Source organism: Eumetopias jubatus, unplaced genomic scaffold, assembly GCF_037043125.1.
Source record: "Eumetopias jubatus isolate StellerSeaLion01/CBP00866 unplaced genomic scaffold, mEumJub1_p1.0 scaffold_2, whole genome shotgun sequence".
NCBI classification, from domain to species: domain Eukaryota; kingdom Metazoa; phylum Chordata; class Mammalia; order Carnivora; family Otariidae; genus Eumetopias; species Eumetopias jubatus.
In genome coordinates, this window is record NW_028274808.1 from 49723168 (window position 1) to 49783350 (window position 60183).

General features: G+C 42.5%; 1 protein-coding gene across 4 annotated transcripts; it reads right to left on the minus strand.

The window, feature by feature from the left end:
• Positions 1-5746: 5746 nt before the first annotated feature.
• NUGGC (nuclear GTPase, germinal center associated) lies at positions 5747-57633 on the minus strand. 4 transcript variants are annotated; one of them, XM_028114332.2, is made up of 20 exons: positions 57491-57633; positions 51926-52047; positions 49582-49670; positions 46635-46739; positions 45925-46033; positions 44891-45107; positions 44145-44375; positions 40262-40471; positions 34860-35035; positions 33499-33517; positions 33127-33216; positions 25794-25899; positions 24465-24598; positions 20270-20434; positions 16600-16757; positions 14728-14866; positions 13556-13664; positions 12743-12879; positions 10634-10724; positions 5747-6885 (listed from the first exon to the last, which is right to left on the minus strand). In XM_028114332.2, the coding sequence occupies exons 3-20, from the start codon at positions 49622-49624 to the stop codon at positions 6746-6748; spliced, it is 2379 nt and encodes a 792-aa protein (XP_027970133.1). In that variant the 5' UTR covers positions 49625-49670; positions 51926-52047; positions 57491-57633; the 3' UTR covers positions 5747-6745. The 4 variants fall into 4 exon arrangements, with proteins under 4 accessions (XP_027970133.1, XP_027970131.1, XP_027970132.1 ...); XM_028114330.2 differs by having other exon boundaries at positions 44891-45113; positions 57491-57632; XM_028114331.2 differs by lacking the exon at positions 51926-52047 and having other exon boundaries at positions 44891-45113; positions 57491-57632.
• Positions 57634-60183: the final 2550 nt, after the last annotated feature.

A 60183-nucleotide genomic window follows, 5' to 3' on the forward strand; every position in this document is an offset into this window, starting at 1 on the left:
ACAGGGGCCCTAGCGCAGTCACGCCAAGAAACAATCCAAAAGTAAGCTCTCCTCCTATGAGACAAGGCAGTGGTGGGTTCAAATAATTAATAATAATAATAATAATATTTGCTTTGGAGAAATGTGCTTGCCCACAGATAATGTGCAAGGCCACACAATTCTGGATTTGAGCATAAGAGCATTTTAGTCTCAAATTGTTTTCCAGAAACACCATCTACTTACTAGCAAGAATGAGAACTCCTGTGATGCTGTTTTTTGTCTTTTAACCAAAAAATGGATATTATTCTTTTCTGTAGTGGGTGAATGGGATCAGATTATTAACATTACCATCTTGTACTGCTTGCTTTCTTTTTGCCATTTTTCCTTTTACTTTGAAAAAATTTCAAACTTGCAGAAAAGTTGTAGTAATAGTAGCTGGGTGATTCGATCGGTTAAGTGTCTGACTCAGGATTTCAGCTCAGGTCATGAGCTTAGGGTCGTGAGATTGAGCCCCACGTCAGGCTCCACACTCAGCAGGGAATCTGCTGGAGATTCTCTCTCTCTCTCTTTCTCTCTCCCCCTCTGCCCTGCCCCTTACCCATGCCCTCTCTCTCAAATAAATAAATAAATCTTTAAAAAAATTATTCTAAAGAAAAAAATCAGAGATAGGGACAAAGATATCTATATACAAATATTCTCTACATTGTTATTTATAATGGAAACAAATAGCACCATCTAAATGTCTAATAATAGAATAATGGTAAAATCAGTGATAGTGCATTTATATTTAGAATACTATGTAGGCATCTAAGGTTGTGTTTTCAAGAACTATTGTCTTCTCTGCCCACTTCACAGTCTTCTGAGCAACACACCATCTTCACTGCTCTCCTCTAGAACTAAAGGCCTGCCCTGAACCACAGTCTTGCTATCTCTGCTGGTAGCATCCTGCATAACCCTTTCCTGGGAAGATGGATCTGCTGTGACTTCAAGCCTGTGATGGAGCCCATGGGCTAGACTAAGGAACACGATCAAAGACTGTTTCTCCTAATATCAACCTCCCAAAACAGCAGCTTTTGTTTCTGAGTCTCCTCTATTCCTCTTGAGTCTACCCTCGGTGTTTAAAGTTTTTCCTTTCTTTTTGGCATCGAGTCTGATCTTCTTTCCTGGATTCGTAGCAGTATCAGCCTGATGCCTCTTGCCAGGACTCAAAACTCTGCCCCAGCTTCTCCCCCATTTCTTCCGCTCCCCCAGTGTTGGTGCCTTCCTGATGGACAGATCCTGGTTACATTCTTCAGGCAGTTACCATATTGCCCCATGTCAGTGCCAGCTCTGACTAACTTTCTAAGCTTTGGCTGGAGTTAACGCCACTGTTCCTGATAATAACAAGGTAATTTCATCTGGGCAAAACTACGATTTAGAGGAGAGAGATATAAATCCAGCAAGATGTTAATGAACAGCCCTTACTTGGTGTCAAGTTTATGTAGAATTTTGTTGTTTACTTTCCAAATATTTGGTAATTTTTCAGATTTCTTTCTGTTATTGATTTCTAATTTAATTCCACTGGGATCAGAGAATAAACTCTGTATGATTTCAGTACTTTTAAATTTATTTATTTATTTATTTATTTATTTTTAAAGATTTTATTTATTTATTTGAGAGAAAGAGAATGAGAGAGAGAGAGAGCACGAGAGGGAAGAGGGTCAGAGGGAGAAGCAGACTCCCTGCTGAGCAGGGAGCCCGATGCGGGACTTGATCCCGGGACTCCAGGATCATGACCTGAGCCAAAGGCAGTCGTTTTTAACCAACTGATCCACCCAGGCGCCCCAGTACTTTTAAATTTATTAAGATTTGTCTTGTGGCTCAGGATCTGGTCTATCTTAGTAAATGTTCCAAGTACACTAGAAATGAAAGTGCACTCTGATCCTGTTGAGTAGAGTGTTCTGTAAATATCAACTTATAAAGTTGGTTGATATGTTGTTCAAGTCTTCTATATTTTTTCTCTACTTGTTTTATCAGTTATCAATAGAAGGTGTTGAAATTTCCAACCATAATTGTGGATTTGGCTATTTTTCCTTTAAGTTCTATCAGCTCTTGCTTTATGTATTTTGAAACTTTGTTATTAGGTAAATAACAAAGTTGTTATATCCTCTTGATTACTTAACCACTTTATCACTACACGATGACTCTCTTTATCCCTGAAATACTCCATGCTCTGAAATTTACTTTGCCTGATATTAATATAGCTACTCTTTAGGTTAAGATTTGCATTTATGTATTTTTCATCCTTTTACTTTTAACATATATGTGTCTTTACATTTAAAGTGAGTTTCTTGTAGACAATGTATCATTGGATCTTGTTTTTTAAAATTGAGTCTGGGGACGCCTGTGTGTCTCAGTCGGTTAAGCATCTGCCTTCGGCTCAGGTCATGATCCCAGGGTCCTGGGATGGAGCCCCACGTCTCCCTCTCCTTCTGCTGCCCCTCCTGCTTGTGCTCTCTCTCTCTCTCTCTCTCTGATAAATAAATAAAATCTTTAAAAAATAATAATAATAAATAAAATTGAATTTGATAATCTCTGCCTTTTAATTAGTGTTTTAGACCATCTACACTTAATGTGCTTATTTATATGGTTTTAAATCTACTATCTGGTTATTTTTTTTTTCTATTTTACCTTCTGTTATTTGTTTTTTTTTCCTCTTTTCCTGAATATTGAGGATTTTGAGTATTTTTTTTAAAGATTTTATTTATTTATTTGAGAGAGAGAATGAGACAGAGAGAGAGCATGAGAGGGGAGAGGGTCAGAGGGAGAAGCAGACTCCCTGCTGTGCAGGGAGCCCGATGTGGGACTCGATCCCAGGACTCCAGGATCATGACCTGAGCCGAAGGCAGTCGCTTAACCAACTGAGCCACCCAGGCGCCCCTAGGATTTTGAGTATTTTTAATATTCCATTTATCTTTTTACATGGTTTATTAGATATATCTCTATTTGTTTCTAGTGGTTGCTCTATGGTTTATAATATACATCTTTAACTTATCACATTCTACCTCCAGGTAATATTATATCACTTTAAGTATTGTATAAAAACCTTACAACAATATACTTCCATTTCCTCTGGCCTTTGTGTTATTGTCATATATTTTAATTCTATGTGATATAAACCTCATGTTATAAACCTCATTGTTATTTTTGTCTTAAAAATATTTTAATTCTCACTCACCTCCCTCCATCAACCCTCAGTTTGTTCTCTATCATTAAGAGTCTCTTATGGTTTGCCTCCCCCTTTCTGTCTCTCTCTCTTTTTTCCCCTTCCCCTATGTTCATGTTACAACATTTTACAATATGATGTTTTGATATGATTTCATATATGTATACATTGTGAAAGAATTTTCTCCCATCAAGTTAATTAACTAATATATTGATTACCTCAAAGGTATCAATTTACCTTTTTTAAACTAATATTTTATTTTGTAGTATCTATTCTATTGTTAATCCCATCTGAACATTAAATCTTGAATCTCTAGAAGTTCTCTTTGGGTCTTTTTAAATTTTTTCCATTTCTCTCCTTATGTTAATGCTTTATCCTATCCTCTTTAGTGTTTAGAGTAAATTTATAATAGCCATTTTAATATCCTTGTCTATTAATTCTATCATCTGTGTCATTTCTGCGTCCCTTCTATTGATTTTTCTCTTCGTTATGGGTCATATTTCCCTGTTTCTTTGCATGCCTGGTAATTTTTGTTTTGATATTATATATTGTGAATTTTCCATTGTTGGGTGCTGGATTTTTTTTATTCCTTTAAATGTTTTTGTGTTTTGTTTTTGGATTCAGTTAATTGTAAAGACTTTGATCCTTCTGAGGCTTGTTTTTAATCTCTGTTAGGTGGGTGGTCTAGGACTATCTTGGACCCACTACTAAGGCAATATTCTTCTGAGGACTCTACTTGATGCCCCATGTGTAAGAAGGTTTTTCCACTCTAGCTACTCCTAGCTTAATGTGGGATTTGGGGATTTTTCTGCCTGCTCCTTTTCAGTGGTTCTTTCTTGGTAGTTTCATGTACTAATCAGTACTCAGATAAAAATTCAAGAGAATTCTGCTTCATATCTCTGGAGATTTCTGTCTGTATAGCTCTCTTCTCCACAGTAATCCACCCTATGAATTCTAAGCATCTTGGATTCCCCAAACTCTGAACTCTGTCTCTTCAACTCAAGGAGACTGTCAGGCTCTGTTTGGATTCCCTCTCCTTGTACAGTGGCCTGGAAACTCTATCTAGGCAGCAGGATGGGGCAATTGTAGGGCTTACCTTGTTTGTCTCCCTTCTTTCAGGGATCATTGTCCTATACTATTTTCCTATACCTGAAAACTGTTGTTTCACAAATTTTGGTTGGTTTTTTAGTAGCTTAACATCAGAGGGTAAATCTGGTCCCTGTTACTCCATCATGGCTGGAAATAGAAGTCCTCCACATCCCTCACTTGAAAAATAAAAAGTGAAACTACACAAACTGCAATGTGTGTGTTTAGAAGTTTAAAATGAAAAGGACCCGAGACCCACTGAGACCCATCTACATGGATGAATACTTTTTTATCTTACTTACTTAGACAAAAAACATTAAAATAAAAATGGAAAGATTTTAAATCCTAGAATTTCAACGCAGCAAAAGACTTTTTTAATCATCCAGTTCACTTCCTTCTTTTGGTACATGAGGAAATGAAACCTTAGAAATGTTAAGGAACTGTCAAAGGTCATATTAGTACTGGGCAGAGGTGGGATCAAAACTCAAGTCTCCCGACAAACAACCGTTAAAACATGCCACCCCTATTCTGCCCCAAAATAACCATTTATCAAGTGCCATTAAGTACCATGTGTCAATACTTTTTAAGCATGATTTCAAAGTTCCTGACAACTCTAACAGTGTCAAGGTAGGTATTACTATTATTGCCATTTTACAGGTAAATAACCCGAAGCTCAAACAGTTTAAATAATTTGCCCAGTAGTTCTCAAAGTGTGGCCCTTGGAACACTTCTGGGGGTCTCCTAGGTCAGACTATTTTTATGATAATATTAAGATGTTGTTTGCTTTTTTTTTTTTTTTTTACCATGTTGACACTTGCACTAAAGATTTAAAAACAAAGGTGGGCAAAACCACTTGCACCTTCGCATGAACCAAGGCTGTGGCACCAAACTATACTAGTAACTACTGTTTTTTTTCACTGTGTACTTTCAGTCTTAAAAAAAGCAAGTTTCACTTAAGAATGTCCCTAATGAAACAGAAGTTATTAGTTCCATTAATTATCGATCCTTAAGAAGATGCTATTTTGTCATTTCGTGTGACAAAAAGGGCAGTACACTTAAGGCACTTCTACTACTTCAAGGGAAAACACTTGTATGATTGAGTTGTCAGCTGAATTTGACTTTCTCCCCATAGAACATTATTTATACTTGAATTAATAACTGACAGACAAACTATGGTTAATCAAAATGAACCTACCACTTCAAAGAAAGTAACTGACAATATTTGTTGCCAATCATAAGATAAACTTTTAGGAAAAAATGTAGGATTTTATAAAACTTGTATCTGCCTCCATGAACTTGACAGCTTCTTGAAGAATACTTCAAGACTTTCCTGGTTAAGTTGGTAGAGATATTAACAAGTGTGACTTTTTAGGATACTATATAATGAAATACCAGAAGATCTGCTTAATTCAGCGAACAAATATTTTCAAAATGACTGATGCCACACAATCATGCATTGGTAAAGATACATTCAAATTGTGAGATAGAAATGTATTTTAATGTAACAGAATACGAAGAAGTTCACCAACGTGATTTCAGATTCTATACTGCAACTAGCCTTTAAGAAACTATCTTTTGTCAAGATCATATTATCAAAGAAGAATATCCAGAAATTATTTGAAAAGGCTATTAATACTCTTCCACATTCCAACTCTATATCTGTGTGAATCTGTATTTTCTTCATATACATCAACCAAAAACATATCGTGACAGAATGCAGAAACAGGTAAGAGAATCCAGCTGTCTTTTATTAAGCCAGAAAATAGCTTTGCAAAAGGGTAAATAATGTCACTTTTCTTGCTAAATTTTTTGAAAATAGTTTTTTTCATAAAAATGTTTTTATATTAATATACAATAAGTTTATTTTAAATGAATTAGTAAATAATTGCTTCCAGTTTTTGTCAGTTTTAATTTTGAATACGTAAATATCAACCCACAGCAACAAAAGCTCTTTAGAGTTCTCGATAAATTTTCAGAGTGTAGGGTCCTGAGATCAAAATGTTTGAGAAGTACTGATCTTAAATAACACTCCCGGGAAGTGGGAAAGCCGGGTCTCTCGTCCATCTGGCTTTAAACCCATGTTGCTTCCATGGCACAATGTTACCTCCTTACCCAAAAGTCTCATCAGTATTAAAATGGGAAATAGAATTGGGTCCCTAAAGCTTTATTTTGCAATGGTTTTTTTTCCATAATATTTATTTTTCAATGTTTATTTTTCTTTGCTGAAGCATGAGTTTCTTATACCTAAAACTTTAGAACTCCATTAGGGACTCAAGATGACTCTTTTTGGCTATCAGATAAAAATGAAATGATAGCTGATGCCAGAAGTAAGAATATTTTGAATTTTATATTGTATATCAAATCCAAACAGTTAGAAGATGTTCTTTATCAGATTTTTAAAAACAGAAGTGATTCTGGTTCTTTGGCATCAGGCTTGTTTTTCATCTACTTGGTGCTAAGCCCTAAGAATTAAATTTATGCTTTGGGGGGAGCAGTTTTGCTTGGGGACATTCTCAGAAGGAAATCTTGCATGCCCCTCCGCAGTACCGCATTCTCAGCAACCTCCCTCAGGCTTCTGTGTAGCTTTTCCATCTCCTTGTATTCACTTTTGACATCTACAGAAGAGCAAAAGTATGCATCAGGAGTTAGTGTCATTTTCAGAAATGTCCCCAGAAAACAATTCTCCTGAGGACCTCATCACTTCTCCCAGAATGTGATATCTGGAATGGAACTTAGAGATCAGATAGTCCGATCAATTTATTTTACAAAAAAACCTGATCAAACTGGGCAGTCTTGCTCTTACCTTAAGGCTTATCTCAGCATAGGGGTCACCCTCAAAAGAAACACAAACCTACACATAAAAAGATCCAGGAGATCACTGGGTCATTGCTAAGTCTTCACAAGAGCTCAATGAAAGGAGATCCAAAGCCCACCACACAATAAACCTCCCTAAGTCCTCTCCAGGCTTCTCTCTCCTTCCCCTGACCCTCTGCTCCTAGCAGTTCTCATTCTAGGTAAATTTGCTCTGTTTTGGCCTCTTGGGTTTTCACCTCATGAACGGCAATCAAATTATATCCTTATGATGGTGAATTTTAGGTGTCAACTTGTCTGGGCTATGGTGCCCAGATATTTTGCCAAACATTATTCTGGAAGTTTCTGTGAGCATATTTTTGGATGAGATTTACATTTAAATCAGCAGACCTTGAGTAAAGCAGACTGTCCTCCACAATGTGGGCTGGCCCCATCTAATTAGGTAAAGGCCTGGCCAGATCAAAAGTAGGTCTCCCCCAAGCAAGAGGGAATTCTCCAGCAGACCACCTTTGGACGTCATCAGCAACATTAGCTCTTCCTCCTTCTACAGCAAACTGCTTTGGACTTGAACTCAAGTCTTTCCTGTGTCTCCAGCCTGTTGGCATCCCCCATCAGATTTTGGACTCAGCAAACCTTCACATTCATATGAGCCAATTTCTTAAAATAAATCTACCATCTATCTATCTATCTATCTATCTATCTATCTATCTACCTATCTATCTATCTATCCATCTATCTATCTATCTATCTAGCATCTATCTATCCATCCACACATATTCATACCCTATTGGTTCTGTTTCTCTAGAGAACTCTGATTAATACAGTCCTCTTTGAAGGGACACTTCAGACTGACCCTGAGGTTGGTTCTGGCATTTCTCCTGAATGCCTTTCCAATCCACCTTGGCTCTACATGTTCCATATCATTACCTAGACTCACCCACCCTGAGCCTGGTCAGCGATGGGACTCATGACCAAGAAGGGAATCAGAACCTTGAGTCTATTTGTCTTGCTTCTGAGTCTGGAAAGTCTCCCTTCTCCTCACTGCTTCATAAATCCAACCTATCATTTCAGGCTCTACTCCTGGACCCAGATTACATGAAACTTCCCCAACATCCTGGCCATGAATAACCACTGTCTTCTGAATAATCTGGTGGTCAAGTGTGTTCCTTCTGTCAGGTTTTTTTTTAAATGTTCCAATCCCAGTGAGACCTTCCCCAATCACCATGTCTCCCACTCCCAGCCCTCCCTCTCCCCTTTCTCTGCTTTATTCTTCTCCATTTGCATTTATCACATATTTTATTTATTGTTCTGCTTAGTGCCTGCCTTCTGCCCACTGGGCTGTAAGCTCCATGAAGGCAGAGATTTTTGTCTTTATTGGTCCACTGCTGTATCCTCAACACCTAGAATACTGCTCAGTACCTAGGAGGTAATTATAATCACTTATGCAGTGAATGCATACTATCTACTAATTTAATTTACATGCTAACACATCTTGTTTTACCAAGCAGGTAAGACTCAGAGCAGGGACTATTATAGACCTCTTTGGCCTCTGGCACAGTACTCCCTACATAGTATATATCTGCTATCAATGGAAAGAAAGGGAAATGATCTCAAATTGTGGCAGGAGCAATTTACATCAAATTCAGGGGAACGTTTTCTGTGTGGGAGACTTGGACAGTTGGAGAACCTTTGGTGAGTAGGAGTTCTTTATTTTTTTTAAGATTGTATTTATTTATTTATGTATTTGAGAGAGAGTAAGAGAGCGGGGAAGGGGCAGAGGAAGGGGGAGAAGCAGACTCCCTGCTGAGCAGGGAGCCCAATGCGGGTCTCAATCCCAGGACCCTGGGATCATGACCTGAGCCGAAGGCAGATACTTAACCAACTAAGCCACCCAGGCGCCCCAGGAGTTCTTTAAAGAAGACATAACTGGATGACTCTAATCTTGTAACAGTCTCCTATGAAGACCTATTCGGAAGGTCAAGAGATAGTTCAATAAAGTATAGGGTGAGGGAGTTATAGCACCTTCCTGAGAGATCATTAGGAACAGGTTAGAGGTCCGTCTCACCAACCAGAGATGGGAAATAATAAGTTCCAGAGCAAGAGACAAGTGTAGGACAGATGCTTAGAAGGAGCAATGTGGCTTTTACTCTGGAAATAGCTCTGACCACTTTCACTGTGACATACTCGGTGACATACAGTAATGACATCAGATCTATTTTTTTCCAGCAGGCAACTGTGCCCGCAGTTTAAAATTTAAAAGGCACAAAACAGGGGTGCCTGGGTGACTCAGTCAGTTAAGTGACTGACTCTTGATTTTGGCTCAGGGTCGTGATTTCAGGGTTGTGGAATTGAGCCCCGCATCGAGTTCCACACTAAGTGAGGAATCTGCTTGAGATTCTCTCCCTCTCCCTCTGCTCCTTCCCCTCCCCCCACACTCATGCTCACGCACGCTCTCTCTCTTTCTAAAATAAATAAATAAATCATTAAAAAAATAAAAACAAAAGGCACAAAACATACAGAGTACAAAATAAGCTTCCCACCCTCCCTGTGCTTCAGGCTCCAGGTTCCTCTCCTTACAGACAACCAGTGTGGCCAGTTTCTTGTGTATCTCAGGAGATTTTTATGCATATACATATGTGTTTCCTTTTCTTCCCTCACAGATGGCAACATATTACACACAGGTTTTCACTCTGCCTTTTTTCACTTTATGGTATATTTTGGAGATGGTTTCATACCGCTACTCTGTACGAAAAAAGCCTCTTTATTCTTTCTAACCATTGAACGGTCCTCCACTAGTTGTGTACCTAAGTTAACTTAACCAGGACTCTACTGATGGAGATTGGAGTTGTTCCAATGTTTGACATAAGCAATGCTGCCCTGAATAACTTCATCCATGTGCCATTCTGCACATGTATGAGGGTACCATGGGCTAAATTCCCAGAAGGAGGATTGCTGGGCCAAAGGATACATGCGTTTTTAGTTTAGCTAGATATTTCCCAATTGCTTTTTGCATTCGTTTACACTCTCCGATTGACACCAGGAGGTCTGGGGGAGCACACGGCATGGAAGAGAGATGATTACATGCAACAAGGCATGGGCAGCTGGTAATGCATCCCCAGCCTCCTGGTAGTCAAAGAGAAACCCTTCTCCACCACCACCAGAAAACGAGGCTTTTCATGAGAAGGTATCTACTTCAAAGAATGGGTTTATAGAGACTGCAGAACGGAGTCATCGATTTGAATTTGCCACTTTCCAGCTATGGATCCTTGGGCACATTCTTGAATCTGAGTCTCTGTTTCTGCACCTGCAAAATGGAACATTACCATCTCCCCCTGAGGGCTAACATGAGAATGCTATGAGATGCTGCACACAAAGCCCGAGTATAATGCGTGGTCTCCGGTGAGTGCTCCACAAGGGTGGGGCAGTCATGATCCTCTCCATTCCATGCCCCGGAAATTCTTCCTAACTTGATTTCTTTCAATCCAGGAAAGGGCAACCACAGCTAGGGGTGTCTGCAAGGTCACAGCTTATGCAAAAGTTTCATGTATTTACCTGCAAGTTCCTTGTAGAGACCATCCCCCTGGGATGAAGCAAGGGTCAGCATGGTGGCAATACTGCCCTTCACCTTCTCCGTGATTCCATTCTGTACAATAAAGCATGGTCATTCTGTTAGGATGGCACAGCCCAGGGGAAAAGGTTAGCTTATGAAAGGAACCCCACCTAATCCCCCAACCAGACAGTGTACAGACTGGCGTTGCCAAAATCAAAGTCAATTCCAAGAGTGGGCCACCTTAGAGTACAGCGAATGGCTCGGGCGTCAGCAGGGCAACATTTCTGGGGCATCCCACTCATCTCAGCATCCCCCCTTCCTGCCTGTCAAGACTCATGTGGGCTTGGAGCTCTGGTGCTGACCAACTGAATCGGGAGCTAAGGAGGCTTCATGGAGGTGGGGGTGGGAGGAGAGAACAACAATTGCAGAGATGGAAAAAGAGGAAAAGTGCTGGTCACTAACCACCATCGTATTGTTCATTTAGTCACTAGATAGATGTTTATTGAGTACCTGCTTTATGCAGCACACCATACTTGACATTCCTGATTCTCCGTCGCAGCTGCCTGAGATATGCCTTCTTTCTGATTTCAGTCCCGCAACCAATGAAAACCCTTTTCCCTCTTCTAACCATATCTTGACTACCTTTGAAAAATACCTGACTCTTCCCTCTAGCCTGACATGGCCTCGTTTTAAGCCTGGATCTACTGACTCTAGCTTTTTTTCTTCAACATACCAAGGCAAGAACCCTAAGCTATGGATCCTTGGGCTTTAGCTGTGAGCCTTGAGCTAGTTAACGCATGCCATCAGCCCCCTTGTCCATAAGATCAGGGAATGGGGACGCTATGTGGCCTCGCCCAGTTTCAACTTCCTACATTTCTGTCATTTACCATTTGTACATGGTCAATGTACAAAATCACTTTTTTTTAGTGGAGTTGTTTTTGGGGGGCTCCTTAAGGGCCAATTTCTATGTACCCAATGGGGACTGGGTGCTGTAGGGTTTGGCCAATTATCTGCAAGTATTTGTAGACTATGACAATATGTTAAATGACAGAGAGTAAACTGCTACTGGCAAACGAGATGCCTCTTAGCCTATTCCAAGAGAAATTATATGCTTCATATTGTGGAGAAAGGTATTTTCCAAAATTGCAGTGGGGCAGGGATGGAGGCACAGGGCCGAGCAGAAGCAGGTTGGAAACATTTCAGGAAGTAGGTTGGTTCAGAGGTGAATGGAAAAAACTAGCCAGGTTCCTTAGCTGCTTAGGAGAGGGTCAACTAGGTCCCAACCAAGGCAGAAGAATTTGGGAACACACGTGGCCAGGAGGGGCCAACAGTGGCTTGGACTAAAACAAAGAATTTTTATTACTTGGGAGGGTGGTGGTGTGCAAAGAGACTTATAACTGAGACAAGATGGCCCAAGGGTCCTTGATAGATGCTTTAGGTTCAAGGAAATTGTTAGGAACTGTTTTCTGAGATAAAGAGAGTCAAACCTAAATCTCTCCTAGGTGTCATAACTGACTGACCTATAATAGTTTACTGGCATTTATTTATTGATTGTTATTTTATGTAGACTAGACATTTCCCTCATTAAAAAAAGAAAATTCTGTCTAGAGACTATGCTATTGTCGGAGACCCTGGATCCAGGTTATCTAGTCCCAAATCCTAGCGCTGCAACTTTGTAGCTCTGGGGCCTGTTGCTACATCTCTCTCTTTGCCTCAGTTTTCTTATCTGTAAAATGAGAACAATAGTCCCTACCTCACAGGCTTGCTGGGGGAGTTAAACGAGCTAATGTACGTCAAGAGCTTAGGACCCCCATCTGACTATTACAGTGGTTCTACTGATGACCCAGTAAAGAGGAAAGACGTGAAAGAGAGGCGGAGGGGCTGCATTCCTGATGTCACAGCCCCACAGAGACCCCAACACTAGCATGCGGGGGCCATGAAGGGACAATGGCCAGTGACAGTTGGCCTTCTCTCCTGGCCATGGGCATGGGCTGGGCCCCCTCTGCAGAAGGCATCGGCTCTACATGGGCCCCAAGGACTACTACTTCTCCCATCTTCTGTACCCGCTTCTTTGGCTCCCCCAAGGGGCCCAGACTATGGATGTAGTATACCTTCAGTTGCTGAAATTGGTGCTGCATCCTTTCTTGAGCCCTTTCAAACATGCGCTCGGCCACCTGCCGGTCCACCCCTCTTCTGATGACATCTTTCATTCTCTCACACGCTTTTTTGCCAGCGATCTGAGCTGCCTCTGGCAAAAATGATAGCCGCGGTCACACCACAGCAAAGACTTGCTTAGAAATCTTTAGCATCAGAAAGAAAAGCAAGCAAACAAAAAATATATATACACAAACATAGGTATACATCCACACACACACACACGTATTCATATATGTAGCACCATTTTCCACACAGTGGAAATTGTTTAATAATCACATGATAGAAAAAAATCAACACTCTCAATATTTAGATAACTATTATTCAGAAAATCTAATGAGTGAATTAAGCAGAAGTTTACAAAATTCCAACGCCCCCCACCAGAAAAAAACAATGGGACCGCCAAAACGAGAAGGAGCTGGAAAGGGGGTTTACAAATAATTAAAGGGAATAAGAATGAGAATTGGATAAGGGATTTTATAGTTTAATTAGCTGAGATGCAGCAAGAAGAGGAGAAGCAAGACGAATAGATAAGGAAAGGGTGGACAGAAAGCACTGAAACACACAGATAAAAAAATGACTCACGGATCACTTCTCCCCACACCCTTGCAATTACTTGGTTTTCAATTTGTGGAGTAAGAGTCTGAGAGGGACTTAGGATACAGGGGGACAAATACTCTGAGGGGAAAGCAGAAGAAAAGGATGCCGAAGGAAAAGCTGACCAGAAAGACCCCAGAAGGAGTGGACGGGTTGCCCTCCGGAGCCCCCACCTTCATAACAGGGCTTCAGGTCATTCTGGACGGAGGTGGTGAGAGACTCATAGATCCTCCTCTTCTTTCTGAGGATGTAATCCTCTAGGCCTCCGAGGATGGCGCTTATCTGCAAATCCACGTTAACAAAAGGCCATTTGTGCCAATTCCTTTGATAGAAGCAGGGAACACCTGCTGTTCCCGTGTGTGGTCACCATTTCCCTCTGCCTTGTATTATGCTTGGCTGTCCACAGGCCATTTCCTCAACTAGGCTGTGAGTTCCTCATAGGCAGGAACTTTGTCCGAAGGGGAGAGGCAGAGGGACTGTTCTCTAGTGTTGCTATGTAATTCGGGCTGGGCCTGTGCCATGGGATGAATGCCCGTGTCCCCCAAAATTCAGATATTAGAATCCTAATCCCCAAGGTGATGGCATTAGGAGGTGGGGATGTTATTAGGTCATGAGAAGAGAGCCCCCAGGCTCTCTTTACAGAAGAGATTCTAGCAAATTCCTTTGCCCCTTCCACCATATGATTTGACAGTGAAAAGACAGTCATCTATGAACTGGGAAGGGGACCCTCACCAGACACCAAATCTGCCTGTACCTTGACCTTGCACCTCCAGCCACCTACAAGTAATGTATTTCTGTTGTCTATAACCTGCCTCGTTTACAGTATTTTGTTACAGCAGCCTGAACAGACTAAGACAGCCTACAGGAAAATGGCTCACAGACAAGAATCTTGACTACTCAAAAATTGAAAATGATCTGCAAAAAATGACACGTCTTTAAGCTTCACTGCTTTGGATAATACTTCATAGTATTGGCAAAAATGATAGGGTAGTGAAAGTGTTACAAGCACATTCAGATGTTTGTACATCTCAGGATTCTTTGAAGATTCTTCCTAGGCACCGAGTCTCCTTCCAACCTCAGCACTTCCTGCCTCCCGTGGCACAGAGCCAGCCTGGGGTCCCGCCCCCCATACCCCCACGGCAGTCTCAGGGCCGCTCCAACCCCCCCCCCCCACCGCCATCGCACTGTGCTTTGTGTCCCGGAGCACCTGCTGTGAGACATGCCCAGACCTGGACACTGCAGGGGCACAAGGGGGGGGTGAGACCCATAACACCTCCAAACTCCTGCTGGGAAGAAAGCCACAGCCCAACCTCCCTGCCCTCTCTCCCCTTTACAACTATCTCACCTCCTGGATCAGGAAACTTTTTTTGTAGCTATCATATTTCCAGCCATTTCTTACTCCAATTTCCATCATTTTCTCCTGCAGAGAGTTCTTAAAAGCTTCTATGTGAGGCAGCAAAGTGGAGTCAGTGGGCTTTCCAGTCCTACGGAAGAAACAAAGTAAAATGTTGAGACAACAGTGGCTGCTGTGGGGCTAAAATGAAGAAGGAACTAGCTGGTCCCCCTTTTATTCGCTTTTAAGCCAGGGGGAGGAGAACCAACAGTTAATCTAATTCCTATCATGGGCCAGGCACTGTGCTGTGCCAGGTCCTGGACATCAAAGCCTTTGAAACCAGTGTAGTGATGCCCATTCTACAGACAAGAAAACGGAGGTTCAGAGAGGGTTGCTGATGGGTGCACAGCCACACAGCTAGTAAGTGGCAGAGCCAGGCTTTGGACACTGATCTGTTCAACCTCAAAAGTCAGTCTCCCCACCGCCAGGGGGTTGCCACTTGAAAGGGTGAGACTTGAACTACATCTTAAAAGATGGGGACGTTTTGGGGAAGCAAAAAGGAGGAGGAGTTATTCCCCATGGGGACAATATAGTTAGCGAAATTTCAGAACCTCCCAACAGTAAGAAGCAGCAGGTTATAGAGGAGAGGGCATAGGTTTAGATCTTGGCTCTCTACCTGTGAGCTGAGTGACACTGGAAAAGCTGCATCCAGTCCTCTGAATCTCATCTTGTCCCCTTATAGACAGAAGCCACTTCGGAGGGTTATTGAGAGGATCTGATGAGATCATGCATGCACAGTGCTTAGCACCGCTCCTGGCACATCTCAGTTGCTCCCTGCTACCCTCCAGGCTGGCTGGAGCCAGAGGCTGGCACTGAGAAACAGGTTGGGGAGAGAGTGGGAAGGCCACTTGGAGGCAGGTGGAATGTCTTGAATTGCATTCTTTTTTCTTAAGATTTTATTTGTTGATTTGAGAGAGAGAGAGAGAGAGCTGGTGGAGGGGCAGAAAGAGAGAGAATCCCAAGCAGACTCCCTGCCAAGCATGGAGCCCAATGTGGGGCTCGATCCCACGACCCTGAGATCACAACCTGAGCTAAAATCAAGAGTCCGTACGCTTAACCAACTGAGCCACCCAGATGCCCCTTGAATGCCATTCTAAGGAATTTGGAGTTTATGCTATAGACTTGTAAACGGGGGTAGAGTACATGGAATGGCATGATCCCAAAGGAGTTTAAAGAAAGATGGGGGCAGGGCAGGGGAACACCGAGTAAGAATCTAGCAAAGGTAGAAGGTTCAAGTAGCAGCAGGTGGCGAAATGCCAGAGGCGAAAGAGGGGGGCTGGGGGTAGGCTCCTGCACTGGGGGATGAGGAGAGTCTGCTTCTGTTGATGGAGAAAAGGACTGAAGGTCAAGGAAGGAAGGAGGCACCGTGAAGCTCACACAGCTAGTGAGTGAGTGAGCACGCCATATATCAAAAACAAACACAAAGTCATGGGTCAGCCTCTTTGCCTTTTTCATTCAGGAAAATTTATAAAGGCCATGTGTTTGCTTAACTCCACACTCTCCAATCAAAATAACCTGCCCAGGGCTCTGATCCACAAGAAAATGTATCCCTTGCTGCATGTATGAGATATTTGAAAAATACTAGAAATCACAATATTAGTCTAAAAGCAACATCTCCATCTGCACTCCAGGTCACCGTGAGAAATTAAGCAAACCAAACCAAGAAGGCTTTTGTGTTTTGCCAGAGACTAAGCTTTCCTCCTCAAGTTGCAAGCTACTCTTTACACTTCCAGATCCAAAGTACAAATTCTTCTAGAGATGAGACTCGGGCCCAATGCTCTTCAGTTGTTTGTTCACGAAGGAGCAAGAGAAAGAATCCTTTACCTAAAAATGCCTCCAAAAACGGGATCGATCTGGTCATAGATGGGCTGAGTGATGGCTTCGTTCAGATCTATTCTTGCGAGGGTCCTGGAGGCATAGATGCCATTTTTCAGGCAAACAGCTTTCAGAGTCTGGTGAAAACCCTGGTTTCCTCTACTCCTCTAGGTAATTAAACAATAAGATAGTAGAGTTAGTACATTACTCTAGTTAGTACACGTTAACTAGAATGTCATGGGATCAGAATCAGATTGCCTTTGGCCAAAGCCTATGACCAAGGATCACAGGAAAGAGGAGGGACGACATGATCTTTTAACACATGCTTAAGCTAGACAGAGGGCACAGTGGTCATGCCTCAAGCTCCAGAGAACCCTGTGCTTTTGATCATGATCTCCTCATACAGCTTATAATTGTCTGTTTACTCATTGCGCTTCTCTGCCCGAACAGCAGCTTGTTGGAAGCAGGCACGGTGTCATATCCATCCTGATGTTCTCACCATCTGGCGTATTTGTTAAAGGAGCAATTTTTAAATGTAAATGTGCTACGACCCTACTGGGGTGTAGGTTTCAGATTTTCCAAGCAAGACCCAAGTTGTTTTTTAATATTTTTTGTTACATGTCTAATGAAATGTAATTTGATTTGTACATCTTCATAATACTTTTTTTCCCAGAGAAATGAATTGACAAATCAGAGGCAAAAAAATTCAATGAAGCGAGAGCCACAGAGACACTGATAAATCTTACCTGGATGGCAATCCTTAGTAAAGAGAATAAAAATATATAGGCACTGACCAAAATTTCAGTAGAGGTTCTTGTGATCAATGATATATGCTTTAAGGAACTCTATTTCAAGTGCAAGGCTGTGTTGCAAGATATGATTGGCATCATACCACATATGTTTTAATATTCTGTCCCTTTCACTTCATATTATAACATGGGCATTTCCTCAATTCATTGCAAATACTTTCAAAAATTATTTCAATATCCACAAAATATAATATCATCTGGATATAACCTAATTCATGTCACCACTCTCTTATTATTACACACTTTAGATTATTTTACTATGTTATGTAATGATATGATGTCAGCATATAAGTGTTTGCCCAAATTTCTGATCATAGAGGAAAGTGGCCTATAAAAGACACCTCAGATATGTTTGTAGTCACCGAGAAAAACGCCATTACAGAACTGATGAGACTGGAGAGTTCACGGGAAAATTTGTGAAGGCCTGGAGATGGCCGAACTGCTCCTTCCTTTCATGGAGACCAAAGGAATGGTCTCCATTTTGTGTCTTCACCTTCGCAGAATGCACTTACTCACTTTTGGTGATCTGGGGTCTTTTAGCATCATACAGAAGCCGTTCTCCCCCGGAGCGACTTACTTATCTATTGCTATGAAATGAATTACCCCAAACCTAATGGCTTAAAACAACAAAAAACATTTATTGAGTACCGCTCACTAGCGTTGTGGGTCAGGAATTCAGATATGGCGTGGCTGCTGTTTCGCGGTTCACAAGATAGCCAGGCTATGCGTCTAAGGTTAAAAGGCAGAGAAGAGACAAGTGCATGATTCAAGGTCACCGAGAACAGACAATCTGCACACTAGGCTCAGGTGGTACAGTGTATACTGGCAGCAAGAGGAGAAAAAATGTGCACAAGATCCAGCTTTTGCAATGCATGGGTCCCCTACGGCCAGCAGACCCACACCACAGCTACTGCGGGTGACGCTCCTGCATACATCCCACATTGTGTGCAGTACAAGGACCCGGAATCCGAAATAAAGAAAACTGGGAGCTTGCCTAAGGGCCTTGGACGCCTATACTAAGCAGAACAAAGAAGTCCTCACTGAGCATATAGCAGAGAACAATATTCCCAAGCAAGGCGATAAGCCCAACACAGGCTGAGGGCTCCTTTATCTCTTGTTCCAGGCCCAAAGCCCATTTTTATGTGGCCAAGTTATGTTTGTGTGTGTGGGGAGGGTGTCGAAAGACTTCATGTCTGGGTTGACCTTTCCCCACAGCTGGCCAGTGCTGGCTCAGGGCTCCGCCGTGAGTCTCCATCAGGCATTGGCTGGGGTCAGTCACCTGAATGGGGCTGGAGGATCTGCTCCCAAGGAGGCTCACTACGGACCTGGCAAGGTAATGCTGGCTGTTTGTGGACCAAGCTTCACTACTTTATGGGGATTGACAAATTTTAAACTACATGACTGGTTGGCAATTACAAGTAGCTGCAATAGTTTGCAGACTACAGTTGGGGAGGTGCAATAGGCAAGCATAGGGGTTGGGCATCCAGGCTCTGAAGACAGGCCTGTGGTAGATGTGGATCCCATATGTGGCCACGGAAAGTTGTTCAGCCACTGTAAGGCTGTAAAATTAAAATAATAGTAAGAGTGGTTACCACCCAGAATTGCTATAAGGACTGAATCAGGTAATTTACAGTATCTGGCACCAGAGTAAGCATTTTATCCACGTTTGCTGAATGCATGAGTGAATGCATGTGCACATACTATATTCATGGACACTCAGCCACCCCCTAGCCATGTGAAAGGCACTCCACCTCTCATTCTCCTGTGTCAAAATTCTAACAGTCCTCTCCAGTGACCCCAGAATCATTCCCACTTCTATACTCTTTTAGCCCATGGAAATGTAGAGTTCCATTACACACCACCTTCTCACTGCTAACATTCTAACTTTCCAACTCTTATTACAACAATGCCAACAACATGCAGTCTATGCACTACTCCCAGCTCTAGAGACTTCTGTATCATCCTTGTCCCATGAGCAGTGTTGTTCATCACTCCTTACTCCTAACAGGTGTCATGGAGTGACCTGTATCCCTCTGACTTGACATGTTGAAGCTCTGAGCCCCGGTGTGACTATATTTGGAGATAGGGCCTTTAGGGAGGTAATTAGGGTTAAACGAGGGCATAAGGGTAGGTCCTAAGCCCATTGGACTGGTGTCCTTATAAGAAGAGAGAGAGACGCCAGGGATGCACACACAGAAAAAAGACTGTGGGAGGATACAGCTAGAAGGTGGCCATGTGCAAGCCAGAAAGAGAAGCCCCAGGAGAAACCAACCTTGCACTGCCTTGATCTTGGGCTTCTAACCTTCACAACTGTGAGAATAAATATCTGCACTTTAAACCACCCGGTCATTGGTATTTTATGTTATAGCAGCCCTAGCAAACTGATATGAGAAGCCTCCTTTTTCACCATTTAGCCTTAGATAAATACAGCCTGGCACTTACATCTTTATCCTTCAGCTACCTCATATAAGTAATTAAGAGATAAAACAACAATTTGCAGGCCCCTTGAGAGGTTTATGTAATCTAATTGGCATTTCTATCAACCCTAAGATAAGTAGGGTGAGTATTAACATCCCATTTTACAGAGGAAAAAAACCCACAAGCTTAAATGGGTTGAAGGTCTCACCCGGGGCTACGCAGTGCATGATGGGTAGAGCTGGCACTCAAAACAAGACCCTCAGTTCTCTCCTAGGTCCTCGTGATGCACAATCAGTTCCCTGTATGGGCTTTCCTGTATACAATTTTCACTCTCTCCTACTCTCGTTTAGCTCTTTATTTCCTTCAAAAGCCATGGAATAGTGCAAAAAGAGCATGGAGGTAAGGCAGATGTCACCGAATATCACAGGTCCTCCCTGGAGAGGGTCACTCACCACCAGGCATGCCCCAAGGATCCGTCGGTAGGAAGTCCTGGCATTTTGGACTCCTTCTTGCAGAGGTTGCTCTATGTGGGCAAAGCACTGGTCAATGGCCTTCTCTAGCAGCTGTATCTTCTCTTCCACAAATCTCCGCAGTCCACTCATGTGCAAGTATTCGTTCTAGGGACAAGGGCCATAAGAAGCATGAGGCCACCCCTCCCTAAGGGCACTCTCTCTTCAAATTTTGCTTCCTTTATGCTTGTCCACCAACACAAGATTTGGCTTGAGCTAATCACCCTCAGTTGACTTCTTTTGTCCCAGTGAAGCATCCCTCAGTGGACAGACCTCCTTAAGCTTTGTGGGTTGGAGAGCACAATATATATATGCCTCCTGCAACTTACTTTAGGTGTCTAATCCATTGGGCTATTTGAGGGAATAACTAGTCAAATAAAAATCCAAATGCTGTTAAAACATATTTTTTCAATGACATCTGATGCCACAAACATTTAATAGGCTTTGTGCACAACGCAGTTTTTGAGAATTGTGTTTCTCAAACTTTAACATGTGTACAAATCACCGGGAGAGTTTGTTCAAATCCGAGAACCTGAGATTCTACAATTCTAGCAAGCCCCCAGGTGATGATGATCTTCTGGGCCCTGGACCACACTTTGAGGAACAAAGCTACAGGACACAATAATAAAGACAAGGTCCTTTCTTCAAAGGAGAATACAGTCTAGTCGAAGAGGAAAAGATCTACTCAATTAATACAAGGGAGAGACAGCCTTGACCTCTAGATTTCAAACTGGGAACTCTGTAGTGTTATTCCCTGTGTGAGAATCTTGAGAATCACAATGTCTACAGCAGATGGAAGCCACACTACTTAGCTCAGCGCTTAAAGGCTCCGCATAGCAAGGACTCAGCCAACTTCTCCAGCACCACCAGCTCTTTGCCAAAAATGTCATCCCATCCCAGGGTAGCTGCTCCTGAACTTGCTACCATTCTCCAAATGTGTCATCCCTTTTGTACCCCATGTCTTTGCACATGCTTCCCATCCTTCCAGACAAAGCTCAAAAGCCACTCCCCATGTGATGCTTCCCCTGACCCCACTGGGTGGAATTGGGGCTCTCTTTCCTGTGCTTCCACTGAATCTTGTACATCCCTGCATTACAGCCCTCCTCCTGCTGTGCTACGTCTGTCTCATTCCATATCTCCTTCCCTGGACTAGGAACTTGCTGAAGGATCTGCAGACTGTGTTATTCATGTTTGTGTATTCCAAGGCATGGCACAGAGTGTGCAGTTGATAAACATTTTGGAGTGAATGAAGGCCACAGAGAAACTACTAGATAATGTGGGGTTTTAAATTCTATTCCAAATTTGATGATGGAAATCACTCTCAAATTGATGTGTGACCTTACACAAACAACTTAGATCTTCTCTAGATCTTTACTGCATTGAAGTGAATGAAGCTGAATCTTCCTGAAAACAGACTCAAACCCCCATACTTCTTGAGACTTAGAATACATAAGTTTTAGAGTTTATGGAGAATATTCCACGGATTCTCACAGTTTTTCACTGGTAAGAAAAAAAGTCATACTTTTCTTTCAGAGTGCCCTCTGGATTCTTCTGAGTTTGTGGTGTTACCGGTGATCAAAAGGAAATAAGAAAGATGTCACCAACAGAAACTTTACGGGCAAGATTCTCACAAAGTCTCATACTCAATAAATCGTTGTTAAATAAACGGAAGAATGATAAGAAAGGGCAGGTCTGGGAATAAAAGAACAGTAAGAAAGGGAAAGGCTTACATCTACTGCGAATAAACGCAGGGCTCATTTGACATTGAGATGTCATAATCAGCTTCCTACTGATTCATAAAAAGAATGACTAGATCCCTGTTCATTTAGAATCAATAACTACCCAGACTCTCTTTTTTTTTTTTTTTGGTTTGAGTCATAATCTTAAAAAATGATCAATCACCACATTTCTTCAGAATGCGAATGAACTGACAAAACTCTTGCCTTCCAACTTCCCATCAATGAATTAAGACTGAGACCAATATCTGAGGCCAAAGGATTTTGAGGAAAAGTGCTGGATACCCCAGAAGTGCTGACCAGCCCCCTCCTCTGTGTTTTCTGTCACCTACAGGCTGGCCCTGAGGATGGCAAAGAGTCCCTCCATGGGCTGCCCCTCCCCCTTAGCCGAGAAGATCACCGGGCAGGCACTTCTCAGTTTGATTGCAAAATGCCTTGTCCTTGTGTTTGTAAAACAAACCAACCACACACAGCACCACATCTGATTTGTTTTCCATTAGCACTTCCAAAAGCAATCTTTTGCTGGGCAGAGAGGCAATTTTCACCCTGAAGAACATTTTCGGGAAGTTAGAAGGTCAAATGCTTCCCCGGTATTTCAGAGGACAAAGTTAAGTTAGAAAATCTCAAGATTCCAGCTTGTTGCTGTTGTTTTTGTTTTTCCCCTCACAGAACTAGGCCAAAACAAGGCATAAAAAATATGATAAAAAAAGACAGGGAACCTTGGTCTGTATGTCACTTTTATATAGAATTTTTTAAATGCAGACATTTGACCAAAACTGCAAAGACCGTCAACAGTTGGCATTACTTACTTTTCACATTGAAGTCAGGTCTCCATTATCTGCCTCCCCTGGCCATGCCATAGGGCCAGCCCAGGGGTACCTTCCCACAATCTCAGAACCAGCCCCTTGAAGCCTCAGGGAGCCCTACTGGTTCACTTTCTTTGCCCCTTCCTTGTTCGGCATAACAAAAAGTTGGACAATCTGGTGGGGCAAATCTGATGGTTGATAGCAAGTGTGGAAATAAACACCAGCCAAATGAGAACATGCGAAGGCTCTTTTGCCAGAGCTTGCTGGAGCAAGAGAGTCAGCCACCATCACTTGTGTTTGGCAGAGATTCAAAGGCAGGCAGAGGAGTGGGAAGGCTCCAGGCACACCCCGACTAGAGGCCACCGGCACAGGGGAGCTGTGGGTGGGCTAATTAGAAGGGAGGATCCTATGTGATTCATTAGGGTGCATTACTAGCCCATTTGGGTCTGATTGTTACAGACATCATTGCTTAGCTTCTTGGATTGTTACTAGAGATGTCAGTCGGACTCCCTATGAATCTAACTTACAGCAGGCTGTCCTCCTGAGCTGTTTGTTGTAGATAAGAGGTTGGTTTCCTAGGCAGGTTGCTGCAGGCTGTTTTAATATATGATTGCCCAATGGTATATTCAAATGCAATTCAAATGCAAATGCCTCACAGAGAAGCAGTATAGTTGGTGATTGATTGAAATGACAGATTTTTTTCCCCCAAAACTCTCCCCTGCATCTAATTTAGCAGCCAATCCATCTTATTTTAGAGTAAAAACATAAATCATCCTGGGGTGCCTGGGTGGCTCACATGGTCTGCCTTCAGCTCAGGTCATGATCCCAGGGTCCTGGGATCAAGCCCCACATCAGGCTCCTGGCTCAGCAGCAGGGAGCCTGTTTCTCCCTCTCCCTCTGCTTCTCCTCTTGCTCATACTTTCTCTCTTTCTCTCTGTATCTCTGTGTCTCAAATGAACAAATAAAATCTTTAAAAATAAATAAATAAATAAATCATCCATCAAAGAGATAAATTTGTCCATTCCTATGACAAGAGTAATTTGGAACTGGTCATTCAGAAGGCCAGCATTCGAGATCATGAAGATATATATCTAAACTCTTTGCTGAATGTCCCTGCTAGCTCCCTTCCTCTCTCACATTATTGTACTAGGCTGCTCTGAGTTTGAGATTCTGACAGCACCAGGGCATGAAGGAAATCCATAGACAGATGAAATTTTTTGGACTGTATGCCTAACCATGCCTCTGTAGGATAACCAAGAATTGTCGGTATTCTACGAGGGTGAAACAAATCACTTCTGTTATCGCTTAAACACATTCCATCTTATTCAAGGTCCCAGGAGAAGTGAAAGTAGCTGCTGATCGTTTCTACATTTTCCTCTCAACCCATCTGTCAGGCAAAATATTATTTCTTTCTTTTTTACTCAAATGTCACCATCGTAACCCTCAAATTATCTCTGTCTTCTTTAGATTTTTTGAGCTTACTATCTTCCTTTGATATGAAAAGAAAAAATATTGTAAGTTATTTTCCAAACTTGGTAAAAGGGAATGTTCTGCCCAGGCTGGGAGGCAGAGCACACATGTAAGTATCTCCCGTACCGGCAGGTTTTCTGTGCAGTTGAAACTGTCTGTGAGGAGCAATAAACCAAAGGCTTCAGTCACATACTTGGTCACCATCATCCTCTTCTTGTCCAGGAGCCTTTTCCTGATAGAGCCTCTTAACCTGGGGATTTCTGGAATTCACAGGCAGCACAAACAATTTTAAAAGGCCAGAGTTCACAGCAAAGAGAATTCACAAAAATGAACAGATCGGAATGGCAGTTTGAATTAGCTACAGCTGAGGTCCTATGTGAGCTGACTGCCGACTACACCAACTTTTCTGGGGGATGTTTTTTTCCACATCTAGGATCAACAGTAATGGCTGGGTAAGTTAGAATGATGAATATTAATTTTATTTAGTGGTACAAGTCCAACTAAGTAGAAAAGTGCAGGCTGGTTAGAAACATTGGTGCTTCCCTTGGGACTGCTACTTACAGAGTTGAACAAAAGGTGCTCACAATCCCAGAGTCTCAGCTCTTCCATCCCCCTAGACTTTTCCGTGAGAAGCTCTGCTGAATGGGATTTTGGATTAGAAATTCCTCTTAGTCCTAACCTTTTGTGGTCAGAAGATAACAGGTGTCACCCTACTCTTCTCCCCGTCATTCCCGTAAGCGGAAATTCTTCTATATCATTCCTTGCGTATGCCATGCTGATTATTTCTTTTATATCGTTGTTCAAGAAGTTCTCCCATTTCCAGGAACACTTTACACCTTCTGGCCCTTCGCCTCCTCTCCCATGCAGACACGTCGGGTAAAATGCATGCCCGTCTTAAGCCATTTTAAGCTCAGATCAAAGTCAAACTCAGAGCCTGCCTGCTCACCCACTTCACACTGAGTGCTCCAGTCATGCACACCTCTGGGTTCTCGGGGCTTCTATCGTACTCACAGCACCATTTGACTAAGTCTTATTTGTACCTTGATTTTTACACATGCCTTTAGTACTAGCTCCTCATCTAGATTTTAAGGTCTGTGAAGAAAGGGGTCATGGCCTCTGCTTTTTCCTCCTCAGAGACAAAGCATACAATAGATGCCGGGTAAATACGTCTAATACTTGTAGCTGGGTGAGTGAAGAATTACAAGCCAAATACTTAGGAAATGACACCCCAATCTCTGACCTCTACCAACTCTTGGTAAAATTTGGATGAAAGAGGAACTGTGGTCTCAGGCACCACAACAATGCAGAGAGAAAAACAGATACATCTGCTAATAGGTATAGAAACTGCGACAAGCTGGAAATGACACACAGAAAATTCTAGAGAGTTAATTCAATGTGCCGAGCTTCATCTTGAGAATTCTAGTGATTGAGATAAAAAGAATATATATAAATTACCAGTTTCCTCCTCAGTGAGGAGAGCCTGCTGCCAGTACTCCTGGGCGCTGACTGTGTACACTAGATCGGAAGCCTCCAGAACCTTGGAGTCAGCAGGCAGTTTTCTCTGAAGTGAGAGAGATACACAGGGAACAGAATAACTCAAACATGGTGAAGGAAACAATGTGCAGGCCTTATGAGAACCTTCAGCCAGCTTCCGCTCACTCACTTTCAACCCGGCAAGAGCCCCTTAAAGAACACAGCACACCTGTACATCAGGTGTTCCCATCTGTCCACACCTCACAAGGATGGACGTTGTAAGAAAACCACTGCATAGAAACTATTCTATTGGGAGCTAAGAATAGCAATTCTAGAAGGAAATGTGTAGAGAAAATAGTTCAGAGTGTACTGAAATGTTCAGAGAGAGGAAAAGTACCAGGATGCTTTATGGAAAAAAACACAAAAAAGCCCAACTCCAGCAAAGGCAGCGACATGCTAGAGCCGGCTGCACCTGTTCCTAAGAGCCGATTCACAATTCTCCCCAACTCCGCCTTTAGTGACATCACCCTGGTAGCTTGAACTTGGCAATGGTGGGAGTATTACACCTTGGAAATCAGCAAATGCTAGAAATCGGGGCTTTTTTGGTTTGTTTCTTTTCTTTTTAAACAGAGGGCTGGTTGTTAAATATTTACCTACACCACACAACACGGGGCAAAGGTGCTGTGAAAATGCAAGTTTCTTAGCTGGGTGCTTAGTGAGTAATCAGACACATTTAAAAGCAGAGCAACGTTTAAGTACATCATGGTTTTAAACGTCAAGGACTTAAGAATGTGAGGAAATCTTTTTTATGATTAGAAAAATCATGATCACAGAGAAGTCACATTGGGATTAGACACAAATATTGTTCCATAATCTTTCATTATTCTCACTTAAAAGAAAAGAAGGGGTGCCTGGGTGGCTCAGCCAGTCAAGTGTCCAACTCTTGGTTTCAGCTCAGGTCATGATCACAGGTCGTGAGATCGAGCCCCGCATCAGGCTCTATGCTGAGCACAGAGTCTGCTAAAGTTTCTCTCTCCCTCTCCCTCTGCCCCTCCCCGCCTCTCCCTCTCTCTCTCAAATGAATAAATAAATCTAAGAAAGAAAGAGAGAAAAACCATAAAGGGTTGTGTGTGTGTGCATGGGTGTTTGGGGGCAGTATGAAACTGTAGAGAGTTGTCAATCTCTTTCTGATGCAAAGATGCAAAAAAGCTGAGTGAGTAGTCCACAGGGAGAGGCAAGAGACCACATGTCTGGCAAGCTGTAAGCCCATGCAGTCAAGGCTGGAATAGAGATGCCTGGGTAAGCTTCCAGCAGCCCCACAATTTCAGTCAGGGCTGAAATTATACAAAGGATCTGCCAAGATTAACTTTTCCCCCCTTCTGATAGAGTTTTGACTCTAGCAAAAAAGTTTAGGGAAAGTTGAAACTATTTTCTACTGGGAGATAAAACTGATGTGGAATTAAATTTAAGTAGGGTTTTAGAACAATTGAAAGAGAGGAGTATGCCTCGCTGTGTCTAGGTGTTTACATTATTTAAAATCTTGCTCTAAATTCTGTATACCTCTTCTAAAAATTATTGACGATTAGTTAACACTTATGTTTGTTATTATAGTAGAGAAATATTTTTATAGTGCCAATGAAGTGACTACAGTATGCAGGTTCCGTATTATTATAAAAGAGATGTAGAAATAGTTACAGCTGGAAAGTAGGATCCAAGAGGTGAGTAGATATTCATCCAATTATCCCATGGAAAGATGAGTCACTGTTACAATTTACGCACATGGTTGGTTAGGACAGTGTATAACACCATAGATATTAAAGTTTGTAAGAAGATATTATATATGAGAGATGAGAAAGCCTACAGCTCAAAATAGAAGGGATACTAGATAAAAGCAGAATCAAAGGGGGATAATAAAGCTGGAGTTAGCTTGAGATCAGTAATATAAATCATGACCCCATCTTCAAAAAAAAAATCTATCTTTTCTAGCTTTGTCCTTAAAATAATTTTGCAGTGATAGCACCCTGCCCACTTCTTTTGCTTATATGAAATCATTTTATATGGACCCCCTAGCACCCCAACTTTCATTTTTAGTATTATTTTTTACTGAAAGAAACCCAAGTTTCTTTCAGAGTAGGAGGTCCATATCTTGGGGCAGGAAAAAAATAAAAGGAGCCTGGGTATCTTGTTGTTGCCAAAGAGCAAAAATATTTTTTAAAATGTCTGGGTAAGGCTAAACGGAACCAGCTTAAATTAAAGGCTCCCATTGGCCAAGAGGTGAACTGGAACATCAAAAAGAACACAGTAATTCTGTGAAAAGCCACGAGTCCATTATAATCCTCAAACTAAGTAAAATAAGTAATAGTAATAAGAAAAAAAATTATATGTATTGGTCTCTCCCCCGGTTTCTGATGCAGGGGGCTCCTAAATTCCTTATAAATAGGGATGCTAGGATAATATTTGGTTCTAACATTAGTCTTTGTCCCCAGTTCTCAGCACAGAGCTCCTAAAACCACTGTGATTTCCTAAGTGATAAGAGCACTAGAAGCATCTCTTGTTCTAATATTTGGTCTTAGTACCTGACACAGATCCTAAATCCCTTGGAATTTCCTAAGTGATAGGAGTGTCTTCTTTTTCTAATGAGGCAACTCTGGGTGAGCTCCTGAATGGGGGCTGGTCACAGATCAGGTCATTAGAAGTTTGGAATTTTCAGCCCCGCTCCATCCCACCCCCATTCTCCAGAGAGGGTAAAGGGGCTAGAAATAGAGTAATTGATGATGCCTATGTGAGGAAACCTCCATAAAACCCCAACAGTATGGGGTTTAGAAAGTTTCCAGGTGGGCAAACACATCCACATAACGGGAGGGTGACATACTCCAACTCCATGGGGACAGAAGTTCTTGCATTTGGGTTCCTCCCAGGCCTTTCCCTATATATCTCTTCATCTGGCTGTTCATCTGTATCTTTTATACTTTATTATATTTAGAAAAAAACTGGTAAATGTAAGTGATTATTTCACTGCATTCTGTGAGTCGTTCTAGCAAATAATTGAATCCAAGGGGGAGGAGGTCATGGGGATCTTCAATTTGTAGCCAAGTCAGACAGAAGTTGTGGGTAAACTAGGGACCTACTATTTGCAACTGGCATCTGAAGTAGGGGGCAGTCTTGTGGGACTGAGCCCTTCACCTGTGGGATCTGATACTATGTCCAGGAAGATATTTTCTGCTTGAGTAGGATGCCCTACCCCATGACCCAGCAATTGTACTACTAGGTATTTATCCAAAGGATACAAAAATAGTGATTCAAAGGGGCACCTGCACCCCAATGTTTATAGCAGCAATGTCCACAATAGCCAAACTGTGGAAAGAGCCCAGATGTCCATCAACAGATGACTAAAGAAGATGTGGCATACATACACACACACACACACACACACACACACACACACACACACAAATGGAATATTTCTCAGCTGTCAAAAAGGATGAAATCTTGCGTTTTGCAACAACGTGGATGGAACTAGAGGCTATTATGTTAAATGAAATAAGTCAGCCAGAGAAAGACAAATATCATATGATTTCACTCATATGTGGAATCTAAGAAACAAAACACATGAACATCGAGGTAGGGAAGGAAAAATAAAATAAGATAAAAACAGAGAGGGAGGCAAACTCTATAAGAGACTCTTAACTATAGGAACCAAACTGAGGGTTGCTGGAGGGGAGGTGGGTGAGGGGATGGGGTAACTGGTGATGGGTATTAAGGAGGGCATGGGATGTTAATGAGCACTGGGTGTCATATGCAACTGATGAATCTCTAAATTCTACCCCTGAAACTAACAGTACACTATATGTTAACTAAAAAAAAAAAAAAAATCATAGTATCCCAGAGAATTGCTTAGGGTGGGAAAAAAAAATCCCAACACAGATGTCAGAAGTGTTGTTAAGTGTGTTAGCATGGATTGGAAGGATTAATATCATTAAAATGTCCATACAGCCCAAAGCAATCTACAGATTCAAGGCAATTCCTATCAAAATACAAACAGTATTTTTCACAGAACTAAAACAAATAACACTAAAATTTATATGGAACCACAAAAGACCCCAAATAGCCAAAGCAATGTTGAGAAAGAGAAACAAAGCTGGAGGTATCATGCATCTAGATTTCAAACCATATGACAAAACTATAGTTATCAAAACTGTATGGTACTGGCACAAAAACTGACACATAGATAATGGAAGGGAATAGACAGCCCAGAAATAAACCCATGTTTGTATGGTCAATTAATCTACAACAAAAGAGGCAGGAATATACAATGGGGAAAACACAGTCTCTTCAATAAATGGTGTTGGGAAAGCTGGTCAGCTACATGCAAAAAGAATGAAACTAGACTACTTTCTTAAACCATATACAAAAATAAGCTCAAAATGGATTAAAGACCTAAATGTAAGGCTGAATGGCCTTCTGAATGGCATGTTCTCACTGATGGCTGAATGGATATTCCACATAAGTGGAATAATACTCAGCCATAAAAAAGAATGGAATCTTGTCACACTTGCAACAACACGGATGGACCTACAGGAAATTACACTAAGTGAAATAAGTCGGACAGAGGAAGACAAATACCATATGATTTCACTTATAAGGAATGTAAAAAACAAAACAAATGAACAATCAAAACAAAATGGAAACAGACTCACAAATACAGAGAACAGACTGGTGGTTGCCAGAGGGGCGGGGGATGGAATATGGGCCAAATAGGTGAAGGGGATTAAGAGGTACAAAATTCCAGTTACAAACTAAATAAGTCATGGGAATGTAAAGTACGGCATAGGGACTATAGTCGCTAATACTGTAATAACATGATGACAGATGACAGACTTATTTTGTGGCGATCGTTTTGTGATGTATAGAATTGTCGAATCACTATGTTGTACCCCAGAAACTAATATAAAATTGTGTGTAGACTGTACTTCAATTAAAAAAAAGAAGTGTTGTGAGTGTGTTAATAGCATGAAAGGAAAGGAGAGACACACAGGAGGATAGGATGGTTTTCGTTAAAGGTACCCTAAAGCAAAGGTAAAATGCTATGTAATAACCAGCTCCAAGCACGTGTCTGAGAATGAGAATGTAAACACCCAGCTCTCTTTCACTTGCCACATACAAGTAGTCATCCAGTCTTGTGGATGTGAACTCACTAATATCTCTCGAACGCATCTCCTCTCCTCTAGTCCTATGGTGACTGCCCTGTTCAAGCTCTCGGCACTTCAAGCCGGATTACAGGAGAAGCCTCCCAAACGGTCTCTCTGCATCCAGTCTTTACTCGCCCCTCCCCCCATCCATTCTCCTTAATGCTGAGAAAACAATCTTTCTAAAATACATAGTATTTCCAGACTGAGGTCTACAAATGGAGTCTCAGGAGTCTGTCATTTTTCTTACAATATGTTTTCCTAATTTTTATTTTTATAATAAAAAATAAGCATAGACATCTATATGAATGATTGCTTTATGGTCAACTTCTGCCTCACATTTTCTTTTTTTTTTTAAGACTTTATTTATTTGTCAGAGAGAAAGAGAGAGAGAGAGCACACACAAGCAGATGGCGCAGCAGGGAGAGAGAGAAGCAGACTCCCTGCGGAGCAGGGAGCCCGGTGTGGGACTTGATCCCAGGACCTTGGGATCATGACCTGAGCCAAAGGCAGTTAATTAACCAACTAAGCCACCCAGGCATCCCTGCCTCATATTTTCTATGATTAAGATTAAATTTGCTCCATGCAGTACAAGTGAAGGGTTGATTAAGACTGAAGTAAAGTTGTTGGAGAATTAAGGTATCACCTGGCCCTCAGAGGTATAGGTGTGCAGACCTAAAAAAGACTTATATGATAATAGAACAACAGTCCCCCTGCAAGCTGACTCACTGTTGTCCAGACACACCAAAGCACCATATTTATTAGCGATATAGTTGTGAATTGTATATTGAATATTTTGTTTTTGTTTCCAGAAACAATATGATGAGGTACTCATTAAATGCATATTTCTTGAATGCCAACAAGAACAACTGAAAAGAATAAGAACAGCTTTGCTCAGTTATTGCCTCATTAAAACCAGCATTTAAGAATTGGTTGGTCAAAGCCTTTGGCTTAAGTATGAGGTCTGATTATTCTGAATTAGAGACAAAAGCTTTGAAATTTTCAATTCCACTTTGTACATCAGACGTTTTCTGCATCAGTGTAATTGAATTCAAACGACAGAATGCAATTAAATATAGAACTGGACATCAGGCCATATGTTTTTACTATTACCCAGCACCAAAGATTTAGTTTCAGCAAAACCAAAACATCTATCACATTATACTAACCCTGACATAACACTTCTATGTTTTGTTTACAGCTTATCTTAAAACTGGTTTCAGTTTTATCCTTGTATAAGACAATCATAGTAAGGAGTTTGATGTCTATAACTATTTTAGTGGCAGAATAACAAAAATAATTTAAGAAAATGCCAAGATTCCCACAGAACAATTTCTCAAGCTTGAAAAACAGCTCGGGGTTGGGGGGCGGGTGTCTGGGTGGCTCAGTCAGTTAAGGGTCTGACTCCCGATTTCGGCTCAGGTCACGATCTCAGAGTCGTGAGATCGAGCCCTGTGTCTGGCTCTGCACTGGGCGTGGAAACTGCTTAAGATTTTCTCTCTCTCTCCCTCTGCCCTTCCCGCCCTCCCACTCCCACCACCCCCACCCCCCGCACCTCCCTGCGCAGGCTCTCAATCTCTCTCTCTAAAAAATAAAAAATAGCTCAGGCCTCATCTCCCAACGCTCCTGCAGAAGGCCCTTTCTCCCACTTCCTCACCTTACTAAAGACTACTGGTTCTTTAAAATTCTGCCCAGGAGCATGAGGAGTTTTCCCTGCACCTCTCTGCAACACCCTCCCCCCCCACCTGCCAGCATGATCTGAGGAAGATCGTGTGTCCCCACAGCACCCTATGCGTTCCTCCAGCAAATCACCCTCAAACAGTGTGGTGATCTCTGATTTTACCTGCACATATTTCTCAGTGGACCATACACTCATCCCATCCTTCCAGCAACCACAGGAGGTAGATGTTATCATTTCCTCATTTTACAGATGAGAAAGCGGAGGCTCAGAGAGGAACAGTAATTTGCCTAAAGTCACAAAGTTATTAACCGGTAGGACTAAGTTAACTCCAAACTGTCTGCTCCAAAGCTTTTGATGTGGCTACTACACAGGATCCAATAGACGTTTGTTTCTGAAAATCTGAGTGGTTGAAAAGCCGAAAAATACATAGGGAAATCTGTTAACTCACCTTGAGTTTTTCCTTGAGAATTCTATTCCGTTGTAGTTTTATCATTTCATTTCTTTCTAAAACAGCCTCCCTCTGACTTGAAATAGCTCGCTAGATTGGAGAAAGAAATGAAAGCATGGCAAAGGGTCCAGGGTTATCAAGAGTGATATGGTGATATGCTGCACAATTGTTTTTGGCGTATCTTCATTTGGGCCAGACAAATGTGTACGTATTTGAATTTTATAATATTAATCATGAAAAGTATTATTAAAAATAACTAGTTCATGCATATGTCCAAACTCATTAAGTTGTTACATGAAATGTGTGCAATTTTTGTATATAAATTATCTACCATTAGAACTTAAAAAATAAAAGTAACTAGTCCATACTTACATTTCCCACTTTTCTTTCCCTGAAATGAAAATCGTAACAATTACTTAACTCATTTTATGTGTCACAGCAGTCTCAACTTTCCCTAAAAGCAGCATATACAGTTGTGCCTTAACACCTTTACATAAGCTTTCTTTGGTCCAAATGTCCTCTCTTCTGGTCCACCTGCAGTGTCCACTTGAAACAAGTGTCTTTATTTCTCAGTGCTTTGTTGGTGGTGGAATTTTCTGTGACCCCGCCCCCCCTGGCCCAATCAAAATGCAGCCCCCTCTCTCTGGGTCCCCATAGCCACTTTGCTTGTTCCTCTTTTATAACTTTTAACCTTCTTATAAGACAGTGGTCTCAGTGACTAGGCTCTATGCCCCTTTGAATCTGCAGCCCCTACTGCAGTGTTCAATAAACGTTTCATAAACCCAGCTGAATCACGTTCAGTTGCAGAGCTGACACTGGAAGGGAGAGCTAGAGATACTATTCTGGGGCAGGGGGCAGGGTGACGGGAGCCTGCAGGTGAAAAAAAAAAAATGAAGCTTTAGTTCCAACCTAGCCCATGAAAGCAAGAAGTTGGGGAAAAATCCTTGGCCTATTTCTTTACCCGGGAAGGTGTCTCTGCTTAGTGAATTCCTGGAGACACGGATTCAGGTTTCAGTGGGTGTGGGGGAAGGGCAGAGATGACAGGTGACCAGTAAGGATGCTCTTATTAGAGAAGCATTAACGACCTTATATCTGGTGACTACGTGCCCCGTGCCCCCAGGACAGACCAGCCGGCACTTGCGAAGTGTGTCCACAGAGAGGGTAAGTTATAGCTTCCTTGGTTATGGCAGTACACAGATCCCTGCGGAAACCAGCGTATCTTAACATCTATTAAACTCTAAAATGCTTACCTTCCACTAAAATTTTGTCAGAATTTGACTCTGTAAGAATGCTGTTACTTTTGGCCAAAGTTCTGAAACATCGAGAACCTTGCTCCAAATGCCTTTAAAATCTGAAACAGAATCTGACACTTCAAAGCTGTGCAGCACCAGACAGTATTATAGAAAGTGTCTACCAGCTGGCGAGGCATCTACACATCCCGTATCTGCAGGGACGGGCACACCTCCAGGAGGTGCTCTTTGCATCTCAGACATACGAGTGGCACCCTGTATAGGGTCAGCCTACTGGGTATTGAGCAGCTACTCTGTTAGAGGGGCCACAATGTTCAGATTCCCAAGACAATCTACCCAAGGGTCCTAATGTCCTAGGAAGTCACCCAGACTTCCCTTTCATCCCCAACATGGGTCTGGAATGTCCAAGGGTCAAAGCTCTGTTGTTGCGGAAGTCAGGACCCACAGAGGAAAGCCCACAGGTCCTCGAGCCCAGCCTGGTACCTTAGATATTCCGGCAGGTGGAGTTTGTCGGTCTTAGTGACCACTAGGGCAACGTCCCTGCAGAAGCCCCTTTGGCAGGCTTTGATGCTCTCATTCAGAAGGTCTTCATGGGCTCTCCCTCCAGAAACTCTTTCGATGTCACTGATCACCCAGATCACTGAGCATTTATCAATGGTCTGTGGAACATAACCACAGTAGGTTTAGGAACATAAGTGGCATCTCAGTTGTAGAGGACACGACCCCTTAATGTATCATTCATGTCCTCTGTGCTCTGCTCCATCTCTCTTCCAGTCCTCTCTCTCAACTCTCCCCACCGCACTCTCCATGTACCAGCTCAAGGCTGAGCTTCTTGAAGTTTCTCACATGTAACTTGCTCTTTTATCCCTCAGGACCTTTGCACTTGCCACAACCTCTGCTTGACCTCCGTTTGCCCTTTGAGACTAATGACCACGTGAGGATGGATTGGACACCCCTCCTCTGCGTCCTGCAGCACCTGGACTTACCTACCATGGTACCTCTCAGAGTTATTGTATAGGATCGGCTCTCTGTACCACCCCACCCCAGCCCACCCCTAGATTGTGAGGTACTTGAAGGGAAGAGGCTGCACTTTTCAGGGGAAAATTCATATCACCTTAGGCACAGTGCTTGGCCCCTCTTAGAGGCTTCATAGATATTTGTGGCATTAGTGATTGATAGAATTCAAGAAATCAGACCTCCAGCCCCAGATCCATCACTGGCTTGCTTTACCTCAGTTGCCTTTTAGGGAAAATTATTGTGTTTGCAGAACTAGTTCTGGTCATGCATCCAGACCACAAAGTTATCAGCAGAGGGCATCATTTCCGTGTTTGACTGCCCCTGCATATTCAGCACACTGCCACCATGTGGGGGCAAGGAGCCAGGACCTTAGGATTCAAGTTGCAAAGGGCAATGGACATGAAATTACAATTGATTAAAATCATAAAGATTGCTCTATTAGATATGCAACTTTTATGTGACAAGTAGTCGTGGGCTGCCTTGTGATATTTCTCTTACTGCACTGTTTCACTTGTTTAGCCTCTCCATATAAATGAAAAGCTGGTCCAGCTCAGGGATTGAGGTTTTTTTGAGGTTCCTCAGGACAGCACTTTGCTCATAGGGGTGTAACAAGTTTGTGACTTGCTAATTAAACCATTATTTTGCTTTATGCCAATGGTTCTTAATTTGAGGCAATTCTGTACCCCAGAGGACATCTGGCAGCCTCTGGAGACATTTTAATATATTTTTTAAAGATTTTATTTATTTATTTAAGAGAGAGAGAGCACACAGGGGAAAGAGAAGGAGAGAGAGCATGAGCAAGGGAGGGGCAGAGGGAAAGTGAGAAGCAGGCTGCCGGCTCAGCAGGGATTCCAGGCTCGATTCCAGGACCCTGCGATCATGACATGAGTGGAACGCAGATGCTTAACTGACTGAGCCTCCCAGGTGCCCCTGGAGACATGTTTAATTGTTACGACTTGGGGTAAGCTAGTGGGTAGTGGGTAGTGGGTGGAGGACAATGATGCTGCTAAACATCCTTCAGTGCCCAGGTCAGCAGCCCCATAACAAGTAATTACCTGGCCCAAAATGTCAACAGTGCTGAGGCTGAGAAATCTTGAGTTTCAAGTTTGTTTTTGCAGTGGAGCCTTTTCAAATGAAATATTAGGAAGATTTCCAATTGATTTTTAAAAACTGAACTGCTTTAGTTGAACTGGAGGTGGAGGGTTTGGAGCCCTCACCTGCTCAGTATCCTCAACCCTCTGTCCATGGATCTCTTGGCTTTATGCATCGTTATTTTAAAGCCATCAATCTTTAGAGTTAGACAAACTTCACCATTTCACAGAGAAGATAATAGGCCCCTGAGAGGCAAAAGATCGGTTTAAGGCCGTACAACTATGGGCCTGAGCCTCCTCCTTATGTGGATGGACTCGCATTTAGGCAGGAAAATAAAAACAACTGGTCCCCCCCACTTCCCAAGTTATAATCTATTGAGGTAAGCTTCTTGCTATTCAATCAGGTTGTGGAAGATGGCAGGATATACCAGGCAGCAAGCCCCCCCCCAAGGGCAGAGCCTCTTTCACCTTTGTATTCCCATGGTCCTGGGAAAATGCAGGTGCTTCCTAAATGTTTATTGACATGAGAAGAGGACTGCAAATTTCAGGCCCTACACAAGGCTCTGACTGCCAGGATTTGGTCAAGTTAGAGTCGCAGAAGATACAAAAAAGCTTACCTAGAGCAACTGAATTTAGGAGTGGGTGGGTGGCATCCCCCCACCCCACCAACTCCCTCCCATGATGAGAATGGGGCCTCAGAGAGTTCAGGTGGCATGCCTAAAGTGTCATGACTTCAAGGTGGCAGACAGAGAGACACATGAGTTCATAATGGTCTTAGCTTAGGGAAGGCACGGCTGGCAGCTAGAGAGACAGGGGAGGGGGGCATTGTGCTCTGCTCTCCCTAAAAAGTGGGGAGTCTTTAGTCACTCCTTGTGAGGGAATCTCACAAAACCGCAGGAATGCAGGGGAGCTGAGGCCAAGCAGAGGAGGCTGGGAACCATCCCTTCCCTGTAGCCCGACCTCCTCAGAGAGGGTGCTCTAAGCCAGATCTGCTGGCTCCTCTGTTCTGAGTGGTCTTTGCTAGGCTGCCCAGCTTATCATAACTGGCAGTGACCATGGCTCCATCCAGGGAGAGAGGCTGGCTGCCTCCCTAGGCTGTTGCTCTCCGGGCCCAGCCTGTACTAGCCAAGGCTGGCGATTGCACTCCAAGAGCTGAGACCCTGGCCCTCATGTCAGGGCCTGAGCAGACCACCAAGGGGAAGGACATTGGGACTGCCTTTATCTTAGAGAACTGTTAGAGGAGGTGCTGTGGGGAGAGATAGAGCCTCAGTCGGGAAGGTAGGAACCCGCCCTCTGTTTCAAATTCTGCCGTTCAGTAGCTGGGTGGTCTTGGGCAAATTACTTCCTCTCTCTGAGCCCTTCTTTCCTCGTCTGTAAAATCGGGGCATGGGCTGATGATCTGTAAGCTGTCATCCTGATCTATCATCCCAAACTTGACTGCAAACCGGTCTTAAAGCTCCCCTGGCCCGTAGTCAGAATCTGCAGAATTTCAAGTTTGCATCTAGCGGAGAATCAGTGGCTCTCCAGTGGAGCCTTCTACAGCGCTGGGCTGATCACAATGCAGTGATCCCAGCCCTCCCTCCCGGGCCCCTTCCAACGGCAGTCTGTGCCTCGTCCCCACGTTGCCACCCTGTGCTCCTGAGCTCCTCTGCCTAAAGACACACTTTCTCTCTCTATCACATACCCCGGTCCCTTTTATTCTTTGAGCTTCCCCGGGAAGAGCAGTATTCAAGCCCAACCCCCGAGTTTTCCAGGCTCGCCTTTTGTGCCCCTCTCCTCTACACCCCACGCCTCTTCCCTCCACCCACACTGCAAGACTCATCCTTCCCCCAACACTTGGCTCCTTCGTTCCTCTGGGTCTTTGCTGCTCGCTGGCCCCAGAACAGTGCTCAGGGGTCCCATTCTCAACAATCTTCTCTGGTGACTGCTGAGCTCAAGGGCCCTCTCTGAAGCTTCCCTCACATGCAAAAGGAATTCATCACTTTATGCCCGCATAATTAAGTAAAGTGGTTTGTTCATTAATATGACTAATTAGATTCCCTTCCAGACTACAAGACTGCCAAGGGCAAGGACTTTGTCTCTCTCCATCCAAAACCTAATGCAAAATTGAGGAGAGGCTCAGTGGGTGTTTGCTGAAGGAATGAGGTCTCTTGTTGAAGGTAATTTCTATTTTTGAGTGTTCATAGCACCTTGGACTTATGCATCATGTTCTGCCAGGGATTTAGTCATCTGTAGGTGTCTTCTCTCCTGTTAGACTCTAAGCCCCTTGAAGTAAGGCTCTGCTTCTCATTCAATAGTGGTTTATTTTCCTTTCAGCTTTTTAGTTATATAGGTAACACATGTTCATGCAAAAATATACAAACAGCACACAGGTGTGCATAGTAAAGAGTGGTAGTAAACACAGAAACTCTTGTTAATTGTTGGGTGTGTATCCTTCCAAAGGCAAGATTCTACTTTTGCTGTTCATTTACAAACATTACACACACATACAGGCACACACATACATGCTTCTTAACATTAAAGATCATGCTCTTTTAATTTAGCTTTGTTTTACCATGTAGGATTATAGTAGGGTTTAAGAGCAGAGAAGCTCTCGAGCACCCTGCCTGGGTTAAAATCCCCAGGGTGATAATGGGCAACTGACTTCACTGAGATCAGTACCTAGCACGAAGTAAATGCTTGGTAAATGTCTGCTATTATTATTATTAGGTATAATCTTTGCATCCTCAGTGCTAAGTACATTGTCTTACATATTATGTGTTTGATGAATGAAAAACAAATGAACAAAGAGATAAACTCTTAAAAATATTTCAACCTCTAATCATTAGGTACAGATCTAACTACCCCAATGCTTAACTCATGGGCTGTGGACATATCTGGAGGTGGCTGGTCAGCTCCAACTTCATTTGCTGGGAATTGAAACCCTACCCAAGATTTTGGCTGAAAGTAGACTTTCAACCACCACCCTCAGCCACAGCTGATTGCACTAAGGATACTTAATCCAGAGAGGGTTAATCATTAGCTGTGCAGTAATTGGTCCCATTTTCCTTCTTAGGAATTTGAACTAAAGCACATAGAGACTAAAGTCAGACAGTCATAGGTGTATGAACTACAACGTCATTAGAGACAGGGGTAGGGTGGTCATTCTCCACAACATGGAACCTAAGGACTACATAGAGAAAGCTAAGTGAAAAGCAGGTCTCTGCAGAGCAATGCACAGAGAAACAGTCACAAGAACCAGGCAGAGGATGAGAGAGAAAATGGCAGCTTCTGTCCTGATAGGTGGCCCTGAGGTCTGGCTGTCTCAGGAGATCCTTGGATACTCTATTGATTAACCCCTCTTAGCTTGGGATTGCTTTAGCAATCTGCTTAGCAGGTCTCTGTGCCTTACAACTAAATACCGTAGTCCTCTCCTGGTTCCTTGGTGCTCGGCTCTCAGCTTCTGCACTTTGTACCCACCCCTTAGTCCCCCTTCTCCCTCTCTGTCTGCATTTACTCTGCTTACTCCTAGACCGGTCTACTCTGTTGCTGACTTTTCCCCTGTACCGCATGCTCTTGTTCTAGCTTTCTGGCCTACCTCATGATTCCTCTCTCCCCAGTTTCTCTGGCCACTCCTCTCCTGCCATTGCCCTGAGGCTTAGAACCTACAAAATAGAAGAATTTAAACCTCCTGAGCTCATACAATTCCTGCAGCTGAAAGCAGAGCATTCTTTGTTGCTTTAGAAAGGGTGGAGGAGTTGAGGGAGGAGGGAACGAAGTCACACCAAAGAGAATCACCTTTTTCCACATCTCATCCCTCTTGCTGTTGAAGTCACCTGTGCCTGGAATGTCCACCAGTACAACGCCTTCTGGAATCAGCTCTGATTTGGGAAGAGTCACTTCCACGTGTTTGATCAAGGGCCAGATTTGCGTCTCGGCTGACTCTCCATCCAGGTCTCTCCTCTGAGTCCGGATGTAGGGGTCCAGCTTGACAGACAGCTCTCCTGCCTGAGGAAGAAGGACAAAGTCACACACACCAGACGTTCTCCCAGTTCCTCGGTCCTGGATCAGCTGTGATTCAGGTTCAGCAAAGGTACACTCAGTAATGGTAAGAAACAGCACTGGGCAATGGATACCGGGAGGCCTGTGATCCCATCTGCAAGGGTCTACACTCTGAGAGCCAGAAGGGACCCTGGAGATCAGAAAGTGCAAGCTCCTTAATGTATAGATGAAAAACCCAGAGCCAGTTAGAATGGGGCTTCAGCAGAGTTATAGCTTCACTGGATAACGATTTCATCCTTGAAATTCCATTTCAATTCTTTCTCTTTTTAGATTTTTTAATTTATTCATTCAAGACACAGAGATACAGAGAGAGAGAGAGAGTGCACGAGCAGGTGGAGAGGCAGAGGGAGAAGCAGGCTCCCTGCTGAGTCGGGCTCTATCCCAGGACTCTGGGATCATGACCCGAGGCGAAGGCAGATGCTTGACCATCTGAGCCACCCAGGTGCCCTCCATTTCAATTCTAAAATTAATGTTATTAATATGCAATTGTCTACATTTTGGAGAGAGGGCATTCTTCCCCCATGGCTAATGCAAACATCAGGATTACCAGAAAGCCCTGACTAGAAAATTGATGGTGATATAGTGACCATATTTTCCAAATTGAAAATTGGTCTGAAATTGATCTTTAAAAAGGTTTTTAAAACTTCTCGTCCAAGTACAAAAAATATCTGGATGCGTAGGCATTTCTAGAATGTTCTAATGATGGGGGGAATGGGGAACTGTTCTCAGCCCATTGTTCCTAGCTAAACACATCTTCGGGCAATGACACATTCATGCCAGCAACCATGTGTGACAGCAAATCTCTACTGGGATATTATTTCAAAGAAGATTTGGGATATATGGTGGTCATTTTTTTTAAAGATTTATTTATTTATTTGAGAGAGAGAGCGAGAGCACTGAATGAGGGGCGGGCAGGGGAGAAGGGCAGAGGGAGAGGGAAAGAGAGAGAATTTCCAGCAGACTCCCTACTGAGCACGGGGCTGGATCCCATGACCCTGAGATCATGACCTGAGACTAAATCAAGATTTGGACACTTAAGCAACTGAGCCACCCAGGCGCCCCTTTGGTGGTCATTGTTAATAAATATCTATAGAGGGGCGCCTGGGTGGCTCAGTTGGTTAAGCGACTGCCTTCGGCTCAGGTCATGATCCCAGAGTCCTCGGATAGAGTCCCACATCGAGCTCCCAGCTCAGCGGGGAGCCTGCTTCTCCCTCTGACCCTCTCCCTTCTCATGCTGTTTCTCTCTCGCACGCACTCTCTAATAAATAAATAAAATCTTTATAAATAAATAAATATCTATAGAATGATCCTGAGAGAAAGATAAGAACAGAAATTCTTAAGAGAGTTGAGATTAAATCAGGGGATTTGTTGCAATCTGGGTAGGGAGTTACGGAATTCATCAATTCTAATCAAATAACAAGAAATTGTGAAAGAAAAGATGATAAAAGTTCTTTAAGACTTTTAATTTAAAAATAAAGCAGATACTGGGGCACCTGGGTGGCTCGGTTGGTTGGGTGTCTAACTCTTGGTTTCAGCTCAGGTCGTGACATCATGGTCATGAGGATGAGCCCCCTGTCATGCTCCCTGCTCAGTGCGGAGTCTGCTTAGGATTCTCTCTCTCCTTCTGCCCCTCCCACTCATGCTCTCTCTCTCTCTCTCTGAAATAAGTAAATAAATCTTTAAAAAAATAAATAAAGCAGATACACTAAGGGCAATGTAAAAGAAAAAGCATGGCTTTGAAAAGTCCCTTTGAATAAGAAGAAGGCTCAACCCAATAAACTGGCTCAGGACAAACCATTCTGGGAGGCAAACTCAACTTCCTCATTCCAGTCTAGAATCCTGGACTCAAACTTTGAATCTGTGTCCTCATTCACTGAGATGTAATTGTGTTCCTTTTTTTTTTTTTTAAGATTTTATTTATTTATTTTTGAGAGAGAGAGAGCACAAGCAGGAGGTGGGGAGGGTAGGGGCAGAGGGAGAAGCAGACCCCCTGCTGAGCAGGGAGTCCAGGTTCCATCCCAGGACTCTGGGATCATGACCTGAGGGGAAGGCAGAGGCTTAACCGACTTAGCCACCCAGGTGCCTCTGTAATTGCGTTTCAACCAGTATTTCAACTCCTAGTTTCAAGGGGTAAATTTGTAACATTGGGAAGGAATATTTCTAAATACAGAGTAGTGAAGAAATGGATACTATATTGATACCTTGGTGTAACACTTGGTTTAAGTTGCATGTGTGCAGATAAAGTAAACAGTTTTGTAATCGTTGTGTTTCTTTGGACATACTCAGTCTATGTTTTAGACATTAGGGGTGTAATTATTTTGAACAGTAATACCCATTTAAAATGTAGGAAGTGACATTAGATTTGTTTGATTTCCTAGATACACAAGAGCTAAGTGCCTTGAAAGATTTCATTTATTTGACTTCTAAGTGTACCTGGTCAAGCATTTAAAAATTTTGGGAGAACGGAATATATTAAATCTGAAGGGAATATATTAAATCGGAATATATATTAACACAAAAAGTCTAAGGAAACTTGATGAATTATATAAGTAAGCATTAGCTACTTAAGGAGGACTTGCTATGTTAACCTTAGGAGATAACTGAACATTAAAATTTAGAACAAGTGTAAGTAATTGTTCTTATTTCATACAAAAAAATCCAGACTTATAAATAGAATAACAATATTTTAAACATGAATTTTAGGAGACAAGAAACACTAGGTTTTAAATGTATAATTGTAATAAATTACATATTAGTTCCACAAGTGTTTTACTTTAATTTAAAATGAAATAATAAAATGAATATTGATTATAGAAGTGAGGAGAGTGTTGTTCTACTTGCTGCATATCCAATATCCAGCCTGTCCTTTGTCCGTGCCAGCAGAATAGTGTTTGTTTGTTGGTTGGTTGGTTGGTTTGGGCAGTGGATTGAGATTGGTCCCAGCCAATCATAAGACATTTGCTTCTTGCTTTAGACTCCCTTTCAGCTAGGAAAGGCCATGTGATTGAACCAGAGACCAGTTCTGAACAAGAAAATCTACCCAGAAGTTTGTTGGGGGTGTTTCTGAGAAAGCTTTTACTTTCCCAGGAAAGGGGAGATATGGTTGGTGCCAACTTTTATCCATTTCTTTCTTCCATGAAGCCAACTGTGAAGTCCAGCACTTCAGTAGCCAACTTATGAGTATGAGGCAACAAGTTTGAGGGAAGGCCAAGGAAACCCGGGAGGTGTTGATCCGGACATTGATGAGCCACTGAACCAACCCACAAACCCAACTGCTTCCAGACTTCTTATGTGAGAAAATGAATAAATCCCTGTTCATTTAAGCTATTATAAATTGGGTGGTTTCGTTTTTAAACATTTATAGCCCAAAGCATCCTTAATTAATCCTCAAGTAACTATTAAATAGTCTTCCCTGTGCACAAAAGACCCCCCAGTCAGATACTAACATTTCTCATTTGACAGCCGTAAATAATGAAAAAGAACTTGGGCAGGGATACTTCTGATTTGGGTATCAACTCATTTCCAATAAAAACACTGTGCCATGAGCAAATCTCCTAAATGGATTCAATTCTTATACTTGTGACTCATGATAAAATAAAGAAAGAAATCTCAAAGCTACCTCTTCTGCCTTGAGGGTGATGATTCTGGAGGTGGGAATCTTTCCTTTAGGCTTTGCCCTTAGTAACTCTTCATAGTTCTTTCTTTCTGCTCCATTTCCATAAAACATTTGTAGCTTCCAGATGGCTTCCTCCACGGCATCATCCCTGTCCCATGCGTCTGCCTCTTCTCTGTCTAGTTCCTCTGTCCTGTGCAGGAGTTTAGTCAAGTTCTTCAGCTCTTCCTTCCACTCCTGCCAAGGGAGAGTAGGGACAAGCCCCTCATGACAAGGATATGGAAAACAATGAAAAAGGGAAGTAGTCGATTGTTCCTGTGGAGGCGGGGAGGGGCTGCACATATCCAAGAACTCTAAAATCATCTAATCCTGCAAGGGATCATCTAATCCAAACCTCTTGTTTTGTCCTTAAGGAAACAGGGACCCAAGGAGGGAAATGGCTTGCCCAAAGTCCCATAACAACAGTGACAGGATGCAGGCTAGAACCCCCATCTCTCTCTACGGAGCTTTCTCATTCTGTACTTGTTTTTTTTTTTTTTTTTCATTCAACAATGGCATAAACTATATTTACAAGGAATATAATGTTAATCTCTAAGAGAGAGGGCAAAGGAAAGAAAGAAAAGGAAGAAAAGAAGAGAGGGAAGGAGGAAAGAAAGGAGGGAGAGAGGGAGGAAAACAGGGATGGGAAAGAGGAAGGAGGGAAGGAAGGGAGGGAGGGAGGGAGGGAGGGGAGAGAGGAAGGAGACACTTACTTGGTCAGAGAGAAGGTGGATTTTGGCCTCATACTGCTCACAGCAGCCTGAGCTCACTTGTACAATACATGAGGTACATATACTTTCTCCAGATACTGGTAGAAACATTGCTTGCTGGATGATGGCATTGATCAGGGAGCTCTTCCCAGCCCCCGTGCTTCCAAATAATCCAATGTAGATCGGGTCCAATGACGGTTTTTCAATCAAGGCAAGAAGCCTGTTTCTAGATTGATTTTTTTAATGCACATTGTAATGGTCATCAAAGCACAGTGGGAAGGATATAAAAACAGAACACGAAGGAAGTAAGTTCCAATCCTAGGCAAGTCATACATCTTTTTGAATCTCTGCTACTTTCTTGATCAGAAGGGAATATTAGTCCCTGCTTCCTACATAGAGTCGTCATTAGGCTCAAAGGAGATTATGCAAAAATACTTGGTAATGATAATTCTATACAAACTCTGTAATGCCTATCCAGATGTGAAGCATCCTGGTTTGTTGTTCTTTGGAAATTACATAGTCTTGATCCTAGAAATAAATTTTAAGCAGAGGTAAAGTATTACTGGGAGCAACCCAGAGACTTTCTGAGCAGGAGATTCAGCCCTGGTACCAATCAAGTCCTTCAAGTCAGCTCAGTCCAGTGGTTGAGGCCACAGGCTAGAGTTTCACACAGCCTGGGTTGGATTCTGGCCCTTTAGTTTACCAACAGTGTGACTGTGGTCAAAGTCTTGGCCTCTCTAAGCCACAGTTCCAGTAAAATTGGGATGATAATAATAGTTCTTCCTTTATAGGGGTATTGGGACAATTAAATGAACTTTTATATATGTAAAATATTTAGCAGGTTACCTAGCAAGAGTGGCAACCCAATGAATGGCGTAAATAAATAAATAAATAAATGCCCATAGCTACATAAATGTTCACCCTTCTTTGCTTAGTTTCTAACTTAAAATTCCCTTTCACTGTTGGAGAAAAGCATCTACAATCCCCTAAGGAAAGAATGGATGGAAGATTTGATGGGTAGCTGATATCAGACTCACATGAGATACTTGACTCCATTAGGAATGCTGTCATCCAGGAAGACAGACTGAATAAGTTTCTGATATGTGTTGCTCAAAACCCTTCTGGTCCGTGACTCCAATTTTTCATCTGGAATCAACAGGAATGTATTACCTGGCACGTACCTGGCAGAGGTCAAGTACTACATCTCCAAAAGAGGAATGTGCTCAATATCACAGAGAAAGGAAAAAAGAAATGAAATGAAAAGCCAATTAAATATGAGAGCAAGTTATCTGACACTAGCAATAATTGCCCATAGGAGATAGCAATTACTGATTGAGAGCCTCCCAAGGAGTTAGCCTGCTCCGAAACTCCTTGTAACAGAAGTCAGCATATGTTTTGCCATGGGCTTTAGCCCTTCTAGAGTCTTCTCTCCTGTGGTCATAAAAAGAAAAATTGCCGGGGCATCGTAGAAATACTCACCAAGGCACCAAACCAAATTTTCACAGTCTTTGTTCTAATCAGGAAGAGGTTATTTTGATAACAACCCTCCTATCCAGAGACTCCTACAGATGAATTGTCAAATTATAGATCTCTGTAGACTCTGAGGCCTCCTTTTCTGGATCAGGATCATTTGAAAATATTTCATCCTTCTTTCCAATTTAACCTTCTCCTCCTTTGAGCATTTTCACACATTTGGAAAAGAACAGAGCCACATTGGAAGAAGCCACATAGCAGTCATAACACTCACATTCCTTAAGAGCACTTTGTTCCACGGAGGGAAATGCTCGGAACCTCTGGTCTCTATCTGAACGTCTTCTTTTTTTCATTGGTTCTTTAAATACATCATCGTCAACTAGACATAAACAGAGGTTATATAAAATTAGAGGTTTTGGGGCAGAGTATACTTGCCTGATCTCTATCAGTACACAAACCCAAAGAATCTAAGAAGGCTCCTGCCAGCTCTGTATGCCTGTAAACTCATATCAGAAGCAGGCACAGTTGGGCCATTCCAGTCTGGTTGCTAATTCCCAGTCATAGCACTTTGCATCTAGCTCCAAAATGCCATCTAACGTATCTCCCCAGAAATGAAATGAAAAGTTTGGAAATCCCGAAAAGCCAAAATGGCTGGATATTCTTCACTAAACGCCAACTGTGTACAAAGAGGCCCAAGATAGGACTAAGTGTGGGGTGAAGAAAGGCCTCTGGGAGGTCTTTTCAAACCGAGAAAGAAATTGATCAGGAGCCGAATGCAGAGGAAAGAATGGGCCACATAACCTGGGCAAATAATTTCTCCTTGACCATCTGTAAGATGAGAGGGCCGACAAAAATTATACTCAATGTAACAGTGTGGGAGGGTGTTCTACCAGTGGATGCCCTTCAGAGGTTAAAGTTGGAAGAATTTTCCCCCTTCTTCACTGAAAGTCATTAGCAGCTGCTTCCTTACATAAAAAGGAAGAGAAATCTCTAAGAAGTAAGTCTTTGTAGTTCTCCAGAAATTTATTCACTTTAATGGTTTCCCTTGGTTATGCAGTGAAGGGCTGGTAGGGTCCATAATCCTTGGGAAAGGGCACAAACAAAACACTATGTTTTGGATGAGTTTTAGAAACTACCCCCTGGTGGTCTCCACCTGGTTAGAAAAGGGCCATAGGTGGGTCTTTGGGGTCAAGGTGATTGGAAATGATCCTAACCCAGTGCTCCTGGCATTGGGAAATGGCCATGAGATGAACCCTAAGAGTTGATCTCCAAGAGTCATGGCACTCCAAGCTCATACAGGAGCGTGAGGCCCCAAAACTGAGCATGGCACTGGGAGGTCATCTTCCCTGAAGAACCACAGAGAAGTTTCACTTTGGGACCCAGGATAGTGCAGAAGGCCCAGCCTCCACCACTGGGCTCCAGACAGCAGGTCTTCCAGACAGTTCAGCCTTACAGCTTCCAGGACAAATCCTGCCATGTCCTAGAGCCAGCTCACACCCCAGAAAGTATTGCAGTGCAGTGGGATGCTGTTTGCCAAAGCCCAACTCTCTGCCACCTCATGTTCATGCAGTGACAGGGAGTTGAAAGAGCTTGTATAACAGACCCTTCTGTCTCAGACATTCCAACTTCTTTAATTGAGCTCAACTCAAAGAATTCATCATGGCTTAGTTTAAGGACTGCATAGAATTAAATACCAAGTTGCTTGCTCAGTGGTTGGAGCTGGAGAAGAAGAAGCAGGAAGAACTAATGATGTAATATATGGTGATTAACATAACAATAAAAAAATTAAAAATTAAAAATAAAAAGAAGCAGGAAGAAAAGAATCTGCCACTTAGGCCACCCTAGACCAGCTACAGGCCGAAGAATACTTTAGTCCATGTTATAAAAGGGTCTCAGAATTCCAACCTTTGTGTCTTAAGTGAAGGATGTCAGGCTTTGATCTCGACTTCAGAACTCAGGAAGTCTTTTTGGCAAACAATATGTGCATAGTATCTTAGCCACATGTATAAAACAAGGGATGGGTCCACGTATCAATGGCCTTTATTTCAATTTTATAAGCACTGGCAATTAATCTGATGAGAGATCGGAAGCTTATTTCTCAACCAAAGCAAAGGCTAGGAAGTCAGATAAAACAGCAGGGTTTTAAACTTTTTCTTCAATTTCTAAAATGAAAAGCCCCTTGGAAAGGAGAAAGTATTCTATCTGGGACTTGGACCATTTAAGGGTACTTTTGCTATATAGATTGTAACTGGAATGAACTGGTCTGAACTGGCCACATCTCTTCTCATTCCCTGTAAGTGCTCAAGCACTCCCTCCCCTTTTCTAGCATTTTAAACTGAATCACCCGAGAAAAAGAGCAGTAGGGGCGGGTGGGGGCAGTCCAAAGCTAGTCTACTGCTGCCGTTGCTTCTTGCTGCCACAAGGTGTCGCTTTTGAAAACTGATCCTTAAAAGCCGGACACAGGATACGGGCTCATTAATCCTGAGGGTTGCGGGACAGAGAGTGCCATGGATCTTCCAAGCAAGCTCTTTCAGGGCTAAGCTCAACCAAGGGTGCCTCAATGTTATCGTTCTTTCAGTTTACGTGCCCAGCCATGCCTCGGATGCTAGCCACCACCACCCCACTGACCCAGAAACCATGTATTCCTTGCCCCTAAGGGATTTCATCCCCTGTGAGGAATTTTTCCTCTCAATTCTCAAAACACAAAGGATGTGATACTCCCTGTTTTCTGTACATAGGGGTTACTTTCCTGCATCTTCCTAGGGAAGGCTCCCTCCTTGGCTCCAGGGGCTCTACATCAGCCTTCCAGGGAGGGAGGCCGCCCTCCCTGACTGCAAAGGCTTTCACCCTATATCTCCCCTTCTAAGAAAAGCACCTGACATGATTCCAGGGGCCTTACCTTGCCCATTCTGAGAGAGACTACTCTCAGAAAATCCAAGATGGCTTTCTGGAACCTCCTTTTAAAAGGGGTGTGTGTGTGTGTGTGTGTGTATACAAATATAATTGCTGGTCAGACAGTATACTACATTATGAATAGCCTATTTTAGTTGTTGAAATAATTTATATTCATTCACTATTATACCATGTCATAAGAAATCAGCTTTTGAACAAAGAGGAAGGAACACTGACTATAATTAAATAGTCTCAACCCATCGGCCCTTTATTATATAATGATAAGTAGGGACTATTTATTCCATCAGGGAATATTGTAGGGATGTTACCTGGATGTGGCCCCTGACCCACAAAATCCTCAGTGTCTTCCATCTCCTGTTATGCAAACGTCTGCTTTTGTCCACTTAGGAGAACCAGCCTGAAAATACATACAAAGTACAAGGGTGGGGGTGGGGATAACAGCAGAAGTTGTTAATACAAAAAGCAAAACAAAAACAACAACAATGTGTAAATCTGCTTATGCTTTGTTTCCCCGACTAGATTCCAAGCTCCTAAAGGGCAGTAGCCATTCTAACTTGTCTTTGAATTCCTCATAACATATGCTACATGTCTATTTAAACATGACAAAGATCTGTGTTGGACTATTGGTTTTCAATAGTCCTTACATCTATAGAACTTTAAACTGATGTTATCTGAGATCTTTAAGATGACCCACTCTGAAATAACCATAAATCTCCAGTGATCAGAACCATAAAGGTGAGATTATATGGCTTTACTCCTTTGGGTGACATCAGTGGCCCAATCAGGTAAGCCTTGGGTTCCATTATATTTAGTTCCAGCAGGTCTCAGCAAGAATCTGGAAGATGGATGGAACATTTGATATTCCTAGGGTTCCCTGGAGTTGCTTTGGGAGCTACTGAGTCAGGCAGGAGAGCTGCGATAATTAGGTTCTCTGGATCTTCTTCTTTTTTTTTTAAGATTTTATTTATTTATTTGAGAGAGAAAGAGAGAGAGACACACAGAGCACAAGCAGGTCGAGGGACAGAGGGAGAGGCAGAAGCAGTGCCCCGCTGAGCAGGGAGCCTGACATGGGGCTCGATCCCGGGACTCCAGGATCATGGCCTGAGGCAAAGGCAGACACCCAACCAAATGAGCCCCTTCTCTGGAGCTTCTTTGCCACCTCACTCCACTTCGACGAGGAAGACACCCCTACTCGGCTCTATATGCAGCACCACAGCTTGGGGTATCTGCAGGGTTAGGGGGTGGGGGGAAGAGAGGCACATCCAAAAGGAGAATTATCAGATCCCACCTGCCTGCAGCCCACAGGCCAACAGAGCTTGGGCATGGAGGGAGAATGGGGCCAAGAGAGGCCCCTCCCTGTGCACTACACAGACTGGGTAGGGATATGCTATCCTGGAGCTTCTTTGTCTCCACACATAGAGAAGAATTTGAGCAACACAGGTGGGGAGCTTCCTCTCCTTATCTGATGTTGCTGTGTGGATCACTCAGCCATGTATTTCAAAAGCAGACAGTCACCGGCCCTTTTGAAAAATGCAAAATCCCACCTGATCTGTCAACTGCCACTAGACCCCTGGGCTGTTAGAATCAAAACAGCCTCTTCTGCTTAGCTTGGCTGGTGGATATTAACTGGCCAAATGGTTTCTGTACTTGGTGGATGTTGGCTGGATGTGGTGGGAATCCCTACTATGTGCAAGGTCCTGAGCCTTAGATGGAGTGCCTCATCTCTCCATTCTTTATCCTGAGGCCCCCTCTCAGACCACCCCAAACTCCCTACAGTTCTCCAAGGCAGGGCCTCCTAACCCATGCAGTTTAGCGTAGGCTCTTCTCTCTGTGTAGGGTACCCTTCCCCTCTTCTTCCTGGTGAATTCCTACTCTTTCTTTAAGACCCTGTTTTAGCATTTCCTCTGTGAAACTGTCCTGATTTCCAATCATTCCCCTCTTGTGTCACCACTGCTCCAAGCACACCTCTGTTATAATCCTTTCTTGCCCCTTCCTCCTTTCCAATAACCATGAGCTATTGGAGGTTCTATCTACATTTGTTTCAATGTTGCATTTCCATCATGAAGTGCAATGGCTGAAAATAAATGCTGAATGAATGAATGAATGAATGAAATAAGGGATGGGAAGCTTCTGATGAGATTCTACACCATAGGATGTTTTAAGCCAATTACTTTTTTTTAAGTTTTTATTTAAACCAAATTAGTTTTTGATACAATTAGAGTCCCAGCTTAAAGAGTAAAGCAAAGAGAAGGAACAAAAGAACAAGTATGCAAATGGAACAGCAACAACCATGAATAGTGTTGGGAATGCTGAACTTGACAAGGGGATGATATGGCAAAGGCAGATGTGGATAGGACTTCACAGTGGTCTTCAAATACATGACTTTAGAGTTGCATACACAAGAGGGATGATACATGTTTTCTGTGGTCCCAAGAGAGGACCACTAGGGCCCTTAGGTTTCGTGGAAGGTACATTTCAGCTTAACATACTCTAGTAGTTAGAGTTGTCCAAAATGCAATGAGCTCCCTTAGAAAGTAATGAATTTTCTGCCATTAAAGGTATCTGAACCCATGCTGGGGTGACCACTTAACAGTGACATCTGACTAGATGAATTTTAAGGCCTATTCAAATCCCAAGATTCTATGTTCTTACTTGAAGTGTTCACCAGCAAAGCTAGTAGTAGAAGTCCTCTGTGAGGTCACAAAAATTCACGAGAGACACAAGCAGCTCCTGGTTTGTAATGCTGAGTTGGAAATGTTAAATCACATGAAAACCTAGGTAAGATAGAAAAACCAATGTGTAGATGACCTATAATGTGTGCAGGTATATGGCAATGCCTATATAACTTGATTTTTTTTTTAAGTAAGCTCTATGCCCAACATGGGGCTTGAACTCATGACCCAGAGATCAAGAGTCGTGCTCCACCGACTGAGCCAGCCAGACACGCCCCCATCAATAACTTTAGATACAGAACTAGGAATTACCCCAAGAAAGAAAGCGATCTGTTGTTTTCTGAAGACAGCAGCTCAGTGACCCACAGTCACACAAATGTTAGGCACCCTATCATAGGTGTATCCAGCACAGAGCTTGACACTTAGTAGGTGCTTAATAAATGCTTGCTATAAGAATGAACACACTTGGGGCTCCTGGGTGGCTCAGTCATTAAGCGTCTGCCTTCGGCTCAGGTCATGATCCCAGAGTCCTGGGATGGAGCCCTGCATTGGGCTCCCTGCTCAGTGGGGAGCCTGCTTCTCCCTCTCCCTCTGCTTGCCACTCCCCCAGCTTGTGCTCTCTCTCCGTGTCAAATAAGTAAATAAAATCTTTAAAAAAAAAAAAAAAAGGAGATTTAGAAGAGAAGCAGACATGTTCACCAAATCCTGGGCACTGGTTTTTGTCTTCCTTTAGGTTTGCAGGGACTTCAGTTCACCTAACTTCATTTATGAAACCAATGGTATACAATGGCCAGCAAAGGCTAGCCAGGGTTTGGCCTGGGTTTTGCTGCTGCATGCAGTGGAGACACCAAACTGTGAGCCTCCCAATGCAGGGGCATCTATGGTACCAGTGCATGAGTAGTTTGTGATCCCTCACTGAAATGTGGAGAAACTGGAAATGATTTGAGTTGTGGTGGTGGTGAATTGGTCTTCCAATCCCTTCTGCCAGTGTCCAAAGACTGGCAGGAAGAGACCATTTGATCAGTAAACCAAGACACTGGAAAGTGGGAAGGAATCACTAACAAAAAGTCTGAGAAAGTAGAATGAAAGAAACACCAGGCACTTAAAAGGAAAGCTTATAAACAAATATATCAATAGGGAGGGTAGTATGGTGCAGACACTCAGTCCATAGTCACTGAGCTGAAATAGGTGATGGTAGGAAGGGCAATAAGTCACCAGTCAGGTGTGGAATGTACAGTTCTGGCTTTTCCAACCATCAAAGGAGCTGTGGGACTTCAGACAAGTCATTTTATCACCCTGGGTCTTAGTTTCCCCATCTACGAATGAAAGATTGATCTAGTCCTTCTCTGATTTGGTTGGACGCCAAAAGGATTAAAATTCTTAATTTGAAATGTCACCTGCTGTTGAAACAAAGACTATACCAATGATTAGGGCTCCTGTGCAATCAAAAGCAGCACAACCAAGATTCCTGTAATTTCAGGTTCATTTCACTTTCAGGAGCAAAGGACCCACAGGTGCAAAGTCCTTCCTCAAATTATGTGGGGATCGACTTTACCCCCAAGGAGAGGCAGTAATGGTAGTTGCATCTTGTGAAAGTTTGGCAGCTGTGGAGAAGCAATTGAAAACAGTTCAAATTTATTTCTCATACAGGCAAAGTTTTCACATGTGGTTTTTTTCACCTGTATTTCAGCTACGCGGTTAGCACTGAAGTTTTGATTTTAGTGCTTATTTACATTCATGTGCACTGAGCCTAAGAATAGACTCTCTGCATATTTAGCTAGATATGGGAAGGTTGCACAGAACGCATTTCCTGTTAAACAATTGTGACTTTTGACAGTTATTCTTGCTTCTCCGATTCTCCCTTTCTTGTTTTTGTCTACTTGATGTCTTTTTTTTGACATCAAATGCACAAATGCATTTGCTTGATGTCTTTTTTTGACATCAAATGCACAAATTCAATAGTTATTCCTTTATTAGAACAGCTTCATATAGTGGAATTAAATAAAGAATGCTCTTGAGCCCCTTCTTCTACAGATATGGACACTGAGGCCCAGAGAGGAAAAGGAACTTGTCCAAGGTCAGAGCGACTCCAAGTTCAGTGTTCTCTCCATTCCACCAAGCAGCCTCTCATAGGTACTATATAAATAAAGCCTCTGGAGCTTAAGTGCGGGAGAATGGAGGGAACAGTGCTAACAAACAAGGGGCTCCTTCAAATACATAACAAAGGCATTTTGGAAATGAAGGCTATTGAGTAGGACTGAGAATAGCTACTTGATAAAATTGTACTTGGGACTCAAACTGAAGCTTTTGATTGAACATTCATTCTTCAGTGCCCTCAGAAGTAAAATAACCCAGTGTGTGTGTGTGTGTGTGTGTGTGTGTGTGTGTGTGGGGGGGGGGGGGGGTGGGGGGAGAGACTGAGTAGAACACTTTCACTGCATTCCTTCTGTGTCTGATGCAGAATTGAACGTCTGCAATTGCTCAAGAATTGCAAACATCATGTCCTCTTCCCCCAGCTCTTCTCCTTCAGCTAGAATCTCATCTCACCCCACCTTGCTTCACATCATTAACCCTTCCTAACATGATTCTTTTTTTTAAAAGATTTTATTTATCCATTCATGAGAGACAGAGGGAGAGAGAGAGAAGCAGAGGGAGAAGCAGGCTCCCAAGGAGCAGGGAGCCCGATGTGGGACTCGATCCTAGGACCCTGTGATCATGACCTGAGCCGAAGGCAGACGCCCAACCATCTGAGCCACCCAGGCGGCCCCCTAACATGATTCTTGTTATCCTTGCATTTCTGTCTCCTACCCCTACCCCCAAGGAAGCACTAATAGGAAAACATCAAAATGCCTAACTTAGCAAACTTCCTTTAAGGGAATAATCAAAATATCGATCATTAACTGGTTTACTCCCTACTTTTATTGAATGTGGGAAGGGCTTGGTCCATAGTAAGCACTGAATACATATTTGTTGAAGGAATGAAGTGTTTTCTTTTAAATGTATCTTAGATGGTAAGATTAATAATGGCAGGAATTACATTCATTCATTCATTTATTTAAATATTTGTTGAGTGTCTATTATGTGCCAGGTATTCCTAAGTGCTGGGCCTACATCAGGGAACAAAATGGGGAAGGTGTCTACACACACAGGGCTTATATTCCAAAATGTGAACGGTGTAGTGGAAATTACTCAGGATTTGGCGTCAGACTGTCTGGATTTGGGGATCATGTTCCAGGACTCCAGTGTAACACTGAACAAATCACCTAACCTCTGTAAGCCTCAGTTTATCCACATAAAATGAGACTATAAAGAGACCTATATCAGGAGTTCATTGTGATGACTAAATGTAATATTTCATGCACAGTTGGTCTGCAGGAACTTAAGCATATGTACAAATGTTATGTATTTTTAGAATATTTGGTGAAGACACTTAAATTAGAAATCAGTACAAGTATTCACCAGGGTCAAGTCTATTTAGTTTTGAGAGTACATATGCCACCTTCGCTGATAAACTGACTTCATTCTTGTCCACATTGATCAGTCAATAACCTTGAGAGTTCTATCTCATTGTCCTTCAAGAGTCCTTGGTGAAGTCTTAACCTCTTCCCATAGAGAGGTGGGCTGGAGTATGAAATAAGGAGAAGGAGATTCTTAATAAACCTATTGAATGCTCGTGACATTTAGGATTTATTTCCTTTCTTTTTAAGTTTTAAGCACCTTTGGTATTGGCAATATATCCTAACCACTTTACTGAACATTGCACTGCTCTTCCAAGCTAGGTATGTGCCAAAAAAGCAATTTAAACACATTAGCTCCGAAGCAAAAATGAAACAAGGACCTGCGAATCCCCAAAGGATAAGAGTTACATTTTCAGCATTAACACATGAGCTAGTATGTGCAACCTGAGAAGCGCAGCCCCCAGAGGTAGATATAGTAAAGGAGTTATTAGAATAACATGATTTTCTCCTTCCTTCCCCCCCCCCCATGAGGAGGTAAGTAAAATAAGCAGATATTTTCATAACATACATTATCTGAGGCAAATGTACAAACAAAATGAATTCCAGGGGGCCTGGGTGGCTCAGTCGGTTGGGCGGCTGCCTTTGGCTCGGGTCATGATCCCAGAGTCCTGGGATCGAGCCCCGCATCGGGCTCCTTGCTCAGCGGAGAGCCCGCTTCTCCCTCTTCCTCTGTCTGCCGCTCCCCCTGCTTGTGCTCTCTATCTCTCTGTGTGTCAAATAAATAAGTAAAATCTTAAAAAAAAAAAAAAAGAATTCCAATCCCCTCATACTGCTCCCCCAAGCTTGCCAAAGCTAATGAGGCATAAGATGACATTAATAGGGGTGCCTGGGTGGCTCAGTCGGTTAAGTGTCTGCCTTTGGCTCAGGTTATGATCTCAGGATCCTGGGATCAAGCCCCATGTCAGGCTCCCAGCCCAGCGGGGAGTCTGCCTCTCCTGCTCCCTCTGCCCGGCCCCCCATGCTCATGCTCTCTCTCTCTCGCTCTCAAATAAATAAATAAATGTGACATTAATACTATCCCTGATAATGACTGAAATTGCTGTTTTTTTGGAAGGGAGGAATGATTAGAAACTTGTCTAAGATCACACTCTTATGTAAAATTCAAGCTAAAACCTGATTCTCCAGATTCTATTTCATTGGTCTTTGCATAGCCTTAAAATTCACTTAAACCAACCAGAAAGTGAAACCCACTTTCTTTCACACACACACACACACACACACACACACACACACACACACAAAAAAAACTTACTTTAAGACGATTAAGAGAGGAAGAAGAAACAAGTCTTCCATATAGAAAAATTCCAAATAATTTATGTAGATACTTTACCCTCAAGGAGAGGGAACATAACCCCCCACTCCTTAAGTGTGGGCTTTGCAGAATGACTCCCTTCCAAAGAGGGCAGTCTGGAAAGGAGGGGAGAAAAGTAACTTTACAGTAGAGAGACCTGACACACATTGCCTCAGCCAGGTGATGAAGGTCAACATCAACAGTCATAGATCAAATTGTCTGTATGTACCCTTGACCTGATGAGGTGAGAGCAGCACTTTAACTCTGTGATCTTCCTCCCCTAAACCCATCACTCCAATCTAATCATGAAAAAAACAGATACATTTCAATAGGGGTTAAGCCTACAGAATATCTGACCAGTACTCAAAACTGTCAAGATCATAAAAAACAAAGTCTGAGAAACTGTCACAGCCAAGAGGAGCCTAAGGAAACATGACAATTAAATGTAATATGGTGTCCTGGATGGAATCCTACAACACAAAAAGGAAAGTAGAAAAAAAAAAAACTAAAACAATCTAAATAAAGTATTGCCTTTAGTTAACAATAATGCTATAAATATGGGTTCATTAATTGTGACAAATGTACCATTCTGATGTAATAAGATATGAGAGAAACTTGGGTGTAGGTTATATGAGGACTCTTAGTACTATCTTCCCAATATTTCTATAAATCTGAAGTCTGTTTCTTTAAACCAACCATACATTACAGCAAAAATTACATAAGAGATACAACTTACCAGATGTCACTATTTCTACTTCGGCTTTGGGAGTCCACAGAAGAGATGGTGGCAGTTTCTTTGCCTTGGTAAAGATATGTGGAACCAGCTGGGGTATATAGCCTTTTGTGGCCACAGTCACAAGCCACATTCACACAAGCAGAAGTGAAACTGACTTGCCATCCGAGGGCTATTTATGACGATCTCTCCCTTCAGAAATTGATTCATGCTATTTCCCTCTCTCATTTAAACTTAAATTGTGTGTGAACTGGGGATCTTACATCCTTCTCTGCCCTATTCCTACAAGCAGGCAGGTAGCAGTAATTTTTTTCTTTCCAAATAAATTGCAGCATCCATCCTGCAGCATTCTTTCTTTGAGGGGGGAATTTATTCTGATGGATCTTTTTTAAAAGATTTTATTTATTTATTTGAGAGAGAGAGAGAGAGATCACAAGCAAGGGGGAAGGATAGAGGGAGAAGCAGACTCCCCGCTGAGCAGGAAGCCCAACTTAGGCCTCGACCCAGGATCCCAGGCAGATGCTTAACTGACTGAGCCACCCAGGTGCCCTATTCTGATGGATCTAACTTACTTGAGCAGATAGGAAAAATGCCCCAGTCCCAAGAGAGACAATGCACTGGTTCCTACACCTCCAAATACAAGATCACTGCTCAAGATACATAACATAAGATGGTAAAGATAAACTGACTCTTGGTAACAAAGTCTTGAAACTCACCAAAAACCAAACAATACTGGGTTGTTTGTAGAAATGAGGGTCATACAGTTTTAAAGATCTCTTTGGAACTTAAATTTTACATCCATTAAAAAAAAAGAAAAGAAAAACGGGGTGCCTGGGTGGCTCAGTTGGTTAGGTGTTCTATTCTTGATTTCAGCTCAGGCCATGAACTCAGGGTCATGAGATGGAGCCCTGTGTCAGGCTCCATGCTCAGGGAAGTCTGCTTGAGATTCTCTCCCTTCCTCTCCCTCTGCCCCTCCCCACCCCCCACCCCACTACTTGCTCTCTCTCTCTCTCTGTAAAAAAACCCAGAAAAACAAATATTTTTAAAATGCTGTCCAATGGAGAAGAAAGTAAAACATACTCTACTTTGCTGTGTTTGGCAACCTAAACAATCACATCACGTACAGGGAAAAAACAATTTTTTTAACCTTCAGCTTCAGGTTGTGTTTGACCTTTAAAGGCAGACTCAGTCATTACTAGGATAACTCTCAGTAACTGTCAGTATTTTTTAGTCCAAAGTGGGGATTCAGAAAGCAAAGAGGTTAAAAGAATTAAAGATGAATATTTAGACTGTAATCTTAAAAATTGCATTGAACTTTTAGCAAAATGGTATGCCTCATCCATAAGAAAACCAGGGAAATACCAGTATAAAGTTCAAAGCAAAGAATATCAATGAGAATACCATCCTTAGTGTTGGATCTTATGTTTTGGGCAAAAATTACAACTTAGTCTTATGTTCATGTCACATATGCTTAAGTCCCCCCCTACTGGCTGTTTCTTTGTATTCTAAATCAAAGGTACTTCTAAAGTACTTAATAACTGAAAATAATTTTGATCATTTTTAAAGATGCCTGGGTTATTTGTGGTGGTCCTTCATACCTGCTATTGGACACCTGAATTCTAGGTCTGTTAAAAGTATGGGAAATCTACCAGGCTGCATTATCACTGAATTCACTGGAAACACTGAAGCAATTGAAAGAAAACTTGCACAGAGCCCCATCATCACACCAACCATCTATCAGAATCTGCGCTCATGTGTTCTGCCTTCCAGCCTGTTACTAGAGGAACATCAAAAGCAAATCCCTCCTACACGCTATCCTACTTAAAAGGTCTATCCAACAAGAAGATCTAACAATTGTAAATATCTATGCCCCTAACATGGGAGAAGCCAATTATATAAGCCAATTAATAACAAAAGCAAAGAAACACATTGACAACAATACAATAATAGTGGTGGACTTTAACACCCCCCTCACTGAAATGGACAGATCATCTAAGGAAAAGATCAACAAGGAAATTAAGGCTTTAAATGACACACTGCCCAGATGGACTTCACAGATATATTCAGAACATTCCATCCCAAAGCAACAGAATACACATTCTTCTCTAGTGCCCATGAACATTCTCCAGAATAGATCACATCTTAGGTCACAAACCAGGTCTCAACCGGTACCAAAAGATTGGGATCATTCCTTGCATATTTTCAGACCACAATGCTTTGAAACTAGAACTCAATCACAAGAGGAAAGTCGGAAAGAACTCAAATACATGGAGGCTAAAGAGCATCCTACTAAAGAAGGAATGGGTCAACCAGGAAATTGAAGAAGAATTAAAAAAATTTATGGAAACCAATGAAAATGAAAACACAACTGTTCAAAATCTTTGGGATACAGCAAAGGCAGTCCTAAGAGGAAAGTATATAGCAATACAAGCCTTTCTCAAGAAACAAGAAAGGTCTCAAATACACAACCTAACTCTACACCTAAAGGAGCTGGAGAAAGAACAGCAAATAAAGCCTAAACCCAGCAGGAGAAGAGAAATAATAAAGATCAGAGCAGAAATCAATGAAATAGAAACCAAAAGAATAGTAGAACAGATCAACGAAACAAGGAGCTTGTTCTCTGAAAGAATTAACAAGATTGATAAATCCCTGGCCAGACTTATCAAAAAGAAAAGAGAAATGACCCAAATCAACAA

Bases quoted from the DNA above. Each gene is read 5' to 3' on its own strand.
- NUGGC (XM_028114331.2), bottom strand. From the start codon at position 49,624: ATGGAAGACACTGAGGATTTTGTGGGTCAGGGGCCACATCCAG. The intron at 46,740-49,581 runs GTAACATCCCTA...GTTTATGTCTAG, and splicing joins GGGTCAGGGGCCACATCCAG to TTGACGATGATGTATTTAAA. The intron at 24,599-25,793 runs GTAATTTATATA...TGTGAATTCCAG, and splicing joins CCTCACTGAGGAGGAAACTG to AAATCCCCAGGTTAAGAGGC.